The sequence below is a fragment of the Lutra lutra genome, chromosome 4, assembly GCF_902655055.1.
Source record: "Lutra lutra chromosome 4, mLutLut1.2, whole genome shotgun sequence".
Taxonomy (NCBI): domain Eukaryota; kingdom Metazoa; phylum Chordata; class Mammalia; order Carnivora; family Mustelidae; genus Lutra; species Lutra lutra.
Window position 1 is genome coordinate 41,917,273 of NC_062281.1, and position 72,089 is coordinate 41,989,361.

The 72,089-nt window shown below is 40.5% G+C and overlaps 1 protein-coding gene, 1 non-coding gene and 2 pseudogenes across 3 annotated transcripts; 3 read left to right on the plus strand and 1 right to left on the minus strand.

The window, feature by feature from the left end:
* Positions 1–28,530: 28,530 nt before the first annotated feature.
* TRNAS-AGA (transfer RNA serine (anticodon AGA)) lies at positions 28,531–28,612 on the plus strand. Its single transcript has one exon. It is a non-coding gene; the product is annotated as a tRNA-Ser (tRNA).
* A 461-nt stretch (positions 28,613–29,073) lies between these two features.
* On the plus strand, positions 29,074–49,353 carry CFAP418 (cilia and flagella associated protein 418). Of its 2 annotated transcripts, XM_047726953.1 has the most exons (7): positions 29,074–29,240; positions 31,180–31,239; positions 32,121–32,208; positions 35,182–35,246; positions 35,793–35,858; positions 44,200–44,295; positions 47,808–49,353. In XM_047726953.1, exons 1-7 carry the CDS (start codon positions 29,086–29,088, stop codon positions 47,959–47,961), a joined length of 684 nt encoding a protein of 227 aa, XP_047582909.1. In that variant the 5' UTR covers positions 29,074–29,085; the 3' UTR covers positions 47,962–49,353. The 2 variants fall into 2 exon arrangements, with proteins under 2 accessions (XP_047582909.1, XP_047582910.1); XM_047726954.1 differs by lacking the exon at positions 31,180–31,239.
* A 6,874-nt stretch (positions 49,354–56,227) lies between these two features.
* Positions 56,228–57,955, plus strand: LOC125098282 (RNA-binding protein 25-like; annotated as a pseudogene).
* Positions 57,956–64,391: 6,436 nt separating this feature from the next.
* Positions 64,392–65,429, minus strand: LOC125098262 (RNA-binding protein 25-like; annotated as a pseudogene).
* Between the last annotated feature and the right edge of the window lie 6,660 nt (positions 65,430–72,089).

Sequence of the window (72,089 nt, forward strand, 5' to 3'; positions counted from 1 at the left end):
TTAATGCAATCTGTATCAAAATACCATCAATTTTTTTTCAAAGAAATGGAACAAATAATCCTAAAATCTATATGGAACCAGAAAAGACCTCAAATAGACAGGGGAATGTTGAAAAAGAAAGCCAAAATTGGTGGCATCACAATTCCAGACTTCAAGCTCTATTATAAAGCTGTAATCATCAAGACAGTATGTTACTGGCACAAAAACAGACACATAGATCAATGGAACAGAATAGAGAGCCCAGAAATGGACTCTCAACTCTATGGTCAACTAATCTTCAACAAAGCAGGAAAGAATGTCCAGTGGAAAAAAGGCAGCCTCTTCAACAAATGGTGTTGGGAAAATTGAACAGCCACGTGCAGGAGAATGAAACTGGACCATTTCCTTACACCACACACAAAAATATACTCAAAATGAATGAAAGAGCTCAATGTGAGACAGGAGTCCATCAAAATCCTTGAGGAGAACACAGGCAGCAACCTCTTCGACCTAGCCGCAACTTCTTCCTAGAAACATCACCAAAGGCAAGGAAAGCAAGGGCAAAAATCAACTCGTGGGACTTCATCAAGATCAAAAGCTTTTCACAGCAAAGGAAACAGTCAACAAAACAAAAAGACATCTGACAGAATGGGAGAAGATATTCACAAATGATATATCAGATAAAGGGCTAGCATCCAAAATCTATAAAAAACTTATCAAACTCAACTCCCAAAGAACAAATCCAATCATGAAATGGGCAGAAGACATGAACAGACATTTCTGCAAAGAAGACATCCAGATGGCCAACAGACACATGAAGAAGTGTTCCACATCACTTGGCATCAGGGAAATACAAATCAAAACCACAATGAGATACCACCTCACACCAGTCAGAATGGCTAAAATTAACAAGTCAAGAAACAACAGATCCTGGCAAGTATGCAGAGAAAAGGGAGCCCTCCTACACTGTTGGTGGGAATGCAAGCTGGTGCAGCCACTCTGGAAAACAGCATGGAGGTTCCTCAAAAAGTTGAAAATAGAGCTACCCCATGACCCAGAAATTGTACTACTGGGCATTTACCCTAAAGATACAAATGTAGTGATCTGAAGGGGCACATGCACCCAAATGTTCACAGCAGCAATGTCCACAATAGCCAAACTATGGAAAGAACCTAGATGTCTATCAACAGATGAATGGATAAAGAAGATATGGTATATATATATACAATGGAATACTATGCAGCCATCAAAAGAAATGAAATCTTGGGACGCCTGGGTGGCTCAGTTGTTTGGACGACTGCCTTTGGCTCAGGTCATGATCCTGGAGTTCCCAGATTGAGTCCTGCATCGGGCTTCCAGCTCTACAGGGAGTCTGCTTCTCCCTCTGACCTTCTCCTCGCTCATGCTCTCTCTCATCGTCTCTTTCTCAAATAAATAAAATCTTAAAAAAAAAAAAGAAGAAGAAGAAGAAATGAAATCTTGTCATTTGCGATGCCGTTGATGGAACTAGAGGGTATTATGCTAAGTGAAATAAATCAATCAGAGAAAGACAATTATCATATGATATCTCTGATATGAGGAATTTGAGAGGCAGGGCAGCGGGGGTGTGGGGGGTAGGGAAGGAAAAAATGAAACAAGATGGGATCAGGAGGGAGAAAAACCATAATAGACTCTTAATCTAACCCAACTGAGGGTTGCTGGGGGTGGGGGGGTGGGATAGGGTGGCTTGGTTATGGAAATTGGGGAGGATATGTGCTATGGTGAGTGCTATGAAATGTGTAAGCCTGATGATTCACAGACCTGTACCCCTGGGGCAAATAATACATTATATGTTAATAAAAGAAACAGAATTTTGGTCAAAAATAAATACGGATTTTCCTGTGCCTTCTTGAATTCCTTCAAACACTCTTAAGACTTGATCTTCAGTTCCTTAGAAACAATTGAAAGGTTCCATCTACTTTGTCAAGCTCTGGACCCCATGAAAATTATTTCATGGTTTCTCAGGGCCTGCTCTTCCATCTCCAGATCATTTCACCACACAGACACACAGGACTTCCGGTGTGCTGTGTTCACCCCCAACCCACAGTAAGCTCTGGTTGTTCCTCAAAGCTGGAATAGGGTTTTTTTCACACAAAAACATCCCAACACATGTTATTTCCATAACAAATACTTGAACGCCACAAATGATTTTTAATTACTTATGTCTGGGATACAGCACCCACATTTTCTCAAACAGCATGGCAGATTTTATTAATTCAGATTATCAGCCAGCTCACCCTTCTCTTTCCTCAAGAAGATGGAAGAAGAGGAAGTAAGGGGGGAAAAAAAGGAAGAAAAGTAGAAACTGCCCAATGCAGTCATACAGAAAGATAAAAATTTCGAGGCAGGAAGACGGTTTCACACTCGTCCATTCTCTTGGGTTAACAAACTCAGATGGATGGAACAGCAGCTTTTCTGCTTGTCCCTCACACATCACAAGAGAAACTAATCTTCACTTCCTGGCAGCCAGGAGCTTCACCCCTACCTATTCCCTTATCACGGCAACCACTCCAGATACAGCTACTTCCTTCTTATTTATACCAACTTCTTGAGTTCTTAGCAGAAAACTAAAGACTCACAATGTGCTTACAGCCAAGGTACTTTTTGGTCCAAGAGAGGAGACCTGAAATCCATCGGCAACTTTAAAACTGCCATGGGGTGGGGGAAACGGAGAGTCAGGGTTCACTGACATTGCCTCCACTAGTGCCTTCCCACTGGCAACACTCAGAAAACAAACAAGAGTTCCAGCCCCAGCTTTGCTTAGGACCTCAGAACATCTCTGGCACCAGATAAGCCTGTGAAGGGACAGAATTTGGGCTAGTTGGCTTGTCTGCCACATCCATAGTCTGCAACCTGAGTCTAGGCATTTCCCTCCTATTGGTTTCAAAAAAGCAAACCCCAGACTAGCTCACTTCCTAGCCTTCCCACCTTTGTCCTCCCAGAGCCTGGTTTCTTTCCCTCAGCTTCAGGGTTCTGAACCTTGGTCCAGTACCCCAGTAGGAGGCCCAAACTGTTTTCTCTCACTCATGTCTCACTTATTGTAAACCTTACCTCTATCCCTGGCTTCTACCCTTCCAAGTTTAACAGTTACCCATGCTCTCCTGGCATTTGAGCCTCAGCCTCCCCAATCATGATCTCCAGGTCAGTCCTCTGACCCAGCTCCAGCAGCACAGAAGAGCCTGTTCTATAGATGTGAAAGCCAGGTACGGCGAGCTTGAACTGCCTTCCCAAGAAGGAAACCTGAATTTCCTCACCTGATCTCAAACATCGGTGGTCATCAGAATCATGAGCTTTCAGGGAATCATGAGCTTGCTGGGACCCAACACCGGAGTTGCATATTTAGTGGGCCTGGCATGAGGTCTAATTGTTTGCAAATCTTAACACGTTCCCAAGTGATGCTGATATCTTGGGACTGCACTTTGAGAACCATGCACCTACATGCTTACTTCTCTACTGCTGTGTGCATTTAGCACAGGCCAATTAAATCATAATCATCAGAGGTGTAGAACAGACATCAGTATTTTTCAAAAGCCCTTTAGGTGATTCTAAGTGTAGCCTGAGTGGAGAACTACAGACACGCCCTTGCCACTCAAAGCACAGTCCATGGGCAGCACCAACATCACCTGGGTCCACTCAGGCCTACTGACTCACAAGATCCCCAGATGACTCACAATGCTTTAAAGTTTAAGGAACACTAATAAACACTCTACTGCTTCCCAGTTCCTCTCCAGCCACTCAGCCCATTGCCAAGGATCCTGGAAATCACTTTATCAATTTCAACCACAGACACAAAACTGGTCAAAAGATATGAAGAGATGTATTGCCAGGAATTGGCTTCCAAGATCATTGGGCTGACTGGATGAGTCCTAAATCCACAGGCCAGACCATCAGGAAGAGAAGGCTACACAGCTGAATATGCTGTCTCAGGTAAAACTTCTGCTCAGGGAAGCCTCAGCTCTGCCTTTAAGAACTTTCAATGGATTCAGTCAGATCCACTCAGATTATCTGGGATACTCTCCCTTAGAGTCAACTAACATGGGCTTTAATCACATCCACAAAACAACTTTATAGCAATACTGAGATTTAAGTTTGATACATAAATCACATAAAACTGACCACTGCAACCACTAAGGTTGTTTGACTTCGTAATAGAACCCACTGCTAGCACCTTCCCTTTTAGGATCAACCAGATCAAACAGTATTTCCTAATGAAAATAGGAGTCAGTGTGACAAGTCATGAACTCTGCCTCCTTCAATTTTCATCACTGCCTTCCCTTTCCCTAGGTGTTCATAAATCACCATAATAAGAAGGCGACAAGAAACCTCACCATCTCTAAGAGGGGCTATCAGCTTATAAAATGCTACAAAGGGTCTTTATCATTTGTGGGTCCAGACACTTTTTACAAATCTTCTAATCTGTGTAATTATAAATAATTATTACCTCCATGAGCTGGACTCTGGACTTCAAATAATGCACCCTAAGATTGTGTGCCAATTTTTAGCAGCCAGATCACATTATTTATTTTAAGCTTGAAGTCTACTGGCTAATTCTCCATACAAATTCCTAAAAGACTAGATTTCCCCCTAGTTCATAACTGTACTGTTAATTATTTGAGCCCAATTTGAAACTTCCCACTTCTTCCTTTATTCATTATTTAATAGATATGCCAATCCCAGGACATACAGTCAAGGAACTTTCAGTCAGATGGGTGAGTAAAACCATGTGAAAAATAATGTAATAAAGATAAGTACAGGGGCACCTGGGTGGCTCAGTGGGTTAAGCCTCTCTCTTCAGCTCAGGTCCTGGGATCAAGCCCCGCATCGGACTCTCTGCTCAGCAGGGAGCCTTCCCCCTCTCTCTCTGCCTGCCTCTCTACCTAGTTGTGATCTCTCTTTGTCAAATAAATAAATAAAATCTTTTTTAAAAAAAGATAAGTACAAAGTCAAAGTAAATTTCATTAATTTTGACTCATTCTTATAACCTACAAAAATTATAACTAGTGGAGCTTTTGTTTTCAAGTTTATAACTACCCAACCCAAGTTCATGTTAACCACAAATTTAATAAGCAAGTCTTATACTGTTGTCCAAATCATTACTAATATTTTAATAGCATTGGTTGATATCTCAGACTCAACGCTCTTTGGGTTTAATTATCGTAGCCTGTTAAATAGCAGTGCCCAAAAAGTAGGTCCCCATTCTAGCCCCTGGAATATGTGCACATGACCTTATTTGAAAAAAGAGGCTTTGCAGATATAATTAATTTATAAGGACCTCAAGATGAGACCATCATGGATTACGGGGCGGGAGGGAGTTCTATATTTACTTACGAGTGTCCTTATAAGAGACACCCAGGGGAGACAGAGAAAAGAGAGGGCCATGTGAAGATGGAGGCAGAGATTACAGTAACACAGCCACAAGTCATGGAATGCATGTAGCCACCAGAAAGCAAAAGAAGGAAGGAAGGAGTCTCCCCTAGGGCCTTCAGAGGAAACACAATCCTCTAGATACCTTGATTTTGGACCTCTGGCTTCCAGAACTGTGATAGAATCCCATCTGTTTTGTCTTAAGCCACCAAGTTTGGGTGATTTGTTACAGCAGTCCTAGGAAATTAATACTATATGTTTAACCACTACCTATTGTGCATCTCCTTGTTATGTATATTAATAGCACTTAGATGTTGCATGAAGAGGGCCACCAAAGGAGCATACAGACCTTGGAGACTCAAGGTAGGGAGTCAGGTTAAAGAAGAAAGCTATGAGTGACAAGAGTGTTGACTTGATTTTGTCCAATGAGCAGCCATAGGCTCCTGATTAAAGCAGAGTTTTTTAAAGGTGAAACTAAATAATGGTGGTATCTATGGGTAGGAAAGCAGAGAGGGGTTTCTGAAGTCAGGATACCATTAGACATACAGTTTCAATAGTCCAGACATTAGATGAAGGCAGTGTCAGAGGAAAAACCAATGGGATTTCATGTACTAAACAGAGAATTTCAACCAGTTATCAAAATCAGAGCAGGAAAAAAGACCCTCTGTCCAAACTGAGAACAATGGAAAGAAAAGCCAGCTTGATGGGTAGATTTAGCCAGCGTGCATTTCCATTTCTCAGGCCTGCACCTTGTTGACACATGAACGAATTGTCTGGATCTTCAATATCAGTGAGAGAAGTCAGGAATCTATCTCAGTAGATAAGGAGTATCTTTGCCCTTCAACTTACTGATTTTCCATTCTGGCCTTCCACCTCTCCTCATACCAACTTTTACCCTCGCAGTCACTCTCCCTGGGACACTCAGTAACTATGAAATAACCTTCATCTGGTCATGACGACAAGTTCTGATCCATGTGTCCAGTGACTGGATGTGTGTCACCTTAACAGGAGCCATGCAGCAGGAGTCATGAAGCTCAAAGAGTGGGAACAACAAAAAAAAAAAAAGTGTAACTTGCTCCACCTATCTGCTCAAGAGATTTTTTCATCAGAACTTATATGGTGGGGGAGCACGAGTGTCATGGAATCAGTAGATGTTTTAGCCCAGTGAAATGAAGAGTTGTGAGAAGAAACGGGATAGCAGGCAGGGGGAGGGAGACAGGCAGGCAGAAGCACCAAGAACCCATTTATATTTGTCGAGCACATTTACTCTAAGCTTAACAATTTTTAACTGCAATTCGATTTAAAATTTCTTTAATTTTATAAAAATTGTACTATATTTTTGTAAATTTTGTAAATTCTGGTAGTCCATTAGAGACAAGAATCTATTAAAATAGCATGCAGTAAAAGGTGTACAATTGAATCAGACCCAAAATCAGGGTCAACCAAGGTGCTGGGACAGAACTATATAGGGTTGAGGGAGGACCCCTCATTAAGAGCATTAGTAGTAAGAATCAAGATAGAAAGAGTTAATTCATTTCAGAAATGTTTACTGGGTGCCTCCCATGGTGAAGAATTATTCACACACAAAAATAAATACATGGAAAACTGGTAAAATCTGAAAAAGATCTGTGGATTATACCACTGTCAACTCCCTGGTTGATACTATACTTTAGTTAGGTAAGACGTTACTACTGGGGAGAACTGGGTGAAGGACATCTCTGTACTATTTTTACAAGTTCCTATGAATCTATAATTATTTCAAAATAAAAATTTTTTGAAAAGGGGAACCCTCCTACACTGTTGGTGGGAATGCAAGCTGATGCAACCACTCTGGAAAACAGCATGGATGTCCCTCAAAAAGTTGAAAATAAGAGATACCCTACAACCCAGCAATCTCACTACTGGGTATTTACCCTAAAGATACAAATGTAGTGATCTGAAGGGGCATACACACCTGAATATTTATGGCAGCAATGTCCGCAATAGCCAAACTATAGAAAGAAACTAGATGTCTGCCAACAGATGAATGGATAAAGAAGATGTGATATATATATATATATATATATATATATATATATATGTGTGTGTGTGTATGTATATATATGTGTGTATATATATACATATATATACACACAATGGAATACTATGCAGCCATCAAAAGAAATGCAATCTTGCTTTTTGCGACAATGTGGATGGAACTAGAGGGTATTATGCTGAGCGAAATAAGTTAATCAGAGAAAGACACTTATCATATGATCTCCCTGATATGAGGAATTTGAGAGGCAACATGGGGGGTTTGGCGGGTAGGGAAGGAAAAAATGAAACAAGATGGGACCGGGAGGGAAACAAACCATAAGAGACTCTTAATCTCACAAAACAAACTGAGAGTTGCTGGGCAGAGGGCAGTATGGAGAGGGTGGTTGGGTTATGGACACTGGGGAGGGTATGTGCTATGGGGAGTGCCGTGAAGTGTGTAAACCTGGCGATTCACAGACCTGTACCCCTGGGGCTAATAATACATTATATATTAATAAAAAATTAAAAAATTAAAGAAAAAAAAAGGTTTTTGAAAAGGGATTTGAGGATAGGAGTGTTACTGAGAGTCTGATCCACCCAAGATAGAAAATGATCTGATTCTGGGACCACTGTCAAAAGTTCTAAGCATATCCCTAGGAGGAAGGGTGATCCATGCAGCTTCCTCAGAGTCCTAGAAATCAAGTCTCCTCCCTGGCAGCTCCTTTAACTCTTCCCAGGATGCCCACACCAGCAGCACACGTAAGAAGCCATGGCAAACACTGACTCTGCCTCAGGAAATTCTTCTTCCAGAATGCCTCCGCACAGCCTGCTTGGAGCCTTCTCACACATCACACGTGGTTCTCCATTCTCTTGGCTCCCTCTCTGCTTGCTTCCCAGGGTGGAGCTGGTAACAGTGCCCCAGACTCTTGGTACTGACCTAAGACTTTGTGTATCAAGACCCAGACAACCCCCTGTCTGCTCCAAATGCTGATGTGTTTCTGAAAAAGGAGACTAAGGCCATGTGACCTGGAGTCCAGAAGAACTTGTTCCCTATTCATCCAATCCAAATCATTTTTTTAAATGTCTTTGTTCTGGTTTTATGCTCATCTAGCAACAAGTGATCATGACGTGGACTTTCAAGTGGGTTTTCTCACTGGAAGGAAGTGACCAGAGAAAATAACCATTTATTACCACAGTTATTACATATCTCTTATTGCACGTAACTCAATTTTCATTCTGGTTTCAGCAGGACTTAAGTCAGTCCCTCAGTATAGAATCTATAATTCCAGAGCCAGGCCGCTTGAGTTTAGTACTGGCACTGCCCTCACCAGCTCGGAGACCTTGGATATTACCACATACTTGCTATGGGACCTCAGGCAAGAATCTCATTTCTCTGAAGCATTTTTTGTTCCTCCTCTGTTAAGTGGGCATAATAACAGAATTTACCTCATAGGGCTATTGAAAGCATTTAATAGAGGAACATATCTAAAGTACTTAGAGCTGTGCCCATACACAGGAAGGGTTATGTTGCCATTATTATTACTGCCTGGAAATTAATGAAATAAATGTTGAGGCCTGTAAAGCTAGAAGGCAGACCCTATAACCATAAGAACTGAGTTACCCCCAAACACTGACACAACAGCAGCCCCAAGCTGAGGAATAAGTCAGCCTCAGAGACTTCCCTTGCCCCCAAGTCTGCATGGTGATAAAGAAAAGACACAAGCCAGTGCTTAAGTTTTGCCTTTCAAGGTCAAAACCACTTGGCAAGAGATTCAAGGCAGAGAAATGGTCTGCTAGTTCAGACAAATCTGTTATTCTGATAGACTGATCCACACATGGAATAAGAAGAGTTCTAAAGACAATCCATGTAATATTATCTGAAAATATCCCCTGTAGCAGTGTTTTGAGAAATACTGCTTGAGAAAGAACTAGAAAGCATCAGTACTTGCGTTTACATGGGACTAAGGGAAATGAAACTGTTGCAGGCTCTATCCATATGATAACAAACCAACTATACCAGAAAGTTGACTGAAGAAACTAATAAATAATCCAGTTAACTTGCCAGTTTAGTAAAAGATTCAGTTAATTTCATGTTCAATTCAGTCAAAAGTATTCAACATGTTTTGCTATAATAACAGACTACCTGTAGCTCACTTGCCAAAAAAATTAAAATGGCAGTTCACCCAGGGAAAGAGACAATGGTTAGAAAGTGATTACATTATTTCATAAAATTACCAACACAAACAAAAATTAGGTACAGAAAGAGCTTGGAAAGTGAAGTCAAGCAATAGCAGTTGCCATATCATTGTTGCCCCAAAATGTGATTCTGGCTAAGTTGCATAAACAGAAGACATACCCTAGAGTCATAGCATAATTAATAAATATCAAAGTAACAGCTGAGTCAGAGCAGGTAATTGGGTAATTAGGCAGGGACATCTGGATGGGACTGATTCCCTTAAGTCAACTGAGAAAGTGGTAAGGTGCCTCCCTGGAGAGACATAGACATGGCTGAAAACCTCTTCTGTTTTTCCCTGCTGGGAGTCACAAATGCAAAAGTGCTATTGTCTATATTATGTACAGATCTAGAGCTTCTGAAGTTGGCAAAAGAAAACCAGAGATAGAAAAAAAGAATACATTTCCAGGGATCAACGTGACCGAATAGAACTCATCCTAACTGTCCATTCATGAGCATGTTGGGTGGGGGGTAGCCTGGAGAATGGCACTAGTACACAGAAGTGCCAAGTAACAATAGCCTAGATAGGCTGGGCGCTTACTATGTGCCAGGCACTCTTCTACGCACTCTCATACATTAACTCCTTTATATCTCAGGAGAATAGTGTAATCAGCTCCACTTTACAGATGAGGAAACCGAGGTATGGAAAGATTAAGTAACTTTCCCAAGATCCCCAGTGAATAAGAAGGAGAGCTGGGATATTTTATCTAGGCAGTATAGCATCAGAGTTTATTTACTTGAATACTGTGTTATGGGGCCAAACAAAAGAACCCCCTTAAATAATGCACTATGGGGTCAAATGAGAAACTAAGGAATCTATCAAGTCTTCTTTGCCTTTGAAGAGCCTCCAACAAGAAGGCCAGCGTTTGCAAAGGGGCACTCATCTGGACCAGTGGAGCAAACCCAATGACATCTTTAAAAGACTCGGAAGGGGAAAGTTAGGAAGAAGTTGGTATTGTGAAAAAATACTCACCAAGCATCACTCTCCCTTTCATAAACCTTGGATCACTCTCCCTTTCATAAACTTGGCATAGCCTCGACAGGCTGACCACATCCACAGGATGCCATGCCTGTGAGGCACGGCAAATACTCTAAAGTGGTTCCTGGCAGGGTAGAAGAAAGGTCAGACTTACAAATCAGCAATAATGAAGGGCAACGGCCTGCCTGCAGCCCTGCCAGGCCCTGCGAACCGTGTGTAGCTCCTAGCACCTGTGGGGCCCTCATGCCAGGGCGAGGCAGGCAAGGTCCCCTCTCCAATTTCAGAGAGATTTGGAAGGAGGTAAAGGGTGAGGAAGCCTGTTGTGTGCAGAAAAGATCTCATGACAGGGAAAAGCTATACCCATCTGAAAGGGAAAAGCTATACCCGTCTGAAAGGGAAAAGTATTTAGCATTAGTGAATAACAGAATACTCTGGGAGCAGAGGAACAACAGAGTACAACCCTCAGAGAACAGTCCAAAAAGAACCAAAATGGAGATAAGTGCCGTTATTTAGAAAGAGGGAAAAAATTATCTATTTTTAAAAATAGTCCTATACCCAGCTGCATTTTTAAAATGGCTAAAATCTGAAAGTGTATTCACAAAAGGAATTGACTGGAAAACCAGAGAGGTGTCCTGTGTCTGCTCAGAGTTCCCATTAGACCCTTCTAAGGAAGAGGGAGGCCTATTCTGTCCTTTGTCCTCAGAAGCAGAGTGTCCCAAGCAGGGAAGGGCAGCACCACCCAAGCCACATGGAGCCTATTAGGGAAGGAGGAGGACAGTGAAGGTAAACCAGCTGTCCCTCACTGGGTTAGAAAAACTTCCGCAGAACCTTTCCAATGACAGTACATGCTGAACACACCAAAGAGAAAGGTCCTGTTGCTGTGGGGTTGGGAGAGTATTCTCTCCTCTTCCTTGAAATAAGGCAAACACTGAGGGATGCCACATGAAAATGAGGAAGCGGGAGGGAGGGAGGATCCTGATGGAGCTTGTGTATGCAACATATGGAATAAGTTACTGAAGAAAGTGGCTCGAACAGAGTGTCTAAAAGTTGAGGAAGAGCACTCATACGCTTCTTTTGGAGACAGAGAAGATTGAGGGCGTGGTGAAAAAATAGCAAAATGGGATTAAGATAAACCAAAAACAGAGGAGAAAATATTGGGCCAGATGAGCTTTCACCCTCCCTACAATGATTTACGTACTTATGAATAGCTAGGCTGGACTTGATTTCTGGGGGTGAAAGTTGCTGGTGAACCTGCACAAAGCCAGCATCTCTACAGGAATTCTAGGCGGATCAACAGTTCTACAGGCTGACCGAACACCAGACTTTCATGGTGATGAGGTTCAGTATTTACATGGGACTAACCACTACTAAGTCTCAGACTTGAGTGCCTCACTCTCGGGAGAGGAAAAGATGGAGGGGAGGGAGGAGGGAGAAGTCAAAAGAGAAGGAGAGAAGCTGATTATACAGAAATCTGAGGAAAGAAGGGGCTCCCTTTTTTTTTTTTTTTGAATGCTCTAGTCAAGTCTTTCTTCTCTGTTCTAGAAAAGAGCAGTTTCTGTCTCATTTATGACTTATAGGTATCAGAAGTCAGGAGAGACCCAACTAGATCCAACTGGTGGCTTCCATAATAGTTTGGACCAGAGAAGGTTGGGCAGAATAAAGACAGCACATTGGTGAGCTAAATGTCAGTGTATCTAACTATCGAATTGTCCACAGGGCTAAGCGGGAGCCAGGATGGTAAGGAAATAAAATGTAAGGTTGAGAAATTTGGGGTCAAGTGTCAAGTGCTGGACGGGGAGATTGAGAGAATACAGACTTATCAAGTTTAAGGCCCAAAGAGTCAAAAGTTTTGACCCTGAAAGATTTACTAAGGGTTGAGATCCATGGAAGGATTCATGAAATCAATGTAGTCCATTTTTCTCCAGAATTAAAAATAAATAAATAAAATAGGATAGAACAGACTAGGTTAAGATAGGATAAGATATAAAATAAACTATAGTAGACTATACTAGAAGAGTGAATTATATTCTGTACTAAGAATAAATATTGTGCAATGAAATTTTTAATTCAGGGATATTTGTGTCTGTGCACACATGCACTGGGTCGTTATATAAAATACACATCTTGGGGCACATGGGTGGCTCAATGGTTAAGCATCACCTTTGGCTCTGGTCATGATCCCAGCATCCTGGGATCGAGCCCTGTGGGCTCCTGGCTCAGCAGCGAGTCTGCTTCTCCCTCTCCCTCTGCCTTTCCCCTTTCTCTCTATCTCTCTATCTCTCTGTCTCAAATAAATAAACAAAATCCTTTAAAAATTGTTTAAATAAAATAAAATATACATCTTACCATGTGTATTTACCAAAAAAGTCTGAAGCCACTAGTAAATAAAGGCTTCAAGGGAAATGGGGGAGGAGGGAGGAAAGAATTGTAAAATTCATGAAAATTAGATTTCTCTGCAAATACAACAGTTCTAATGCCCTCCTTGAAGAATGGAAGCCCAAAGAAACAAAATAAAGTGCCCAAAGTTCTAGGGTTCATGACAATGCAGAAACTGCAATCTTCATGCCTGTACTAAGCGCCTAGCATTAAGTTTTTGATTGCCAAGGGATCTTTTTCATAAGACATCCATCTTAAATAAAGGTTTTGTCTGCTGTGTGACACAGCTACCAGCAGAACAGCCAGATAAGGAATTAGGCTTCCCTTCCCCCCACTTTCCCACCTTCGCTGGCTTCACTGAGCACCTGAGTGACCCTCCTTCTCCCTTCCCACACCCTAATTCCTACTCTTATGCTTTAAATTAGCTAATAAAGAGTGAATTTGCAAACCTTAGACATCCTACACTCAGTCCCTAATGAAAGCAGAATTCCAGGTTCATTCTCTCTCTGTGTCTGTCTGTCTGTCTGTCTGTCTCTCTCTCTCTCCCTCTCTCCACCTCACCCCTTTGATTTGACTTCACTGGGTGACCTTTGGGTGTGCCACAATCCCTTCAGGATTCCTGAGAAATGAACCCTCGTCTTCAACATCCCTTGCCGGTTTTGCTGAAGTGGGTCAGAGTAAAAACTATAAGGATCAATGTAGCCACAACGTTGGCCCAGGCTGGGGACATGTCTGCAGGGGCCCCCTACAAATAATACCAGCTGGGCCTGGCTAGTGCCACAGGCATTTTTAGCCAAGAGTTATCACAGTATAAGCTGGGACAACACAACAATGCCAGTAAATGCTTGTTTTCCCCTAAACTGTAAGGGAAACGGGTTGAGAGAGGAGGCACAGGAGGAAAGGGAGGCACCGCAAGACAAACTTCTGCTTTGAGGACTGTCTTGGGCCAGTTCTACCACTAAGCTGGACAACAGACTGGTAATGACAAGTCTCTGTTCTGCCACCCACCTAACTTGGGCACTCAAGTTCCATAACCCTCAGTATTTTTCCTCTGTCAATTGGCACCAAATACTTGAACTAAACCCCACTGAGGGCTACCAGCATCCATTCCCTTCTGTTTGTTTCCTAACAGTAGCCAGACTTTATCTATCTCCTTCCTCCATGTGACCCAAGGGTAATGGACTCCACACCCAGCTCCAAGACTGGATCCTGACTGATCTATGCCAATCCCAGTAATTCCACCCTTCCTTTCCAGTAATTGGCTCAGGTACCCAAGCCAATCACTGTAGGCCACCCCTGCATTCTCCCACTCTCTTATGCAATGGACACACTGCCTATGCTGGCTAATCAGGAGATGAGAATGACTTCTTTTCCATGGTTGGGTAAGAAATTTTTCCTCTCCAGGGTGCCTGGGTGGCTCAGTGGGTTAAAGCCCCTGCCTTCAGCTCAGGGCATGATCCCAGGGTCCTGGGATCAATCTCTGCATTGGGCTCTCTGCTCTACGGGGAGCCTGCTTCCCCCTCTCTCTGCCTGCCTCTCTGCCTACTTGTGATCTCTGTCAAATAAATAAATAAGTATTTTTAAAAAGAGACATTTTTCTTCTTTTCTTCTTTACATGAATAATGAAATGGGTAACTCCAGTTGCTACTGACAGAGTTCTTACTACCATGAGGGAAAGCAGCCTTGGCTGGAACTGAAGCCCTAGACGGAAGAATAGAAAGAGAGGACTAACCGAATCCTCACCAACCTGATGGACTAACAACCATGAGAACACCATACCTCTGGATTTACAGTTGAGACAATTTTAATTTTCCTTATTGATTAATGCAGTTTTTGAGTCAGGTTTTCAGTTGCTCCCTGCTGACTGAACCATAATGCAGTAAGGCAAGAGTGAAGATTAGATATCTACGTAAAAACATGTATAAACTGCAGAAAATATATGCAAATTTTCTCAAAATTATAAAGTTTCAACTAACCTAGATAGAGGATTTTTTAGGAAAAGTCTTAACTACTGTGAGCCTCACCTCCTTTCTTTTGGGATATATTTGCCCTCTGTCCTGACCTCTGAACAGGGATTGTATTCTGTAACAGCACCTAGTGCATTATCAACACTTAATAAATGCAAAATAATGTTGTGTTAACTACAAATTGCCAGCAGATGTTCTTAAGGCTTTGGAACCTTCAGGTGAAACTGATTGCACAAAATAGTAGTTGAATTATTACATCATCCATCTCAGTAATGAAGACTGTCTTGTCTCAGCACTGAGATTTCAAGTTAGACTGTTGCTGCAGGGTTTAAGGTTTAAGGTTTATTCATGCTCAATATGGGTCCCCAAAGGCAGGTTTTGGGAAGAGCCAACAATCAGCTTCTCTGTACATCACCACCTTGAATTATTTTGTTCAAAGACAAAGCTCAGCATCCAAAACAAGATGTCAAACAAGAAGACGTCAAAGAAGTTTCAGGCTAAAATGAAGTTTAGGAAGACAAGTACTCACAGCAATGCAGACAAGTAGCCAGGAGCATTACCCATAAGTGGTTAATAAGAAGACAGGTTCTTTAGAAGAGCTAGAAGGAATAATCTCAGGATTCCTGCACCCTCAGAAAATATTCCTCCCACCCAGTGAGTTTTAACCCTGTCTGTTGATTCAAATCACGTGTGGAGGGTTTTTGGGGAGGGAGGTGATTAGTACCATATGTCCCTGAACCCTACCCCAGCTAATTAAATCAAAATTCCTGGGGGAGTACCAACATCATTAATAACACCACTAATATCACCTAGGAACCCACTAGAAATGCAGAATCTCAAGCTCTACTCAAACCCCCATCCAAGACCCACTGAATCAGGATTTGCATCTCAACAAGATCCCCAAGTGATTCTTCTGCCCATTAAAGCTGAGATACAGCAAGTTCAGGAAACAAAGTTTCTTTTTACTCTCCTAACAGTTCCAGTGCTAACAGTGTGGAGTATCAGGGAAGCCTGACTCCACAGAGTCATTCAGCGACCCAGGTTCTTTCTTTTATGTTGCTCTGTCTTCCCTAGGACGTTGCTAACTACTGCCTGGATTACTGCGGGGTCCAAAGAGCAGCAGGGGAAGAGAACACTGGAGGAGACCCTTTGATTGCCCTGACGTCTAACACCAGAACTACTATGCAATATTGCTGCTGTGAAACTTTTTTACAGGATCACATCTAACTCAAAGGACGTTGAGAAATCTAGTCTACTTATGTGTCTAGGAAGGAGGAGAGGACAAATTTTGGTGAACAAAGATCAGTCTCCATGTTGGACACATAGTAAGTGCCCAATGAATGACAGCCATTACCAGAGCTATTATCATTAACCAGGACATATGTTTTACTAGCTTAGAATACAAACAGTGTCGCATTTATTTTATTATTCTAGTGAATTGCTTGAGACCCAAAGACCTTATCAGCAGGGAGTATGGAACTCCTTCCTTAAGGCCTTTCTCATTCCTCCATTCCTACATGGTCCAACATCCTACAGCCTTTTTCAGTTCTAACAGATCAATCATACTCCCAAATGCCAGATGAGAGAAATAACTAGAAAGTTCTATTACCTCACCAGTGCCATTGCTTTGGTGGCTACCTCACGGGCATACCAAACACTGGCAAAATTACTGACTTCTACTCAAGACCACTTTTACATATACTAAGGGCTATGGCCAGGGCGCTTCCTTTGCCAAACCATAAGCAAAAATCCCTTAATAATACTAACCCTGGGTCAAGAGGTGTCTACTGGCCTTACATTTTTACAACTAGGGAGGCACTCACGTGACTTTTCCTATTATAATAAAAATCTGCTCCAAGGCTGCTGCTGGATGTTAAAGAGGCTGGTACCATTTTTAAAATCTCATCTCACCAGTTCTCAACAGTATCTAACATCTCCTCAAAGCAAGTATCATGATTTCTGTTTATTGCTTCAGAAAGGAGAATCTAAAAGACTCCTTAGTCTCAGTGACCACAAAGCCAGCACTCAAAACCTAGTCTTTCTGGCAAATAATAATAATAATATCTGATGCGCATTAAGCACTTTTTATTCACCATGTACTTTTACAAAACTTTTAAAAATAAGATACATACAGAAAAGCACACAAATCACAAATACAGAAGTTGGTAAAGTTACACCAGCTGAGCACACCCACATAGTCAGAACCACAACAGGGAACACAACATTTCCAGCACCCCCAGAAACCCTTCTCATGCTACTTGCTAGTCATTCTCCCCAACCAGGACAGTCACTATCCTGTTTCCTAGTTTTGCCTAATGCTGTATAATTTTCTATTACATAAATATGCTACAACTTATTCTATCCATACCACTTTTGATGGGTATTCAGGTAGCTTCCAGTTTGGGCCCATTATAAATCCTGCAACTGTGAGCATTCTAGTACATGTCTTTTGGTAAATACATGTACTCATATATATTGGATATATACTTAGAAGTGGAATTGCTGGGACTAAGGGTATGCATAGTGTTCCACTAGTGGATGCTGAACAGATATGGTTTAAGTCCTTCACATAGATTAGCTCACTGAATCCTCATAATAGTCTTAACAATGAAATACTATCATTAGCCCCCATTTTTACCGAAAAGGAACAGAAGTACTTAAGACTAAATAACACAACCAGTAAATTGATGAATTCCATTTAAATAGGGTTTAAATTCAGGAGGTTTAGGCATGGAGCCTCTACCCATAACCACCACCTTGTGTTCTTAATCCAGGATTCATTCTAGAACTATATGCATATGTCATTTTGCTAACTCATTTCTCCCACCATGCATTGTTATAAGAATTAGAGCACATATACACACATGCACACAAGATAGTTCTGGGAATGACAACCATTAACAGTATTGATATCACTGATATAAAACCAGCCATAAGCTAGTCATTTACATGGGCAATTTGTATATTTACGAAGAGTTCAGATCAACCAAGGATTATTTTTACTTTATTTCTAATGCAATTAAAAATACAAGGTAGGCAAGGCATTCTCAGTTAGATACAGACATTCTATTTTAACTGGGAAACTTGGAGCCTTACTCATCTCAGCTTCCTAAAGCAAGTGGCAATTTTACGTAGTTAATCATTCAACATATTATCTGTGCTGCGAGGTCTGAGGGGGTGTACACTGGGAAAGGACACATGGGATGAATTAATCCTCGTGGACCTCACTATGAGGGACATTAGAAATAACTATGACTGACTATAATAACAAAAAGTGCCACCAAGTCGTTATGGGGCTAGAGATACTGAAGAGAGAAGTCTCATTGAATAGTCAGGGGAGGCTAAAGTGGTGGTTTCATTTTAGCTGAATAATAAAAGATTGATAAGATTCCTCTAAAAAGACAGTATAGTCAGGGAAGGACTAATGGAATGAGCAAATGAACAGATATAGGAGGACAACAAATGCTTTTGGAAAACAGCCAATAATGGAGTATGTTAGAAACTGAAGCCTATCCTTGACAGAAGAACCACACTGCTAATATTTACTGAGTATTTACTGTGTGCATTCTCATCTGACACTCACAACAGCCTGATGAGGCAGGCACCATTACTCCCTTTTACAGGTAAGAGTGCAGGGATATAAAAAATTATTAACTTGTTCAAGGTCACAGCACTGTTAAGTGCTATTGACCAACGTTCAGCTTTGGTCCATCTGACTCCAAAACCCCCACTACACTCTAATGCCTCCCGCCAGGGGTAATGGGAAATGGATCTGAGGGGGAATGAGGTGCCTGGACTTTGTATGGCAGGCAATGTGAGGCCATCAGAGATTTCGTAAACTAAGGCCACAATCAGAGCAATGCCCTACGAAGAGAATACTTCAAACTGTGGGTTACTACATTAGTAGGTCATGGAGTCTATTTAAGTAGGTTTTAACTAGCACTTTTTTAAATAGAAGGATAGATCAGATTGGAATAGAAAATATTAGAATACATCTCACATAGATTAAAATACAGTTTTATAAAACTTGTGTCTCACTTTAGATAGTTAACATAGAGGTAAGTAAGTAGATGATTAGATAGATAGATGGCAGAGAGATCTATGTTTTTATTGTGCAGTCATCTAAAATGTATTTCTTGGGGCACTTGGGTGGCTCAGTTGGTTAAGCATCTACCTTCGGCTCAGGTCATGATCTCAGGGTCATGGAACTGAGTCCAGCATCAGGCTCCTTGCTCCACAGGGAGCCTGCTTCTCCATCTCCCTCTACCTGCCTCTCCCCCAGCTTGTGCGCACTCTCTCTCTCCTTCTCTGTCAAATAAATAAATAAAATATTTTTAAAAAATAAAAATAAAATGCATTTCTTGGGGCATCTGAGTGGCTCAGTCAGTTAAGCATCCAACTCTTGATTTTGGCTCAGGTCATGATCTCAGGGTAGTGGGATCAAGCCCCACCTTGGGCTCCATGCTCAGCACCAAGACTGCTTTTCCCTCTCCCTCTGCTCTTCCCCCCAACCCCTGCTCGCACACATGCTTTCTCTCAAATAAATGTATAAGATCTTAAATAAATAAATAAAACATTTCTTACTGTAAATTGGGACCAAAAAATGTGAAGTCTTCAGCTCTAGAAGATTGCCAGGAGCGCAAGCATACAGATTTCATTGGAGAAAGGGTGTCTGTGGGCAGGGAAACCAGTTAGAGGCTATTTTCATGTTTTAGTAATAGAGGAAACTAAATTAGGTGGGAACAGATGGATTCAACAGAAAGAGTTTGGTGCAATAAATATATGTTTTCTCTTACTTAATCTACACTGAAACATCATTCTCCTGTTCTCTGTACCCTCTACAGGGATCCTCCAAGGACCCTTCTCATTTGCCTGTGTCCCATCAGGAGGCTTAACTTCCATGTTGCAGCCCTCCCCAGGGCTCAAGCAAGGTCATCACTGATGTGTAGGTTTGTTTTAAAGTAATAAAAGTAACTCCTCTCTGCTTGGTCCAGTAACCTGTCTGTTACAAAATACGTCCTGACTTCAGGGAGAAAACACTAGACAAGCCAGAGAGGTGCAAGACAGTGAAGATGGTCTTTTCCTCTTGGGCTCAACATTAGAGGCCATCCTGGCTCTCTCAGTAGCTCTGCAGTCCTGTGGTCTCCAACTTGGTCTTCCATTCGGCCCTCACTTATCCTTGCCAGATAAGTACTATACTAGTGACCCCATTTTTTAACAGGTGAAGAAACTGACAATCAGAGAAGAAAAGCAACACTTTCAGGTACCCGGCACCCTCAGCTAGTAAACAGGGGAAATGAGATTGCAACCCAGGCCCTTGTGACTTCTAAAGCCACATGTTCCCCTCCTGTGGCACACTGCCTTTCATTAAACTATGTTTCCTTTGGATTAAGAAACTTCAAATTTTTTTATTTTTTTTATTATGTTCAATTAGCATACAGTACATCGTAAGTTTTTGTTGTAGTGTTCAATGATTCATTAGTTGCATACATTACTCAGTGCTCATCACATCACGTGCCCTCCTTAATACCCATCACCCGGTTACTTCATTCCCCCACCCCCTCTCTTCTGTAACCTTCAGTTTGGTTCCCAGAGTCCAGAGTCTCATGGTTTGTCTCCCTTTCTGAATTCTTCCCATTCAGTTTCCCCGCCCCTTCTCCTATGGTCCTCCTCACTATTCCTTATATTCCACATATGAGTGAAACCACATGATAATTGTCTTTCTCTACTTGACTTACTTCACTTAGCATAACCTCCTCCAGTTCCATCCATGTCAATGCAAATGGTAGGTATTCACCCTTTCTGATGGCTGAGTAATATTCCATTGTATATGTGAACCAAAACTTCTTTAGCCATTCACCTATTGAAGGACATCTCAGCCCCTTCCACAGTTTGGCTACTGTGGACAATGCTGCTATTAACATCGAGGTGCATGTGCCCCTTCTTTTCACTACATCTCTTTAAATGTTTTAGGATTGCCTTTAGTCTATTATACCAGAGAAAGCTAAGGGATGGAACCATATCAGGTATTTACTGGCCACAACTTAACAGATAAGGAGACTGAAAAACAGGAAGTTTCAATGTCTCATCTAAGACATAACCCAGTAACAGAGCTAGATCCAAAACCTAAGCTAGCAAAGCCAAGTGACAAATTGCTACTGGTTCAAAGAACTTTAATCTAATTGTACTCAGGGCATAGATCTTGGTCCGGATTTCTGTCAGAGGCCACTATGTAAATGCACTGCCCAACTTCTTCCTTGGAACAGACTTTTAAACTTTTCCTAGCTGATTGAGCTTGTTAACATTTTCCTTCACACTCACATCTCATCTTCTCTGTGAACACAGGATGGTTGCTAGAGAATGTTAAGACAGTACAGACAGATTTTACATACACAGAGTAGAGAACTGTAATAACTGTACAATAATGCACACTGGCAAGCATCATATGAACTTACATACACTCAAAGATCCTGAACTGAACAGATCCCCCACAGATAAGATTTAAGAATTAAGTTGTTTGGTTGAGTAAATTTGTCAGCCAAGTCCTTATAAGTAATCAGAAGATCAAGTTAAAGTAACTCCTACCCTTGCCTCAGTTGTTGGGTTTTTTTAATGGGGAGGAGAAAAGATAATCTTAAGATAAATAATGAAAACATGTAAACTACAGTATGATATGATAAAATGAACATAAGTTCTGCAGTGAGACCCAATTTCAAAACCCAGGCTGTATGACTTTGGACAACTTTACCTCTCTGTCCCTAGCTCTTCAGCTGTGACAATTAAATAAGATAGGTTATATAAAGAGTTCAGGATATGGTAGGTAAGCAATACATTATATTATAGATGTGAGACTACTATACCCAATATGATCACTGCCCTTAGGCACGCTGACCCCTCAATGCCTGGCTCACAAGAGGACGGAAACCATTGCAGTGTAGCTCAAGCTAAGAGAACTGACCTAACCTGGGGCTTATTTATATGAAAGGAGTCCACCAGGCAAAACTCACAGTATTCAAAGGCAGGCTTGGAGCTGATCCAGCCTGACACTTATACCCAAGGGGTTGGAAGTGGAGGCCTGGAAAAGGCAGTAAGAATGTGTGAGCTGTGGAGATATTCATAGTCAAGTGGGTGACAGAATTTGATTCCAGACAGACTAATTCATGTTGAAGCATAACCTTAGCCATAACCAAAAGAGGCAAGGAGCCAGCATAGGCCAAGAATTTGTCAGGGTTCTTGTGGTAAGCTAAGAAATACCCCTAAAAAAGATACCCATGTCAAGTCCCTGGAATCTATGAATGTTACCTTATTCAGAAAAGAGTCTTTGCAGATATAACTAAGTTAAGGATCTGGAAAAGAGGAGCTCGTCCTGGATTATCTGGGAGGGCCCTAAAGGCAATTTTAAAGTCTTCTTTAAAACTGACACACAAGGGGGCACCTGTGTCGCTCAGTCGGTTGAGCATATGACACTTGATTTCGGCTCAGGTCATAATCTCAGGTTCATGAGATCAAGCCCCACATCGGGCTCCTCACCAGTGGTGGAGCCTGCTTAAGATTTTCTCTCTCTCTCTCTCTCTCTCTCTGTCCCTCCCACGCTCCCCTCTCTAAAAAACAAAAATTGACACACAGAGGAGAAGGCCACGTGAAGACAGAGGCAGAGATTGGAGTGATAAGGCCACAAGCCAAGAAGTGCCATGAGAAGTGGGAAGAGGCAAGGAACAGATTGTTCCTTGGAAACTTCAGAGGGAGTATGATCCTGCCCACAACTTGGTTTCAGCCTCTGGCCTCCGGAACTGAGAGAATAATTTCTGTTGTTTTAAGCCACCGAGTTTGTGGCAATTTGTTGTTGGCAGCCCTAGCAAACTACTGCAGCCCTGGACAAGGGTTTGGGGTTTGGGCAAAGTTTCAGCTCGAGACTAGAAACAGAGTTCAGTCTAAAGGTGGACGGGAAGTCCATCACAAAGAGCTTCACGGGGCAGAGAGCGCTGTGGCCATCCAGAGCAATTCTAGATGGAAGCCTGATGGAGAAGAGTGAGCAAGTTCTGGGCTGGCTCAGAGGCTGCTGGGGCTCATCTTGCAGGTGAAATATTTCAGTACCTACAGCCAAGCAGGCAAACAGAAACTGAGAGAACAACTGGTACCGTTCAGCCGATAAATGATAAATATCTTACAGAACCTGGTCACATGTATCACATGTACTCTGAGTTGGTTTAGGGCGGAGAAGGAGGGAAGCCAGAAAATATGCTCCTCCCTACTATAGAAGGAATCTGTCCTCTCATTCACATGCCCGCACTAGGGATGCAGAGGTGACGCCAGGCCTTGCCCTCCCAGAGCTCTAGATCTGCTCCGGCCCTCCACTGTAGCCCCCAGAGTCTCAGAGTAAGACCTCCAAGAATGCTCAACAAGACACATTCTCCTTCAGCCAAGAGCTTCTATGGCTTGAAAAGACCATTTTGTGCCCATATTAGTAAGAAGGGAGAATCAGGGAAAGAAAGAACTCACCATTTCTACATGCTTCTAAGTCACAGGTCAGAGAATCAGCCTTACTGTTACAATACAGTGGGGCTTCCCTGATCCCCAAAAGTACTGTTATAACAGGATTTTGGCTTAGATGTTCTCAAAAGCCACACTACTCCATCCCTTCCTAGGCACTACAGGAGAAACAGGTATACATCAGTTATAGTCCCTGTCCTTCAAAGAGCCTGTGTCCTCAGACGTAATATGAGATCTAGACATAAACACTAAACTATAAAGGGGTGAGTACATTAGAGTGCCACAGATGATCAGAAATCAAGAACGTGAAGGGATAAGAGTCGTTTTTATCAATATGTCAATGCAGGCATGAAAGTGTTCCAAAATGTGGGAATTTCATATTAAACATACCACCAATGTCATGGGCACTAGAAAGGGTCTTATCTAGAACAACCAGGATGATAATGAAATAAGACAAAGTAATGGTTACAGTGAAAATCTCTTAATAATTAAAGAATTTCTAAATTGTTTCAATTCTTGCCTTGATTGCTCCTTTTAAAAAATGGAAGAGTTTTATACAAAAATCACTAAAGTTCTTTCCAGCCTCCAAATATTCCTTGGGCGGTTCACTGTAAGGGAGATAGCTCTGTTGGCTTTATCCTTAGAGATACCTATGAGTTTTCTGTGGATGTGGAGAGCTTTTAGATTTTCAGAAACCCACAGGCATCTTTTTTTAAAGCCATAGATTGGTTGACACATGGAAATGTGATTGAGAAAAGAGAGCGGACTGCTCTGCTTAAAACCCTGGCTCCCCAGGTGGTGGGTATTATGGAGGGCACGCACTGCATGGAGCACTGGATGTGGTGCAAAAACAATGAATTCTGTTACGCTGAAAAGAAATCAAAATAAATAAATAAATAACCCTGGCTCCTCCCTAAAAGGCAATATGGCCAACTGGGGAAGCAATATGGGCCAACTATGGAAGACTGATGGGCAGGAAACCTAAGCCCAGGCTGAGAGACACTTCTGATCGCCTCTGTCAGTTTGGTTCTCCCTTTGCTTTCATTCTAACACCTAGCCATAATTCCTACTCCCCATCCCACAGAGTTCTCCTATCGATCCTTTTTTCTTTCTCTTGAATCAGGATTAATTTTCTGAAGGTTGAAAATCATAAAGCAAAAACTAATATGAAACGAGGAGGAGGAAAGAGGGAACTGTAGAACTGAAAGGCATATTTTAATGCTCAAGCCTCAGAAGACAGTCTAGCCTACTGACTCCTCAGAGGGATGACAGGTTTGAGCCACGTAAATTAGCACTTGCCTCCTCAGGCTGATTTTTTGGTTGGTTGCTATACAGATGGTAATAAAATACCCAGTTGGGTGGGGCCAAAAATTGTATTACACTCTTAGAGCACATCTGTGAATACCAGCCTCTTGAACAAATGACCATAGTTCACTAGGCTTCTGTGCTGTCAGAGGCTGCTTCCCAAATCCCAACTTTGAACCTAGCTCTGCCATATGGACACATGGGGTCAATGAAAAATAGTGTCCGAGGGGGCCCCAAGCATGAGAAGGCCTGGCAAAAAGTGACAGGTTTTATCCAGGCTGCTGAAGAGAAATGTACTGAGAATGGAAACACTAAGAAGGTGCACGCCTTCAGAACGTGTCTGTGGATCGAAACACACCCTAACAGATTCTTGAAAGAGCCCCTGGCGGCCATGTTAACCTTGGCATTCTTATCATTAAAAGGCTATGCTCATTTCTGGCACCTGACATCGGACACATTGACAGCAATGGGGTTGATGGAAGAGGAAAGAATCTGTTTTGCAGTAAAAAAGAGATTTAAAAAAAAAAAAAAGCAGTTCTCAGATTTCTCAGGCCATTTGAAATCACGCCAGAGAAATACTTGATTTCAGCATTCTTAAGCTCTCTGCGATGATGCTGCAAGTGGTGTCCCCCATGTGTGATGATGTATTTCGGGGCCAGAGTTTTCTCAAGACGTTCCAAGCCTGCAGGCTCCTGATCCTTTTTCAAATTACGAAGATGATAGTATCCCAGTGAGGGTTGTGATTAGTCTAAACTCTCCACAGCTGTGAGAGATGAGTGCACAAATTCCAATAAAGATTCCACAAGCTCTGGACTGAATTTACCTACACGACATCGAGGTCTAACTGAGGGGCCACATAAAAGGACCGGAGCTGCCTCAGTGCTATTCTGTTTCTTCCACAGCGTCAGCTGCTGGGGAGCTGGCAATTGTTCTGGGAGGATGCCTCCCCTCACACCATCGTCACTGCCCAGCAGTGGATGTTCATTTTAGAAGGTCTGGGATGTGTGGGAGTAAAGCAGGGCTGGGAAAATTAAACCCAAGTACATGGGAATTTAAAGAGGCCTTGCAATTCATTATGTGAATAGCCAGGAGGATTATAAAACACCTTGTAACTGAAAGGGTTGGCCTGGAGCTGCGTGGGACAACAGAACCAGCTGTATCACCACCCCTAACTCATTTAAAATGGTGCTAGCAAGAAGACAGGCTCGGAGCTCTCCACAGTGACTTGGAAAAGCCGGAAGGGCTTTGTTTTCTTATTCTGGACACCTTTTTCCTAAAATACTTTCTTAGACTACTAAGCAACATAATAATACACAGCATGCTCCTTTCAGCATGTTTAATAATTGTCTCATCTGAAAACACTTGGCTATGTTCCTTTATGAAACATCTGACACTAGGCATGCTTTCCAAAACTGTGTAAGACTTACTTAAGCAGGACAAGGAATTTACTTCACTGTCTACACATATTAGAAACTATAGAGAAAATAAATAAGCTCCCTCACTTTGGAAAATAAAAAGAAAATACCAAAGGAATATATAATAGTATTTTTCTTAAAGATTTTATTTATTTATTTCACAGAGAGAGATCACAAGTAGGCAGAGAGGCAGGCAGAGAGAGAGATAGAGGAGGAAGCAGGTTCTCCGCTGAGCGGAGAGCCCGATGCGGGACTGGATCCCAGGACCCTGAGATCATGACCCGAGCCGAAGGCAGAGGCTTAACCCACTGAGCCACCCAGGTGCCCTAATGGTATTTTTTTTTATCTTCTAATGTGATTTACAAGAATGCAGAATTTTCTAAAGCTATGGATACAGTCATCAAGTATATCCACCACCATTGTTTACAGTCCACTAAAGCACACCTGGCATCATTCCTGACATCTAGAGATTTTTAATACTCCACTATCTATCATTTTACAGCTTATCACATAGCCACACACCTATGTGATATGCGACACTTCTCCCTGTAGTCACTGAACTTGTTTTCTCTCTCAAAGGCAAACCAGAAAGACAACACCACTCAAGAGGCCCAATGAAGAGTCAAATGAGCTGTAAGCAAAATTCTCAAAGCACCAACCCCTGGATGATCTATCTGTACATGGTATTTTACTAAAATGAAGATGATGGGAATGGAAGAAGGAAACAAGCTCCAATGTTTTCTTATATTCACACAAACAAAACACAACTACAAGCATTTCCACTTTTAGCTTTTCACAGTCCTTCATGCAAATCCTCTACACGCTAATAGATTTTCTGAACTACTAGCCATAACACCTCAGACTTCACCATTTCTAGAGAAAAATCAAATTAAGCCTGTTAAACTGGAAACTGGATGGTAACTATGCATTACACCCCCTGAAACCCATGTTGCAAGGGCAACGTCAGTATCAAATGGCTTAGTCCTGTCTTTCTGCTGGAGGCCAGTTCCAAGTACAATCACCCAGCAAGTCAACTTGGAGGGAAGAAAATAATAACTTTAAAAAGTTGAGTAGGAAATCAGACAGTATTCAAGATTCTTATGGATAAAACACAGCTGCAGGCTACAACACAGTAGCCCTACAAATAAGAGGAGTGTTGCCTTCCTGAGAATAGTCAAAGTTGGTCTGATAGTAACATTAGTAGTTGCTGGTAGATGACTGACAACCAGCTCATATGGAGAAAAAACCATGTTTTGTAGCATTTGCAATGTCCCTGATGTAAATACACCCAGGAAGGCTGATTTTAAACTACCCAAGTGACATCCTTGAATGGGAAGTTAAGGACAGATTCACAGTAACAACCCATTCTACAGTATTTCGGACACAATAGATATAACTAACCTCAACAGTATAAATTATAATAAAATGTGTGGAAATAACTAGACTACGGTGAATTTTGAGTATTACTTTTGTTTTTAATGTCATTAGTTTAATTGTAAGTTTATATAATTTACTTTTAATTAATGGTTGCATTTAACAACTGGCTTCCAAAATGCATAAAAATGTAAAGGTGGGCTCTAGTGAGCAAGTACCTTTGGCTCAGGCACAGTACTGCCTGCACTTTGCTCCTCAGGGGCATTAAAGACATTTTGAACACACATCAAACCAAATAAATGAAGCTACTAAATCACTTGGATCAGACTACTTTCAGGGTTTCTGCAAAAAGAGGTGCCCACCTCTTTGCTACCCCACTTTAAAAATACTCAAAGTTCAGGTTAGACTGTTTGTAGTACTTACAGGAATATCATTAAATAACAGCTTGCATTCGTAACACGCTTTACACTTTTCAAAGTAGAGCTTTAGAGCACGATGGGACAGTCTGATCCTGCGTAGTGAATTAAAATTGGTGGATAATAATAGCATTTTAATGCCTTATCCAAGAAAAGAGAGTCCTGGGAGCTGTTGGTCCAAGAGAGAGGTGGAGAGATGGAATTGAGAGCCAAGCAAGGAAGCCCAGAGCTGTCCAGACGCCCCTAGGTTCCAGATTCCGTCCTGGAAATGGCTCCGTTGCTGAGAAAGCAAGTGGACGATAGTACCAGACTTTCCTCCCTCCCTCCTGTTTTCTGACTCTAACTAGAAAACTGACTAGAACTCAGTTCTTCCTGATAGAAAAGGGTTGGGTCGCACGGGATATGCTCCAAGAGTAACTCAAAAAGCTAAAATTATTAGAGCTGTAACATTCAAATATGATCTTATCTGACCAAACAGCTTTGTATTGTTTTTCTCCCCATCAAAACATACCTGTTACAGCGTAGACACTTGTGTGCAGAGTCTACATAGATCTTACTGCCAAAACGAACATCAGCAGTAGTCGTGGCCGAGTGGTTAAGGCGATGGACTAGAAATCCATTGGGGTCTCCCCGCGCAGGTTCGAATCCTGCCGACTACGGGAAAGTTAGCTTTTGCTGGTACTTGCTCTCGTTTTGGTGAATTCTCCCCAGCTTTTTCCGCAGATTACTTAAAGGATTTATGAACGGTTGGAATAGAACGGGGACCCCAATTGGGCCGTAAAAGGAGCGCACGAGGGAGCTACGGTGTCTTGTGATTGTGGTTACAACCTGCGCCCAGGAGGGGGAGATAGGCCAAAACACGCCAATCTGGAACGGAAAGCAAACCGTCGCGAGGTCATGCAGCAAGGGACAGCTCCGACCCCTGGCCAGGGGGATAGCCCAGCGCCACAAGAAATCGCGGACCCACGGCGTCCTTTTGCTCGAGCGCGTTAGCCCCAAAGCCTCGCGACGCCTGGGCCGCCTTGGGACGACAAGCGCATGCGCGGGCGCGGGCGCGCTCGGCGGGTCCCCGCGTTGCCCTGGAAACCAGCCGGCGCTGCCGGCGGCGCTGGGAAAGACGTAACGTTTCAAGATGGCGAAGGACTTGGACGAGCTCTTGGATGAAGTCGAGTCCAAATTTTGCAGACCAGACCCACCGAAACTGGGCATGGTCGAGCGGCCCAGAGGCTGCGGCGGTGGCATTCTCAGCAATGACCGGAACCGAGCCGAGGCGAAAGAGACTCTCAGGTTAACAGGCGGGAGGGGTGAGCTGTCCTATTAAAGCCTGCTCCACGCCCTGAAGCCGCCCTCTGTCCACGATCTGCAGCTGCTGTCCCTAGTCGGGCCCAAATCCTGCTCCCCACCCCAGCGCACACCTCAACTCCCTGTCCAGGAGGATTTGGGCATCTCTTACCAAGGCCCAATTCGGCAACCCGGGCAAGCCCCAGGAGGCTAGCCCCGCCCGTGAGAGCCCTCACCCGGTGTCTTTCACCCAGACGGAGTCCGTGGGGACCTAATGGAGGTGGGGAGAGAGAGGTGCAGCTTGGGGGCCCTCCCCTGAGCCCCGAGAGGGCCTCTCTGACAGCCAGAACCGTTCTTATCCCCCACCCGCACCCCGCGCGCCCCAGGAGGTGTTCGTTCCCACAGAGAACCTCAGCCTTTCGCCTCTGACCCAATTTCCCAGGCAGTATAATCCTTGGGCGGGTTGTTGGAGAAAACGATTCCGTACAATTCTGTCATCATTAGCCGTTTGTTTGTTTTTTAACTCAGAGAATTGAATGAGATTACATTTATGATAAATGGTTTATTATTGTAAACACTGTATTAATCCAAACCACCTACCTTCTCCCCGTGGCCCCCAGGTGAGGTCCCAAGGAATCTCACGCATCCAAATTGAAATTTGAGGAGATTTTTCTAAGTATTCTGGTTTTTGATCCAAAGAACTACCTTTCAAATTTGTTAATCTCTTTGATTCCGTATAATCATAAAATAATAGGACTTTCTTTTTCCTCTCATTTTTCTCCTCAATCCCAAAAGGTCAAAATTGTTTCATCAGAATGAATATTGTCCTTCCAAGTGATGACTTGTGAGCCTCTGCAGTAACTCTGTTGGACATGTTTGTGAAATTACACAAAGGCAGATTGGAAGAGCCCAAGAAAGTCATTCTTGTCATTTTATGCCTGCCTCTGTGGTTTCGCTAGGTTTTGTTTGGTCTTGGTGTTCATGTGCATGATTTTTCAGAAGTATTTACCCAACAACATTGGTACCCAGTTTATCAGACTTAACCTCTAATGGCATTTGTTTATAAAAATTAACTTTTGGAATATAAAATATTGAGAAGATTCTAAAGTTCAGAAACAGGAGTTCCAAAAATTAGTTGAGTAGTGGGCAGCATTCTAAAAATCAACTAAAGAGCCAACTAAAATGACCACTTTGAAGGGGCTAGGGATTTCTTGACAATGATTATGCAAATATCACTCATTAATTTGTATGTTCTTGTCTTGCATGCTGGAGGTCCTTAGGTACTCATGCCCAGGACATCACTGTCCCTATCACACATCAGTGTTACTTTGCAATTTCTTTTGTTCTTTTTATTCATTCATTGGGGGATGGAGAGAATTAATCAAAGAGCCGTCCAGAGCCTGTTCATGTTAGAACTAGTGTGCAGAGGGCTAGAATGTCTTGGAGCAGGCTGCTCAAAATGGAAAGAGTTGAAAAGGTGGATCCTTTTCAAGAACAGGTCCTTTTATGCCTCTCTCCATAGCCTGTTATTGCACTACTGAAATCCATCCATAATGTTTATAGCATCCCACCTCACCTTACTACCTCAGATTTTTCAGTAATACATTTATAAAAGCTGTAGCAAACCAGTACTGTTGTTATTCATGTGTTAAAACTTTTCATTTTGTAATGTAGCTGTAAAGGTAAATTATGCAAAAAAAAAAAAAAACACACACAAAAAAAAAAACAGCAGAAAGGGCCCTAAACCTAATACAATCCCTACCTGGTATATAATGTCAAATATAAAAAATTTTATCATGAGCCAAAATTGATATTTAAAAATTAAGAACCAATTTATATTATGAATTTATTAACAGGAGACTATCTGCCAATTGTATAGTGATGCAACTGTTATCTCTTTCCCTAATAAGAATTAAAATACTGAGGTTGTCTATTAAAATGATAGGTCTACAAGTAATAAAATAAATGACCGTGCAACATCTGGATGCCAGAAACAACTGCTAATGTAAGAGATCAAAACATATACAAGTTGCTAAAATGTTCAAAATAATAAAGAAAAGTACGTAATTAGTTTAAAAAAAAACTGCTGTGAGTTGAACTTCAATAATAGGACTAAAGTGGTTCAGGATGATACAGATGGGAATATTTACAAATAATATCATAACCTCCTAGATAATAGTTACAATAATAGCCAACATTTATTGAGTCCTTTCTATATCCTAAGTGCTTTGTATGTGTTATTTCATTTACTCTCCCCAACCCTCTTACGCAAATAATATTATCCCCCTTTCACTGACCAAACTAAGACTTAGTAAAAGAGTTAACTTGCCCAAGGTCATATTTCCAAGTCTACCAGGATATTGTAGACCTAGATTTAAGCTTCTATATAGAGAGTAGTTGAGATGCTCTGTCAAGGGAATATTGTTCTTTTTTTTTTTTTAATTGATCATTTGATTACATAATCTTCAATTCAGTTCCTGTAGTAAAAAGATAGTTATTTGACTTATAGTGGAACCCTTAGGTAAAAAATTAGAAATACTCATTAAAATTATCTTTGTTTATAATTCTCAGGTTCTACTTGTAATTGTACATACTTTGTGTTCTTTAAATAAGTCCATAATTTAGAAAAGTGCATGCCTAGCTTTCTCTTGAATATAACCTATAGCTTTAAATGACTCATTTCAAGTGTGAAATAGTAATGTATATATGTGAATTTTTACCTGATAAACTACATCTTTGTCTCAACATCTTCAACTATGTCCATAGAGGGAAAAAATTAATTAACGTCAATTTGTCCTCTTATCAACTCTAATAATAGACTATTTAAGCAAAATTCTCCTGATATTGACTTTATCTGTACTTAAGCTTCAGCTATTTTGTTTTCAGATCAGCAGAAACATTTGAGAAAGAAGATGATCTTGACAGTCTTATTAATGAAATATTTGAAGAACCCAACTTTGACAAAAAACCCTTTGTAAGTTAAGTATTATAAATGTGCAGTAATTCTTTCATTATTTCAAAACATGTTTAGAAGAGTCTGAAAATGTATAGAATGCACAAGTATCTTTGAATTCTGAAAAATACAACTGTTTTAAGGGAATTATTCCACTTAGAGTTGTAGAAGAAATAAAATATTAGAAACTCTCATGTGTTTGCTGTTCATTTCTCAGCGAGAATGAAAAATTAGAAAAGCTGTTAGAGCAGAAGTCAGCTCACAGATGAAATAGGTTACTTTATTTGCGTATTTAAAGAACACTTTTCTTAGAGACCAAAAATAGCTTTTATTATAGGAATGTGCTCAGATGCAATTCTGTTGCTGTTATCCCATGAACCAATGAGTAAATTCTTGGTATTTTAATGTTTAAATGCTTTTGTATTTATCAACTTTATAAAAAGCTCATAAAACAGTGTAACAGCCAGCTCTGTAGTTACCACCCATAGTGAACATATCAATGTTTTGTCATACTTGCATCTCTGGATTTTTCTTTTAAAGAAATTAAAATTATAGTTTAAGAACTCTCCAGCTCCTACTCTACTGCCTTCCTTCCCAGAGGTAACCCGTCTTTTCCATCCATACTTTTATATTTTAATTATACTTGTATAATCATAAACCATTATAACTGATGTATAGTAGTCCATTATGTAATTCTGCCACAGTTTATCCACTTCCCTGGTAATAGACATTTGGAGTGCACCCAGTTGTGGCTTTTTTTTTTTTTCTTTTTCTTTTTTTTTTGACAGACAGCAAGAGAGGAAACACAAGCACAAGCAGGGGGAGTAGGAGAGGGAGAAGCAGGCCTCCCTCCAAGCAGGGCTCCAAGCAGGGAGCCTGATGCCAGGCTCAATCACAGGACCCGGGGATCATGACCTGAGCTGAAGGCAAACACTTAAGGACTGAGCCTCCCCAGTACCCCCCAGTTGTTGCTTTTAAAAACAGTGTTTCATGGGATATTTTCACGTGTCTTCTTTTACCTACATACAGTAGTTTCTCTAGAATGTGCAAACCTAGAGGAGGAATTGCTTGGTCATTAGGTGTACTTCAACTTTTCTAACCATTGCCCAAGTGTTTTCCAGAGTGACTGTCATTTCTATTCTTCTCATCAGCAGTAGATGAAAATGTGTATGCTTTAATTTTTATCAGTGTGGTGGATATAAAATATATTTGTGAGATTTAAGAGAGACCAAATGGAAGTCTCAATTACAGAGACCACAAAGAACAAAAATCTAAGAATAAATATAATACCAAAGAGAGTTTTTTTCAAGGGGGGAAGATTAAAGCCAGATAGACTGAAAATCACTAGGCAGTGGTGGTGGTAAGGATATGGATATGAGCCACTTTTATTTTTGTCAGCCAGACTAAAAATCAAATGACTGATAGAGAACTTATGATCTTTACTTCTCTAAATTTAACATTTTCAGTTCATAAGCAGATGGTAGATTAATAAGTTGATGGTCTAGTTGATTAACTTATCAACATAATAACAATGGTGTTAAATACTCTGCAAACAACAATGCATCATAAATGCCAAATAGCAACGCTAGTTTAATTAATAGTGGAGAAGATAACATGATCTTGTTATTCATGGATCATCTGAACAATTTGTTATTAAGTATTATAGGTTGTGTATCTATATGTGAGGCACTGTCTCTTCAAGACATTTCAGAAGGAACGGGGATATTTTTCTACTTTGGCTTTAAGATACACTACTTTGAAATAAGAGTAACTCCTACAATCATGAAGAGGTGTTTACCTCTATGTGCTTCTGTATGCTCCCTTTTTTTAGTTACCATATCTAGTTCTCCAGACTGCAAGGGAAAAAACAACCTAAATAAACCCCTGGAGGAGAGCAGATCTGTGTCAAACATGGATTCGGTGAGGAAAAGAAGTGTCTGAAGAGGGGTGCACGCCCACCTTTTCCAGACCAGACTATGTTCCTGAGAGTACTGCTTCCTCCCCAACCACTCACCCATTCTGTTCGGTTTCTGAACTGCTCTCAGACCCACGCAGGAAAGCCCAAGAATGACAACAAATGCCACAGTGTGCTAACTTCAAGCCATAAGTGGATGGTACACGAAACATTTTTCTCCAAAAAAAAAAAAAAAAAGACACGTACATTATTATTTTTCCAGACATGCACCAGAAATTCTTCCACTTCTGTTTAACATCAAATAAGAAAGTTCAGGGAAACTGTAAAGTGAAATATTTTTGCCTCCATTAAATTTCCTCACCTACAAAGTAAAATGAAGGCATGTCTCTGAGTAGTTTAAATTGCCTTTTCTCCAACTTCCTTTCCTTGGCGGTGGTCCTAGTATGTGGTTGGTTGATGCTGCTTGGTACCATATACCAGTTAACACTTAATAAATGCTTACTAATGATGATCATGTTATGTAACCATACAGGAACTACTGTATGGTTGTGACTATGGTAGTTCTACAATTTCCTTGCATGTCTATTGGTTGATACTGTTTCGTTTGATCAAAATTAATATTCCTAAAGTTACCCAGGAGTTTGGATAGTTTTATTTTTAGTTCAGGTGTGTAAGTACCATTCACAGCCTTTAAAAATGAGTCTGAGGTTTTTTCCTCCTCAATTGAATTTTTCCAGGATGAAGTTTTAAATAGCAGATCCTTCATATTAAATCACTGAATGTGCTATTAACTGAAGAGTTATAAAGTGACTCTAAATCTTAGCATGCTAATAATGGCAGTATATCAATTTCCTAGACTAAAAATTAGCTGAGTAATTTACAAATTCCTCAGGGAGGTCTACTTCCCTTTTGCCTTTAAAAGGTTTTGATCGTTGTTTTTATTTCAGAAACTTTAAAATGATACAAAATTTTTATTTAAGTCATTTAAAAAGTATTGTTATAAAATAAAAAGTATTAGTTTTTATGCTAGAATTCTCTAAATTACCCTTGGCCTTTTATTGTTTTTGTTTTTTAAACAGAAATTAAAATCTAAATCTTCAGGTAACACATCTGTCAGAGCTTCCATTCAAGGCCTTGGTAAAAGGTAAGTTGAGATGGCTTTAGTGAATTACACACACTAGTGAGCAAACACTATGAGCAAAGTCTAGAATATTTTGTTACCATTTAAACAACAGTGACATTGAACAACAAAGCACTGGTTGGCTTTCAGGAGAAAGACCAGTAGCAATATCTTCAGTGTTCTCATGGTCTGTGACCTCTTGGTGTAAAAGAACTTGAATGGAAGATTATTGCCATTGTAAATAATTTTCTGCCACATGAAAAAAAAATAAGTGTGAACAGTTTCTCAGAATTAATGTTCTGTTATATTCTTCGATATTTACTTTGTCCCTTATATTATTTGGCAAACACATTTTTCTGTGACTCATTTTAACTCCTTGAGTGTTCCTGAATATATGGGTTATATCCAATAATGCAGTTATCCTGGAATAAATGCCTCTTCTTTGAAATAATTGGCCTTCTCAGGAAAATCTACAATTTGATTACAAGAATATAGAGTCAATGAGACCAAATTAACTTCTCATATTTTTTTTGTTGTAATTTTTTTCTTCTATCTATCAAACACGTCTAGTTGCAGCCCAGTGTACCTTGGTGGAACCGCTGCTCCGTGTGGAATTGGAACAAATACTTCACAGAGGTAGGATGTCAGATAGATTTTCTTGGGGCGCCTGGGTGGCTCAATCAGTTCAGGGTCCAACTTGATTTTCGGCTCAGGTCATGATCTCGGGGTTGTGAGATCCGAGCCTCATGTCGGGCTCCTCTCTCAGCAGGGAGTCTGCTTGGGAGTCTCTCTCTCTCTTCCCTCTCTGCCCCTACCCTTGCTTGTGTGTCTGCATGTACACACACTCTCTCTCAAATAAATCTTTTTTAAAAAGAAGGGAAATAGATTATCTTTCTTATTAGGTTTTTTGCAGTTGATACCCTGTTGTTAAGATGTAGTTCTTGGCATCCGTCTCTGTCAAAATCAGAGGTGTATTTTATTAGCCAGTCTGAGAACACTGTACTGAAATGTTTGTTATTCTGGGCAATAGCTTTTAAAAGCTGTGATATTGGGTATGCGTTGTTCTTTGTGTTGATGCCCACTTCTTTTTTTCTTTCTTTTTTTTTTTTTTTTAAGATTTTATTTATTTATTTGACAGACAGATCACAAGCAGGCAGAGAGAGAAGAGGAAGCAGGCTCCCTGTGGAGCAGAGAGCCCGATGCGAGGCTTGATCCCAGGATCCTGGGATCATTACCTGAGCCGAAGGCAGAGGCTTTAACCCACTGAGCCACCCAGGCACCCCTGATGCCTATTTCTAAGCCCCACTTGAAGTGCTTGGGTCTCTCCAGTGCCAGCCTGCTTTCCACAGGATGCCAAGAGAGTGAGCTTCTGCCTTGCCATGTTTGCCTTCTGGGCAGCAGAAGCCAGTGGGTGAGACTGGTGAAGCAGTGTGGCCATGCAGCCACATGATGTGTTACCCACCATCTTGACCAAACACACAGCATGAGAAGGCTAGGTTTTCAGTCCCAAAGAGCTCTCAAACATAGTCGCTTGGTTTTACACATTTAAAATGCAGAAATCCTCCATTCTTTGTCTCTTCCCCATCCCTTACACCCACTATATACTCACTACCTTTCAGGGAAGTCTCGTGGTCATGATACCACCTACCCCATACTAGCATATTCCATTATCATCGTCATAATGTGGAGAAACAAATTGGTTTTAAGCATATCTTTCTGTTGTCCTGATACTGTTGATTCTATTTTTGCAGAGGCCTATTTGCCCAGATTATTATCTTTTGTCTAGTTATTCCTAAAACACTTCTTTTACTTTCTGTTAATTTTTTAAGAAAGAGAAGAATGAGATACATGATTGCATGTTGACCGTGTTTTAGGAGGAATAACAGTTATATTGAATAATAGAAGTGGGATCTAAAAAGACATTGTTGGAGGATTGTAGTGGTGCTGGCCTAGACCCTAGGAAGCCTAGAAAGAAAGGCTATGGGACCAAAAGAAAGTTGAGGAGTCTGGGGAAGCCTGTATCGCAAACATCAAGGCTAACACAAGCCCCCTGGGGTGCTGACTGCTGTAAGGGCTGTAAATAACAATTAATAGCAGTTAAATCATTGTGTGTTGAGGGCTCTCTATACAAAGGATTAGAGACACAAGCTAGCCCTTCCAGAAGAATATAGTCGGGTTGCTGTTAATCCTGACTTACCTGTGTAGAGTCACTGGAACCTGTCTCTGAGTTTCCAGACCACACCCCCTCCAATCGCAGGCTCTTTCCAGTCACCTAAGAACTGCACCAGATTCCCTGTTACCTTCCACTTCCTTTTCTTGCTTCACCCACATACAGCAGGAAGGATAATACCCCTAATACTCTTCTGAGCACATCTCCCCTGTTCAGAGGGAAGATGAGAGTTGCCATTTGTCCCACATTAACTCTAAGGTTACTTGCTTTACCAAATTGTGTTCTTTCTCTTCTTGGTCCCTTCACGTCCAGTGAGAGCCCAAGTCAGATAGTCCACTTCCACTAAAACATTTGTTACCCTCTACTTTCCACTACATCTTTCTGCTTCTGGATATTTTTGCATTTATTCCCTGTCTGGAACGACCCTCCTTTCTAATGTGTGTTCTCACTATCTTATCTGCTTATTTGCAAATTTATTTTGTCATTCTGTTTGAGATTCTTTTTTCTTTTTATAGTATTCATTGAATGCCTGGCTTGTCCTAGGCCCTGAGCTAAACACTAGATACCAAAAATAAATAAATAAATAAACAATCAATCACCAATCAATTAAAAAAAAGAAAAGAAAGAAAGAAACCCTCTCCAGGAAAGGAACTGGTAAGAAGCAAATGATAGTACTTAAAGCACAAAGAGAAAGAGCTCTGATGGCAGAATGCTTGAGTTCAGATCCCACTGTGCCACTTATGAGATGTGAAACCTTGAGAGGAGGGATGTATCTTCTAAAACTGTTTTCTTCACCCGTTAAAAACTGAACACACTCCACGGAGATCCTGTGAGGATTAGATGGAATCCTATGTTATAGTCTGCCTGTGGTGCGAAAGATGCCGAAGATAGTTTAAGTAATAGTTTACAGTCATTCGTGTGTCTTTTTCATCTGTTAGTGCTGCCTTCTCATTGTGTTCTAGTTCTGTGCCAGGAATCCTATATTCTTCTGCTATGTTCCCATTTTATCTCAGGAAATATGTATCAGTGTTTACCCACACGGGTCTTCTAATTTTTAAAATGGTCCTAGGTCGCCTGGGTGGCTCAGTCAGTTAAGCATCCAACTCTTGATTTCTGCTCAGGTCATGATGTCAGGGTCGTGAGATTGAGCCCTGCACTGGGCTCCATGCTGGGCAAGGAGCCTGCTTAAGATCTCTCCCTTTCACACTCTCTGTCTCTCAAAAAATTAAAAATAGTAAATAAAAATGGTCTCTAAGATGATCCATTCTGGTTTACTTTCAAAGAGTAAATATTTCATGAAGATTTTCTTTTATATAGTATTTTTTACAGGTACATTGATTTGGTTCTAGCACAGAAGAGTCTTGCTCCAGGTGGAATTTAACAAGACAAAAGAATGGCCTGTTTTATAGCTTGAGGATCCAGTCACACAATATTGATCCATGAGCATGATAATATTCGTCAAACTCCTTTCCTACTTTCTGCACAGCTACAAGAAGAAAAAACACATACTGTTTGCATATATGTGCACAGGTAAATGTGTACATTCACAGTCTTGTCTTGCTCACTATTACAAAGATACCCTTATGGACAAACCTCTTCATAAAACAGATCTGCACCCACAGAAAGATAAGCCTATACTTGTTCAATGTGCACCTAAAACATTTTATATGTGAAATACTTTATCCTCTCCAGAGCACTTTTTTATATATGCTTATTGGTTCAGCTCCATAGGAAAAAAAGCAAGATGCAAATAGAGCAAGACTTTTTAACCCCATTTTATAAATGAGGAAATTGAGACCCTGGTGTTAAATTCATTGAACACATACTAATGAACCACCTGCTTGCTAGCTCCTACATAATACATAATGTGAAGGGAAAGTGCAGGGTATGATAAGCTTAGATAATCAGCACACCAACTAATATGAAGGATTAGAGAATGTTTTCCCAAGCAAATAACATTTAATCAGACTACAGTATGAGAAATGAGTTGACAAAGAGAGGAGACCGTTAGAGCCAGAGGGCACAGAGTGTTAGATGATCCCTGAGCTGGAGTAGCTGTGAGTGGGGGAAAGAATCACTCTTGATCGGGCTGGAGAGGTAGTCAAGGGACATTTGGTTTGGGGTCCTGGAGTCCTCTGGCAGATTTTAGGAAAAGTGTGTTATATGCAGTGGAAGGCTTTAGTTGTTTGGGGGGATTTTTTGGTTTTTATTTTTGGCAGATGGGGTGACAATCTTATTTGTGTTTCTAAAGAAAGTCATTTCGGCTGCTGAATGGAAAATGGTTTGCAAGTTGAAGGGGCAAGACAAGAGAAGACAGGGAGAACAGTCAGCAGGTAGTAGTTACAGTGGTCCAGGAAAGAGGCGGGGATGGTAGCTGTGACCTGAGTAGTGAAAGTAGCTGGAGGGAAAAGGTGTCATATTTGTGCCATTTAGAATCTAGAATTGACAGAACTTGGTGTTTAAATGGCTATGGGAAGTAAAAGAATGTTTTCAAGGATGACTTCCAAGTATGTGTCTTGCCAAGATCAGAAAAGTTATTACAAACCAAGGACTCAAATATGTAACTTGTTCCTGTCCATTATCCTTTCTAGTATACCAATTTACGGAGACCATGTAATGTGTGCAAGAGGGAAGAAACTTAGCTGTTTTTGCTATTGAGGCTACTGTTATTTAACCACTGTCCAAACAACAAGGCTTCCTAGACTGCTGTGTAGATCTGGCAGGGTTTAACTGAGAACCAGAGTCTGGGCAGAAAACTATATTGGGCTGTATTTTGGACATTCCCATCATGAACACCTTAAAAATAGTAAAAATTGTATTAGCTGGACAGAAGGACAAAGCTGTTGGTGACACCTTTATATTTATATTCCCTCCACGTTTTCTTTTTTTTTCTTTTTTTTTTAAGATTGTATTTATTTATTTGACTGTATTTTAAGATTGTATTTATTTATTTGACAAGTAGGCGGGGTGGGGGGGGCAGGCTCCCTGCTGACCAGAGAGCCCAGTGCGGGCTGGATCCCAGGACTCTGGGATCATGACCTGAGCCGAAGGCAGAGGCTTTAACCCACTGAGCCACCCAGGCGCCCCTATTTCCCTCCACATTTTAGAAGAAGAATCCTGACAATTTACCTTTCACTAGAATCATGCCTTTTTTTAAAGATATCGTCTTATATGCATGTAGTTATGGAAGAGAAATATATTTAAGCCCTGAAAATAAGCACTGATTTACACGCCCAGGGCATAAAGGAAATTGAGTCTATTCTACCTACTTTCTATGTGTTTTATTTGTTTGGTTTCCAGATAAAGCTCTGGTTTGGGAGTACCGCTGAATGATTTTAGAGAATAAAGATGTGAGTCTTTTACTCACTTGGTGGAAAGGAGAAAGAGTGGTAGCAGGAAGCATGGTGGCATTAATAAGGTATAGATAAAATCAAGGCATTATTTTCAAGCCAAATCGAATTTTACATTCTTATTTTTTAAACCACTTGTAAAGCTGTATTATTCCATAGATGCCTACTAATTATGATCTAATAGAGTGAATCGTAGCAGCAGAATGATTTCTTAGCTGCAAGTTAGTTTTATTTTTCTCACAGGGCAGTGTTTGTAGGAAAATGTAGTGTGAATAGATTTGAATAAACTACTAAATTTTAAATTAAATTAAAAAGCTGTATTTAACATTATGGTTGAGATTTTACACATACAAAACGTCAGGAAATTCTAAATTATCGTTCCCAAAACAGCAATAATTTAGCCAAATTGCACATATGTATTAAAGCATTAAAGTTAACACTCTGTGCAATCATGTAATAAACTACATATGCATAAGAAAGCAAGTTATGGCAGCTTTGGGAACCATCATTTTGCATTTCCTTACTTGTACATTAAAAATCCAAGTTCAGATGTGTACAAATTTAATTGTGTTGAATTTCCGTATGTACAAATACAACTCAGTTTAAAAGAAAATATGGAATTGTTTATGAAACTTCTATAGATTTCGAGTAGTTATTTTTATGATTAGTAATAATTTTTAAAATAAACATTTATTTTCAAAGAAATTTTCAGGCCAAAAATATTTGCAATTTTGAAGTTACCATATCTGAATTTTAGAGAGAAATAAGTGAAAAAAAATCTAATGATGGGGGTTTTTAATTATTTTTTATTGCATATTGATTGCTTCTCTCTCCTCCATTCCCACTACCCCTGAGGCAGCCAGTATTAGCTGTACAGTATATAACCTTCCACATTTTTCTCCATGTTCTTAGAAACTTACAAATACCTACACAGGAAATTTTTTTGGTTGTTTTTACAAAAATAGGCTCATGCTATGTATGTTAATGGTGTACCTTGCTTTGGACATCCCTCTAGGTCAGTAGATAAATCTAATTCTCTTTATTGGCTACCTGACAGTCTATATATATTGCATATTATTCAGCCTTTTCCCTTTTTCATAGGTATCCAGGTGGTATCCTGTTTTTTGCCACTTCAGCAATTCAGCAGTGCAGTAAAAATTCTTGAGCTAAATGGCTTATAGACTGATGTTTTTATTTATATGTAATTTTTGGTTCCCAAAAATGCGGTTGCTAGAGCAACAGCTAGGCATAATTTTAATTTTAAAATAGTGCTAAGGTTTTTCCCAGAAGATTACAGAAATTCACATGCCCACCAGGAATGTCTGGGAGTCCTAATTTTTGTTAACTTAATTGGCTAAAACATTTATTTCTTGGTTGATTTATAATTTAATTACATTATATTTTAACTAACAAACCCTGTGCTGGGCACTATTATAAGCACTTTACCGATGTTAAACGATTGGGTCTGTTAACAGTTCTGTAAGGTATGTAAGTATTATTATTACCCGCATTTTACAGATGGGGAAACTGAGTCACAGAGAAGTTATTTGACTATAGTTATACAGCTGGTAAATAGTGGAATACATTTGAACCTAGGCAGTCTGTCTTCACAGTCTGTGCTCTTAACTGCTATTCTGTGATACCCGTATGAGAGAGATTGAATATATTTTCAAGTTTTAAGTTTTGTTGTCATTTGTAAGCACTCTTTGTATAGTGTAAGTATTTGACTGTGTTGAAAACATTTACTTCCACTCTGTCACTGATTGGTATTTTCACTTTGTTTTTGGTATCTTAAAATCTTTTATTGGGGTGCCTGGGTGGCTCAAAGTCAGTTAAGCATCTGACTCTGCCTTTCAGCTCAGGTCATGATTTCATGGGTCATGAAATTGAGGCCCACATCGGGCTCTGCGCTCAGTGGGGAGTCTGCTTGAAGGTTTTCTGCCCCTACCCCTACATGTGCACATGTGCAGGCACACACTCTCTCTAAAATAAATAAATCTTAAAAAAAAAAAAAAGAAAAACCTCTTCTTCCTTTTAATTTTTAGATAATCCAATATATTTCTATATTGATTTTAGTTCTTAAATACTTCAAATAATGGAAAAGGTTTATTCTTTTTAAAGTAAATCACAGTTATTACATAAATCAAATTGTTAACATCAGCAGTTCATAAGTATTTCCATATATTGTTATTTTACTCCTAAACTTACTATGTAGCTTATGCATTTTGAGAATTGTGTGGCATTTCATTTTGTCACATTTTCAGTAAGGACCTGTTACATGCTAAGTGTCATTCCAGCACTTCCTCCCCTTTCTCCTATATCATCAGTGTTTTGCTTTTCACTGCAGCTCTGCCATCAACATAAAAATAATCTTTTTTTCCCCTCCCTTCTTATATAACCTTCTCTTAACCCCTGTTCTTAACCACCTTCTCACTCCATTTAAAGAACCTGCTCAGATGTACGTACCTTCTCAGTGAGGCCTGTGCAGACTACTTAAAATTGCAATCCACTCCTTCTTGATACTCCCAATTTTATTTACTCTACTTATCATTTCAAAAATTGGAAGCACTTTTCCTTTTTTTTTTTTTTAAGATTTTATATATTTGAGAGAGAGAGAGCAAGCACAAGCAGAGGGAGCGGCAGGCAGAGGGACAGGGAAGCAAACCCCCTTCTGAGCAAGGAGCCCGATGTGGGACTTGATCCCAGGACCCTGGGATCATGACCTGAGCCACAGGCAGCTGCTTAACCGACTGAGTCACCCAGGCGCCCCACTTTTCACCTTCTAACAAACTATGTAATTTAGTTATTATGAGTATCATTTCTTCTCTCATTAGAAGGTGAGGACAGAAACTCACCAGCATACATAATATGTTTTCAGGAAGTATCTTCTAAGTGAGTGAATGAATATATTAATGCCAAGTACTAGGGAAGCAGAAGCAAATAAGATACTGTCCCAGTATTAAGTAACTTATGGGGGTACGGATTCATTTCCTATAATGTGGCAAATTCTATGATAGAGGCACCCCTGAAATTTTCAGTAGGAAGAGAAGCAACTTAAAGAAGTTTATCTTAAGTGAAGATCTCCCTCAGATCCAATTTGAAAACTATTGCACTAAAAGATCTGCACATCCCTTTTGTTTTATATCTATACAGTATGCATATGTGTGTATGCATATATATGTATATATGTCAGTGTGTAAGAGCTTAGAAAAATAAGTAGCTTTATACAGAAATTTAACATGTAAGTTTGTGCAGAAACTTAACCTGAGAAGTTTTACCTAAAGATATGTATGTAATCCATCCTTTCATACAAAAATGTTTAGTCACATTAATCTTTGCTTTTCTGTTGTCTACTCAGTAATCTGTAGTATGTAGTGTATCCTTTGAATAAATCACCAGATTTCCATATTTAAACGTACCTGTAATCTTTAATGTACTGTTGTTTTTCTCTGAACAGAGCATGTGATCATCTGCGTTGTATAGCGTGTGATTTCCGGGTAGTAAGCTACGATGACTACATGTGGGACAAATCATGCGATTATCTGTTTTTCAGGTATGTTTCCAAAGAACTTCACTCCGTGAAAAACGTACCAAGCAATAACTTTATATTTCTCATTTGCTATAATGTCTCTTGGTGGACTTGACAAGATTGTGTGGCCTCCACCTCTTGCATATTCCTGTCATCTCCTCCTCTCCATCTGTCTGCAGTCAGCCTATGTGAGGATATGTTACTTCCCGATAGGAGTATAGTAAAAGCCTTCTCGCTGACTTCTCCACCTACAGTCACTTCTTTCAGGCCACCCTTCCCCTTCGGAGAATTAATGCATAACTCTGAGTGTGCCTTGTACGTGCCCAAAACTCTTCTGCTTGTGGAATCATGTCCAAGTTCCTTAGTACAGCATTCAAGAGCCCATCTGTCTGTTTCCCGGCATGTCCTTCCACAGTTAGCTTTTCACCTTCACAAGGTTATAGCTGCATCAGAGTACTCAGTACTGCTGTTCCCTGTGACAGTGCAAGCTCTTCCCTTCCACCACCCCAGCATTTATTTACCTAAACCTGACCTGTCCCTCAGGGTACAATTCATTGCACATCCTTCACGATTCCCTTATCTATCCGTCAACTTGGAAGTAAGTTCATCCTTTCCTTTGTGTCCACAGCGCTGTGTACCTAGTCTAGCACTCACTGGAGAAGAAGATTGAAAATTTTAGGTTGGTATAGGTCTGCCTCCCTCCTTGGGGTCAGGATAGTGTCTTTCTCATGTTTTTGCAGTTTATGCATTCTTATACACTTACTCCATACCTAATGTTTTTAAGATTTGTAAGTCATAAAAATGTATCTGAATTATACATCACATGGGACACACCTGGGTGGCTCAGTTGGCTAAGCATCTGACCCTTGATTTCAGCACAGGTCTTGATTTCAGGGTCATGAGTTCAAGCCCCATATTGGGCTCTGCTGGACATGGACCCTGCTTAAATAAATAAACAAACAAATAAATAAATAAATAAATAAATAAATAAATAAATAAATAAAATTAGGCTGTGAATTATATATCACTTTTTCAAATAAAGATTAAGACCTAAAAATTAATTAAGTGCAGACACCATGCATTTTTATCCCCCACCCCAAACCTGAGCCTAAACAAGAATTGTATTTTCTGATGCAAGTAATCAGAATATATTGCATCTCTCTCTAATAGATAAAAAGGTGAGAATGTTTCTTCCACACCTCTTCTGGCAGCCATTCTCCTATAAATCCATGGGAGTCTCTTCTACTTTAATTGTTTATTTAAACTCTTTCACATCAAAATTTCACACATTTTGGGGCACCTGGGTGGCTCAGTGCGTTAAAGCCTCTGCCTTTGGCTCAGGTCATGATCTCAGGGTCCTGAGCCCCGCATTGGGCTCTCTGCTCGGCAGGGAGCCTGCTTCCTCCTCTCTCTTTCTGCCTGCCTCTCTGCCTACTTGTGATCTCTGTCTGTCAAATAAATAAATAAAATCTTTAAAAAAAAAATTATTTTTCACGCATTTTGAAATTCAGTCTTATGAAAACTTTGAGTCCTCTCTAAGCATACACAAAAATTCAACTATACAAATTCATGGAAAAATTACAGTTTGAGAGGTTTCATATTTCCCAACCCAAATGAAGCCTAGTACAGTCCCCAAATCCCAGATCAGGTTAGCCCACTTTTAATCCCAGAGTTGGAAAAGTTAACTTTTAATTCAGGTCTGTTTTGCCATTTCTGACTTTTCTTGGTCCTCTGCTCTGGTTAATGTAATGAGTGGTCAGTAATCCCCCTACGTCACCACTGTGAACCACCAATCTTGAGAAAACTAGTATAGAATGACAGAATGCATGTAATGTCAGTGCTGTGGTGAGCTCTCTGTACCTGGGTAGAAGGAGGTAAACTAGTGATATATTCAGAGGGAAGCTAGGGAATGGAAGATTTTCACATCTGATGGCAGGGCTGTGTGAATGAGGATGTGAGCTGCTGAAAGTAAAGGAACAGGGAGAAGATGAAACACTCGAGGAGGTGGGGAGTAAGAGCCAAAGGAAAGCACAGGTAGGTGGTCACCAAAGAAGGCGAGTTAAAAGGCTTGCAGGGTGCCATTGACATTGGTGCCTGACAGCGCCTGGGGAGCCATTTCTTTTTAGTGGTATCGGTCTGCACATCGGCTTACTTTATTATCCTTATCTTATAAATGAGGGAAATGTGTATCTTAGCTCTGACAAGTTCTAGAGTTCTCAAAAAGAGGTATAAGCTATACTTGACCATCCTGCCATAGTAGCTACATAAGATGCTTTTATTTTCCTACTAAATCATTTTCTTTATGGGAAATTATTTTTCTAAACTTTTAAGATATGGGCATCCTAAAAACAACTCGAAATGTATTAATTAGTGTCCTGGCTATTCATGAATCCTACTCATAAAATCTCTAATTAAGGATTCAGTCAAGTATTAAACGTTAAATTTGTCACGATATATTGCAGATTGAATAAAGAACATTTAGTTTTCCATTTTGTGGAGGTTTTTTCTTCATGATAAAACTTAGATGATCCATCTCTTCCTGTAGTTTATTGAAAGCAAACAGTTGGCCTGGAAAATCTAGGTTTTGTTAGGTTCAACCTGAATTATGCCTGTATTTTGTACAATACAGTACTGTGTGGTGCCCACTGGCCACCAGAGGGCACTTTGTAGCCTTCCTTCTGTTGCAGTGACAGCATTTTGTCTCTTTTCTTAATATTTACTATATTTCATCATTTTACTTTGTATTTTTTCATCATTTCATTTTTGAATTTTTTCCTTGTTTTCCTGTTACAGAGTAGTTATGTAAATTCAGTACATGGATTGTCATGAAAATCATAATTGATTTTCAGTTCATTAAATTTAAATTAACTTCTCTAATCTTTCTATAGTAGCATCAAGTCAGACAGTTATTTTTTATGATGGTCCTGCCCATTGATTTAATTATGTTAACATTATTGACATTTAATGCAGGATAGACATTTGTTCTGTCGCTAATAGTTTATCTTGCTGATCAGTATATCATTGAAACAATTGAAAGATACAATATTAGTTCAACAAATAGAAATAACAGGCACTTTATGTCTATTTAATGAAAAACGCTACAGTTAACCCATCAGAATCCTATTTATGCCTCTTATATGCCCTCCATTGGCCATATTACAGACTTTTAGAGTATGGTATAAGTGAGTATCTGAGTAGGAGATGTACCACCATCCCTCCCACTCTCTTCTCATATCATGACATCTCTGATAGGACAAACCAATAATTCTTCATTCAGCCTTTTAGTTCTCATGTTCTATTACGACAGCTTTAATAAACAGACCTACAGGGCTGCCATTCAAAAGCACTGGATACCAAGGAAATACCATCAGAAAGAACACAGAAGCCTATCTTCTGTTGTTTAGGTGAGAGGGCCAAGGTTGTTTAGTGTTCAGATGTGGTAAAAATAGGAAAATAAAGCAATGACAACTTTTTTTTTAAAGTCATCCAGCTCGAGCAAAGCCACTGTGTTAAAATCTTCATTTTTTTATTAATAGAAACAACATGCCAGAATTCCACAAATTAAGAACAAAGTTGGTAAAGAAGAAAGGAACACGAGCATATGCCTGCCAGTGTAGCTGGAGAAGTATTGAAGATCTGACTGACCTTCAGACCGATCAACAGCTTCGCTGGGTTTGTGGTAAACATTAAGAACGCAGACTTTTCATATTCAGACTAATGCCTACAATGAAAGCAGTCTCCAGTAATCATCAACATTTTTAGCGAAGGTACAAAGCAGTATCATGCCCTTTGGAAAAAGACAGGAAATTTCATTCAATGACTATATAGTATAGATTTTCAAAGACCTAATGGACTTGAGAAGATAATGTGCTTTAACATTTTGGAACTATTTCTTTTTGCTGTATGGGCATTTCACTTAGTAAGGTAGCAAGTTATCCAAATTCTTTGCTAGCCACTCTCCTGTTAAATGGAAGTTTAATTATGGAGTTTCGTACAAATATGTAGGCATTCATTAGCAACTGCAAAATTAATCACTGCTAATACACGTAGCTAAATATTCCTCATTTACAGCATTTAAAGAGGATAAAGCCAGCCAGTGCAGAGAGGTCCCTGAGGGTGGCGGGGAGGAGGTGTAGGCATCATCTCCTCTGGTCAGATCTGTTGTTGCCAAAGATCAGAATTTAGATGTGGCAAAAACCATGTGATCAGTGGCTAACTGAAGGATTTGGGGGAGCACAGGTTCATTGTAAATGAAAAGACTGCCTATATTGACCTTACCTCAGTAACTCCAAATGATATTACACACAGTAATGATAAGTATATATTCTTACTTTAGCTTATTTCTTCTCCTTTTGTTCATTTAGATAATCAAAGGGTAGTTTGCTATTTTAGTAAATATTCATTTATATATAATTTTTTTTTGATGTACCTATAATCACAAGGAAAAATCCTAATACAGATAAATCATTATTGGATTTTTTCCAAGTACTTCTCTAGCCTCCGGTGCCTAAAATTCCATCAAGTGAACAGCAGCTGAGATATTTGCTCAGGCAGCCTGTTGATTTTCTGGTGGGATGAGGCTGACATATTGTTTGTCAGATGAGAGCATGAAAGAAGAAATAAATCATAGTGGAACCAACAGGTAATCTGTTGTGCTCCTCCTTGACATCTCTGAGACTGGGGGAACCCTATAATAGCAGCACATTCAGCAAATCAGTTACCTCAAAATTACCAGTTCCCAGCACCATGAAGAAACTCTGGAGGCTTTCCAATCTGCCATAAGCGCTTTATTGTGTGTGTCTAAGACATAGTTCAAATGTACGACACAAGGCATGCTGAAAGGGAGTAACCGAAGCAGAGTTGTGATTGCTTAGTCTTATGCTGAATCCATTCCAGTCACCTTACTCAAGTAAGAAGAAAGATGGGCCATTAAAATCCTTTTCCTAGCCGTGACACATGTGCTAGTAAGTCTAGCATTGCAGCAAAACTCATAGTGAACTCAACAGTGGCAGATGCTTACATTTTTATATTGAAAATGTTTACAGATTTTATCTTTGAATAAACATTTTTTACTCCCTAAAATCTTATCTCTGTGTAATTGTATGAGAAACAAGGGGATTTGATTGAGATATCATTAGTCACAACAATGGTGTTTTCTTTTTATTCAAATGAGCAAATTTACTAAATCATTAATTTGAAAATATTTTTTTCCCTTTTATTATTTCATTACTGTCCTATATCTTGGATACATTGCTCATGTTTGGCATTCTGTAACATAATTCCCCAATGTCGGAAATGTACATATGAGTTCACATTTTTGTTGGCAATTTACTTTATAAGCTTTTTAATATTGTACAATTTTTAATCCAAAATGTAGAAAGCATATTATGTTGAAATGCCAATGGAGGGCGCCAGTGTGGCTCACTTCGTTGTGCAGCTGCCTTCTGCTCTGGTCATGATCCCAGGGTCCTGGGATCAAATCCCATGTTGGGCTCCCTGCTCAGTGGGGAGCCTGCTTCTCCCTTTCCCTCTGCCTGCCTGTCTGCCTATTTGTGCTCTCTCTCTCTCTGTCAAATAAATAAATAAAATATTTTTTAAAAATAATAAAAATACGGGAGGAGTCAAGATGGCGGAGAAGTAGCAGGCTGAGACTACTTCAGGTCGCGGGAGATCAGCTAAATAGCTTATCTAAAGATTGCAAACACCTATAAATCCAACGGGAGATTGAAGAGAAGAAGAACAGCAATTCCAGAAACAGAAAATCAACCACTTTCTGCAAGGTAGGACTGGCGGAGAAGTGAATCCAAAGCGACGGGAAGATAGACCACGGGGGGAGGGGCCGGCTCCCGGCGAGCGGCGGAGCAACGGAGCACAAAATCAGGACTTTTAAAAGTCTGTTCCGCTGAGGGACATCGCTCCAGAAGCTTAACGGGGGTGAAGCCCAGGCGGGGTCAGCGCGGCCTCAGGTCCCACAGGGTCACAGAAGGATCGGGGGTGTCTGAGTGTCGCAGAGCTTACCGGTATTAGAACGGGGAAGCCGGCTACAGAGACAGAGCCGAGGAGTGAGCTCTAAACTCGGGGTTACCTTGAACCGGTCGCAGGCTCGGTCAGCTCGGAGCACGGCCGGAGGCCAGGGTGACGGGAGTCATTGGGCGCTGTTCTCTGAGGGCGCACTGAGGAGTGGGGCCCCGGGCTCTCGGCTCCTCCGGGCCGGAGACCGGGAGGCCGCCATCTTCATTCCCGTCTTCCGGAACTCTACGGAAAGCGCTCAGGGAACAAAAGCTCCCGAAAGCAAACCCAGCAAACCCGAGCGGATTACTCAGCCCGGCCCCGGGTAAGGGCGGTGCAACTCCACCTGGGGCAAAGACGCTTGAGAATCACTACAACAGGCCCCTCCCCCAGAAGATCAACGTGAAACCCAGCCAGGACCAAGTTCACCTACCAAGGAGTGCAGTTTCTATACCAAGGAGAGCGGAGGAATTCCAGAGGAGAAGAAAGCAAAGCATGGAACTCATGGCTTTCTCCCCATGATTCTTTAGCCTTGCAGTTAATTTTTTTTTCTCTTTTTCAATTTTTTTTCTCTTCTTCTGCTAAATTTTTTTAACTTTTACCGTTTTCTTTTTTTAACGTTCTTTAAATAGTTTATCTAATATATATATATATTTTTCCTTTTTATATTTTTTATCGGCTTTCTTTTTTTAATAGTTTCTTTTTTTTTTTTTCTTCTGAACCCCTTTTTATCCCCTTTCTCCCCCCTCACGATTTGGGATCTCTTCTGATTTGGCTAAAGCATATTTTCCTGGGGTTGTTCCCACCCTTTTAGTATTTTACTTGCTCCTTCATATACTCTTATCTGGACAAAATGACAAGGCGGAAAAATTCACAACAAAAAAAAAAAAAGAACAAGAAGCAGTACCAAAGGCTAGGGACCTAATCAATACAGACATTGGTAATATGTCAGATCTAGAGTTCAGAATGATGATTCTCAAGGTTCTAGCCGGGCTTGAAAAAGGCATGGAAGATATTAAAGCAACCCTCTCGGGAGATATAAAAGCCCTTTCTGGAGAAATAAAAGAACTAAAATCTAACCAAGTTGAAATCAAAAAAGCTATTAATGAGATGCAATAAAAAATGGAGGCTCTCACTGCTAGGATAAATGAGGCAGAAGAAAGAATTAGCGATATAGAAGACCAAATGACAGAGAATAAAGAAGCTGAGCAAAAGAGGGACAAACAGCTACTGGACCATGATGGGAGAATTCGAGAGATAAGTGACACCATAAGACGAAACAACATTAGAATAATTGGGATTCCAGAAGAAGAGGAAACGGAGAGGGGAGCAGAAGGTATATTGGAGAGAATTATTGGAGAGAATTTCCCCAATATGGCAAAGGGAACAAGCATCAAAATCCAGGAGGTTCAGAGAACCCCCCTCAAAATCAATAAGAATAGGTCCACACCCCGTCACCTAATAGTAAAATTTACAAGTCTTAGTGACAAAGAAAAGATCCTGAAAGCAGCCCGGGAAAAGAAGTCTGTAACATACAATGGTAAAAATATTAGATTGGCAGCAGACTTATCCACAGAGACCTGGCAGGCCAGAAAGAGCTGGCATGATATATTCAGAGTACTAAATGAGAAAAACATGCAGCCAAGAATACTATATCCAACTAGGCTATCATTGAAAATAGACGGAGAGATTAAAAGCTTCCAGGACAAACAAAAACTGAAAGAATTTGCAAATACCAAACCAGCTCTACAGGAAATATTGAAAGGGGTCCTCTAAGCAAAGAGAGACCCTAAAAGTAGTAGATCAGAAAGAAACAGAGACAATATACAATAACAGTCACCTTACAGGCAATACAATGGCACGAAATTCATATCTCTCAATACTTACCCTGAATGTTAATGGGCTAAATGCCCCAATCAAAAGACACAGGGTATCAGAATGGATCAAAAAACAAAACCCATCTATATGTTGCCTACAAGAAACTCATCTTAAACCTGAAGACACCTCCAGGTTTAAAGTGAGGGAGTGGAAAAGAATTTACCATGCTAATGGACATCAGAAGAAAGCAGGAGTGGCAATCCTTATAGCAGATCAATTAGATTTTAAGCCAAAGACTATAATAAGAGATGAGGAAGGACACTATATCATACTCAAAGGAACTGTCCAACAAGAAGATCTAACAATTTTAAATATCTATGCCCCTAACGTGGGAGCAGCCAACTATATAAACCAATTAATAACAAAACCAAAGAAACACATCGACAATAATACAATAATAGTAGGGGATTTTAACACTCCCCTCACTGAAATGGACAGATCATCCAAGCAAAAGATCAACAAGGAAATCAAGGCCTTAAATGACACACTGGACCAGATGGACATCACAGATATATTCAGAACATTTCATCCCAAAGCAACAGAATACACCTTCTTCTCTAGTGCACATGGAACATTCTCCAGAATAGATCACATTCTTGGTCCTAAATCAAGTCTCAACCGGTATCAAAAGATTGGGATCATTCCCTGCATATTTTCAGACCACAATGCTCTAAAGCTAGAACTCAATAACAAGAGGAAATTTGGAAAGAACCCAAATACATGCAGGCTAAACAGCATCCTTCTAAAGAATGAATGGGTCAACCAGGAAATTAAAGAAGAATTGAAAAAATTTATGGAAACAAATGATAATGAAAACACAACGGTTCAGAATCTGTGGGACACAACAAAGGCAGTCCTGAGAGGAAAATATATAGCGGTACAAGCCTTTCTCAAGAAACAAGAAAGGTCTCAGGTACACAACCTAACCCTACACCTAAAGGAGCTGGAGAAAGAACAAGAAAGAAACCCTAAACCCAGCAGGAGAAGAGAAATCATAAAGATTAGAGCAGAAATCAATGAAATAGAAACCAAAAAAACAATAGAACAAATCAACGAAACTAGGAGCTGGTTCTTTGAAAGAATTAATAAGATCGATAAACCCCTGGCCAGACTTATCAAAAAGAAAAGAGAAAGGACCCAAATAAATAAAATCATGAATGAAAGAGGAGAGATCACAACGAACACCAAAGAAATACAGACAATTATAAGAACATACTATGAGCAACTCTACGCCAACAAATTTGACAATCTGGAAGAAATGGATGCATTCCTAGAGACATATAAACTACCACAACTGAACCAGGAAGAAATGGAAAGCCTGAACAGACCCATAACCAGTAAGGAGATTGAAACAGTCATCAAAAATCTCCAAACAAACAAAAGCCCAGGGCCAGATGGCTTCCCGGGGGAATTCTACCAAACATTTAAAGAAGAACTAATTCCTATTCTCCTGAAACTGTTCCAAAAAATAGAAATAGAAGGAAAACTTCCAAACTCATTTTATGAGGCCAGCATCACCTTGATCCCAAAACCAGACAAGGATCCCAACAAAAAAGAGAACTACAGACCAATATCCTTGATGAACACAGATGCAAAAATTCTCGCCAAAATACTAGCCAATAGGATTCAACAGTACATTAAAAGGATTATTCACCACGACCAAGTAGGATTTATTCCAGGGCTGCAAGGTTGGTTCAACATCCGCAAATCAATCAATGTGATACAACACATTAATAAAAGAAAGAACAAGAACCATATGATACTCTCCATAGATGCTGAAAAAGCATTTGACAAAGTACAGCATCCCTTCCTGATCAAAACTCTTCAAAGTGTAGGGATAGACGGCACATACCTCAATATTATCAAAGCCATCTATGAAAAACCCACCGCAAATATCATTCTCAATGGAGAAAAACTGAAAGCTTTTCCGCTAAGGTCAGGAACACGGCAGGGATGTCCGTCATCACCACTGCTATTCAACATAGTACTAGAAGTCCTAGCCTCAGCAATCAGACAACAAAAGGAAATTAAAGGCATCCAAATCGGCAAAGAAGAAGTCAAACTATCACTCTTTGCAGATGATATGATACTATATGTGGAAAACCCAAAAGACTCCACTCCAAAACTGCTAGAACTTGTACAGGAATTCAGTAAAGTGTCAGGATATAAAATCAATGCACAGAAATCAGTTGCATTTCTCTACACCAACAACAAGACAGAAGAAAGAGAAATTAAGGAGTCCATCCCATTTACAATTGCACCCAAAACTATAAGATACCTAGGAATAAACCTAACCAAAGAGACTAAGAATCTATACACAGAAAACTATAAAGTACTCATGAAAGAAATTGAGGAAGACACAAAGAAATGGGAAAATGTTCCATGCTCCTGGATTGGAAGAATAAATATTGTGAAAATGTCTATGCTACCTAAAGCAATCTACACATTTAATGCAATTCCCATCAAAGTACCATCCATTTCTTTCAAAGAAATGGAACAAATAATCCTAAAATTCATATGGAACCAGAAAAGACCTCGAATAGCCAAAGGAATATTGAAAAAGAAAGCCAAAGTTGGTGGCATCACAATTCCGGACTTCAAGCTCTATTACAAAGCTGTCATCATCAAGACAGCATGGTACTGGCACAAAAACAGACACATAGATCAATGGAACAGAATAGAGAGCCCAGAAATAGACCCTCAACTCTATGGTCAACTCATCTTCGACAAAGCAGGAAAGAATGTCCAATGGAGAAAAGACAGCCTCTTCAATAAATGGTGTTGGGAAAATTGGACAGCCACATGCAGAAAAATGAAATTGGATCATTTCCTTACACCACACACGAAAATAGACTCAAAATGGATGAAGGATCTCAATGTGAGAAAAGAATCCATCAAAATCCTTGAGGAGAACACAGGCAGCAACCTCTTCGACCTCAGCCGCAGCAACATCTTCCTAGGAACATCACCAAAGGCAAGGGAAGCAAGGGCAAAAATGAACTCTTGGGATTTTATCAAGATCAAAAGCTTTTGCACAGCAAAGGAAACAGTGGACAAAACCAAAAGACAACTGACAGAATGGGAGAAGATATTTGCAAATGACATATCAGATAAAGGGCTAGTGTCCAAAATCTATAAAGAACTTAGCAAACTCAACACCCAAAGAACAAATAATCCAATCAAGAAATGGGCAGAGGACATGAACAGACATTTCTGCAAAGAAGACATCCAGATGGCCAAGAGACACATGAAAAAGTGCTCCATATCACTCGGCATCAGGGAAATACAAATCAAAACCACAATGAGATATCACCTCACACCAGTCAGAATGGCTAAAATTAACAAGTCAGGAAATGACAGATGCTGGCGAGGATGCGGAGAAAGGGGAACCCTCCTACGCTGTTGGTGGGAATGCAAGCTGGTGCAACCACTCTGGAAAACAGCATGGAGGTTCCTCAAAATGTTGAAAATAGAACTACCCTATGACCCAGCAATTGCACTGCTGGGTATTTACCCTAAAGATACAAACGTAGTGATCCGAAGGGGCATGTGCACCCGAATGTTTATAGCAGCAATGTCTACAATAGCCAAACTATGGAAAGAACCTAGATGTCCATCTACAGACGAATGGATAAAGAAGGTGTGGTATATATACACAATGGAATACTATGCAGCCATCAAAAGAAATGAAATCTTGCCATTTGCGACGACGTGGATGGAACTAGAGGGTATCATGCTTAGCGAAATCAGTCAACCGGAGAAAGACAACTATCATATGATCTCCCTGATATGAGGGAGAGGAGATGCAACATGGGGGGTTGAGGGGGTAGGAGAAGAGTAAATGAAACAAGATGGGATTGGGAGGGAGACAAACCATAAGTGACTCTTAATCTCACAAAACAAACTGAGGGTTGATGGGGGGAGGGGGGTTGGGAGAGGGGGGTGGGGTTATGGATACTGGGGAGGGTATGTGCTATGGTGAGTGCTGTGAAGTGTGTAAACCTGGCGATTCGCAGACCTGTACCCCTGGGGATAAAAATATATGTTTATAAAGCTGTAAAAAAAAAAAAATGGAAGAACACAAAAGAGACCTGATATCCTGAGAAAGCAGCATATTCAGAGAAACACACACAAGAAACTGGGAGAAAGGCAACAAGGAAATGGCAAAAGACAGACAGGAAATTGAGACAGAGAGAAAACAGAACAGATGTAAATGGGAACAAGAAAGGTGAGAATGGGAATGAGAAAGGGGGAGAGTGTGAATGAAAGAAGGAATGGGATCAGGGAGGACAATGGGACAGGGATTGTGACTGCGATTAGGAAAGGAGCTCAGATAGGAAGAAGACTGAGAGGAAAGAGCAGAGATCATGGAAGGGAATGAGGATGAGAAAGAATGTGAATGGGGGGAGTGCAGAGAAGACAAGAAGCAGGACTATGAAGAGGGTGAAAAAGATGCAGATGAACAAACAAAATCTGAATGAAAACTCTGAGAGAAAGAAGCTTCTTACCAAGAGCGCCTTCAGAACTGGGAAAGCAGAGACTGGAAGAAAACCTGGGAGTAGGAGAAAGAGACTGAAAGAGAAGAGAGAAGAGAAATGGCAAAAGAGGCTAAACGACTAAAATAATTCTTAAAAAGTTATGACAATATAGATGATCCCAAATCTCACAGAAGATGTGTTCTTCAGAAAAGGGTGCATGATAGGGAAAAGGAAATGGAAGCAGATGAGTGGGACCGAGGAGAGAGAAGGAAGAATTAGAGATCAGGTAGCACCTGCTGGATCCAGATGCAGAGGTTCCAACAAAAGGCTGAGAGGACATGGAAAAGTACATGTAAAGCAAGAACCAGAACCAAAGGATGAGGAAGAAGAAAAGCAAGAAAAAGAAGAAAAATGAGAGGAACCCAAGAAAGAGGAAGAGCCAGAGCAAAGGCCTGTCTCAAACCAACTGAGGCCATCAGCTCTGTCCCATCTGTCTCCTTGGCCAGTGGCAATGCGGTCCTCAACATTCTTGGGGAGGAGTCTCCCTGTGGTATCATTATTCCTCATGAAAATTCTCCAGACCAACAACAGCCTGAAGAGCACAGACCAAAAACAGCAATTAAGTCTTAAGTCTTAAGTCTTAAGCAATAGTCCTGGTCAGCCTCGTTCTGTGAAGGGAAAGAAACTTCCGGTAGATAGTGTTTTTAACTAATCTGAGGATGAAGACCGGGTGATATACCAGGAAAAAGGAAAATGGTTCCCCTGGATCACTGTGAGGATGATAAAAATGCTACCAAAGGCCCTGCAAACACTGAAGAGAAGCATAAATACGTTAAGAGTCTCATTATCTCTTCAGCCACACCCAAGTTTTTTGGTTATCTCCTGGATTGGTCTATTATGGATTCTCTACTGTCAGAATGACAGATTAGACCATGGATTAATAAGAAGATCACAGAATACACAGGTGAAAAGGAGGTATATTAGTTGATTTCATTTGTTCTAAGGTTATCGCTTATATCACTTCAAATTATTTTAGATGATATTGCCATTGTACTGATAAAGAAGCAGAAGTTCTTATAGTCAAAATGTGGAGATTATTGACATATGAAACAGAAAAAAATGATCCTGTGAAATAAAACTCCTTATATATTTGGAAGAAAAATACCAATGCTCTTTTATACATGCATGTATACACACACTTACACCAATGGCATGTTTCTCCTTTCCAATGTAAATAAATTCTCTGTTCAACTGGATCGTCTGAAACTCTTTCGTTGACATTTTAAAAGAAATCACCAAAATTATTTTAAACTAATCCCCATATGAATATTTTACTACAAAAATAAAAAACTAAATACAGAATAAAGCTTATTGTTTATTCATTTCTAGGCAGGATAAGGGTCTGAGAGTATAATACAGTTCAAAGAAAGTAGCTACCTAGTTGACAAAAAATAGATAATTGCTAATCGCCAGGTTTACACACTTCACAGCACTCACCATAGCACATACCCTCCCCAGTATCCATAACCCCACCCCCCTCTCCCAACCCCCCTCCCCCCATCAACCCTCAGTTTGTTTTGTGAGATTAAGAGTCACTTATGGTTTGTCTCCCTCCCAATCCCATCTTGTTTCATTTACTCTTCTCCTACCCCCTCAACCCCCCATGTTGCATCTCCTCTCCCTCATATCAGGGAGATCATATGATAGTTGTCTTTCTCCGGTTGACTGATTTCGCTAAGCATGATACCCTCTAGTTCCATCCACGTCGTCGCAAATGGCAAGATTTCATTTCTTTTGATGGCTGCATAGTATTCCATTGTGTATATATACCACACCTTCTTTATCCATTCGTCTGTAGATGGACATCTAGGTTCTTTCCATAGTTTGGCTATTGTAGACATTGCTGCTATAAACATTCGGGTGCACATGCCCCTTCGGATCACTACGTTTGTATCTTTAGGGTAAATACCCAGCAGTGCAATTGCTGGGTCATAGGGTAGTTCTATTTTCAACATTTTGAGGAACCTCCATGCTGTTTTCCAGAGTGGTTGCACCAGCTTGCATTCCCACCAACAGCGTAGGAGGGTTCCCCTTTCTCCGCATCCTCGCCAGCATCTGTCATTTCCTGACTTGTTAATTTTAGCCATTCTGACTGGTGTGAGGTGATATCTCATTGTGGTTTTGATTTGTATTTCCCTGATGCCGAGTGATATGGAGCACTTTTTCATGTGTCTCTTGGCCATCTGGATGTCTTCTTTGCAGAAATGTCTGTTCATGTCCTCTGCCCATTTCTTGATTGGATTATTTGTTCTTTGGGTGTTGAGTTTGCTAAGTTCTTTATAGATTTTGGACACTAGCCCTTTATCTGATATGTCATTTGCAAATATCTTCTCCCATTCTGTCAGTTGTCTTTTGGTTTTGTCCACTGTTTCCTTTGCTGTGCAAAAGCTTTTGATCTTGATAAAATCCCAAGAGTTCATTTTTGCCCTTGCTTCCCTTGCCTTTGGTGATGTTCCTAGGAAGATGTTGCTGCGGCTGAGGTCGAAGAGGTTGCTGCCTGTGTTCTCCTCAAGGATTTTGATGGATTCTTTTCTCACATTGAGATCCTTCATCCATTTTGAGTCTATTTTCGTGTGTGGTGTAAGGAAATGATCCAATTTCATTTTTCTGCATGTGGCTGTCCAATTTTCCCAACACCATTTATTGAAGAGGCTGTCTTTTCTCCATTGGACATTCTTTCCTGCTTTGTCGAAGATGAGTTGACCATAGAGTTGAGGGTCTATTTCTGGGCTCTCTATTCTGTTCCATTGATCTATGTGTCTGTTTTTGTGCCAGTACCATGCTGTCTTGATGATGACAGCTTTGTAATAGAGCTTGAAGTCCGGAATTGTGATGCCACCAACTTTGGCTTTCTTTTTCAATATTCCTTTGGCTATTCGAGGTCTTTTCTGGTTCCATATGAATTTTAGGATTATTTGTTCCATTTCTTTGAAAGAAATGGATGGTACTTTGATGGGAATTGCATTAAATGTGTAGATTGCTTTAGGTAGCATAGACATTTTCACAATATTTATTCTTCCAATCCAGGAGCATGGAACATTTTCCCATTTCTTTGTGTCTTCCTCAATTTCTTTCATGAGTACTTTATAGTTTTCTGTGTATAGATTCTTAGTCTCTTTGGTTAGGTTTATTCCTAGGTATCTTATAGTTTTGGGTGCAATTGTAAATGGGATGGACTCCTTAATTTCTCTTTCTTCTGTCTTGTTGTTGGTGTAGAGAAATGCAACTGATTTCTGTGCATTGATTTTATATCCTGACACTTTACTGAATTCCTGTACAAGTTCTAGCAGTTTTGGAGTGGAGTCTTTTGGGTTTTCCACATATAGTATCATATCATCTGCAAAGAGTGATAGTTTGACTTCTTCTTTGCCGATTTGGATGCCTTTAATTTCCTTTTGTTGTCTGATTGCTGAGGCTAGGACTTCTAGTACTATGTTGAATAGCAGTGGTGATGACGGACATCCCTGCCGTGTTCCTGACCTTAGCGGAAAAGCTTTCAGTTTTTCTCCATTGAGAATGATATTTGCGGTGGGTTTTTCATAGATGGCTTTGATAATATTGAGGTATGTGCCGTCTATCCCTACACTTTGAAGAGTTTTGATCAGGAAGGGATGCTGTACTTTGTCAAATGCTTTTTCAGCATCTATGGAGAGTATCATATGGTTCTTGTTCTTTCTTTTATTAATGTGTTGTATCACATTGATTGATTTGCGGATGTTGAACCAACCTTGCAGCCCTGGAATAAATCCTACTTGGTCGTGGTGAATAATCCTTTTAATGTACTGTTGAATCCTATTGGCTAGTATTTTGGCGAGAATTTTTGCATCTGTGTTCATCAAGGATATTGGTCTGTAGTTCTCTTTTTTGTTGGGATCCTTGTCTGGTTTTGGGATCAAGGTGATGCTGGCCTCATAAAATGAGTTTGGAAGTTTTCCTTCTATTTCTATTTTTTGGAACAGTTTCAGGAGAATAGGAATTAGTTCTTCTTTAAATGTTTGGTAGAATTCCCCCGGGAAGCCATCTGGCCCTGGGCTTTTGTTTGTTTGGAGATTTTTGATGACTGTTTCAATCTCCTTACTGGTTATGGGTCTGTTCAGGCTTTCCATTTCTTCCTGGTTCAGTTGTGGTAGTTTATATGTCTCTAGGAATGCATCCATTTCTTCCAGATTGTCAAATTTGTTGGCGTAGAGTTGCTCATAGTATGTTCTTATAATTGTCTGTATTTCTTTGGTGTTCGTTGTGATCTCTCCTCTTTCATTCATGATTTTATTTATTTGGGTCCTTTCTCTTTTCTTTTTGATAAGTCTGGCCAGGGGTTTATCGATCTTATTAATTCTTTCAAAGAACCAGCTCCTAGTTTCGTTGATTTGTTCTATTGTTTTTTTGGTTTCTATTTCATTGATTTCTGCTCTAATCTTTATGATTTCTCTTCTCCTGCTGGGTTTAGGGTTTCTTTCTTGTTCTTTCTCCAGCTCCTTTAGGTGTAGGGTTAGGTTGTGTACCTGAGACCTTTCTTGTTTCTTGAGAAAGGCTTGTACCGCTATATATTTTCCTCTCAGGACTGCCTTTGTTGTGTCCCACAGATTCTGAACCGTTGTGTTTTCATTATCATTTGTTTCCATAAATTTTTTCAATTCTTCTTTAATTTCCTGGTTGACCCATTCATTCTTTAGAAGGATGCTGTTTAGCCTGCATGTATTTGGGTTCTTTCCAAATTTCCTCTTGTTATTGAGTTCTAGCTTTAGAGCATTGTGGTCTGAAAATATGCAGGGAATGATCCCAATCTTTTGATACCGGTTGAGACTTGATTTAGGACCAAGAATGTGATCTATTCTGGAGAATGTTCCATGTGCACTAGAGAAGAAGGTGTATTCTGTTGCTTTGGGATGAAATGTTCTGAATATATCTGTGATGTCCATCTGGTCCAGTGTGTCATTTAAGGCCTTGATTTCCTTGTTGATCTTTTGCTTGGATGATCTGTCCATTTCAGTGAGGGGAGTGTTAAAATCCCCTACTATTATTGTATTATTGTCGATGTGTTTCTTTGGTTTTGTTATTAATTGGTTTATATAGTTGGCTGCTCCCACGTTAGGGGCATAGATATTTAAAATTGTTAGATCTTCTTGTTGGACAGTTCCTTTGAGTATGATATAGTGTCCTTCCTCATCTCTTATTATAGTCTTTGGCTTAAAATCTAATTGATCTGCTATAAGGATTGCCACTCCTGCTTTCTTCTGATGTCCATTAGCATGGTAAATTCTTTTCCACTCCCTCACTTTAAACCTGGAGGTGTCTTCAGGTTTAAGATGAGTTTCTTGTAGGCAACATATAGATGGGTTTTGTTTTTTGATCCATTCTGATACCCTGTGTCTTTTGATTGGGGCATTTAGCCCATTAACATTCAGGGTAAGTATTGAGAGATATGAATTTCGTGCCATTGTATTGCCTGTAAGGTGACTGTTATTGTATATTGTCTCTGTTTCTTTCTGATCTACTACTTTTAGGGTCTCTCTTTGCTTAGAGGACCCCTTTCAATATTTCCTGTAGAGCTGGTTTGGTATTTGCAAATTCTTTCAGTTTTTGTTTGTCCTGGAAGCTTTTAATCTCTCCGTCTATTTTCAATGATAGCCTAGTTGGATATAGTATTCTTGGCTGCATGTTTTTCTCATTTAGTACTCTGAATATATCATGCCAGCTCTTTCTGGCCTGCCAGGTCTCTGTGGATAAGTCTGCTGCCAATCTAATATTTTTACCATTGTATGTTACAGACTTCTTTTCCCGGGCTGCTTTCAGGATCTTTTCTTTGTCACTAAGACTTGTAAATTTTACTATTAGGTGACGGGGTGTGGACCTATTCTTATTGATTTTGAGGGGGGTTCTCTGAACCTCCTGGATTTTGATGCTTGTTCCCTTTGCCATATTGGGGAAATTCTCTCCAATAATTCTCTCCAATATACCTTCTGCTCCCCTCTCCGTTTCCTCTTCTTCTGGAATCCCAATTATTCTAATGTTGTTTCGTCTTATGGTGTCACTTATCTCTCGAATTCTCCCATCATGGTCCAGTAGCTGTTTGTCCCTCTTTTGCTCAGCTTCTTTATTCTCTGTCATTTGGTCTTCTATATCGCTAATTCTTTCTTCTGCCTCATTTATCCTAGCAGTGAGAGCCTCCATTTTTTATTGCATCTCATTAATAGCTTTTTTGATTTCAACTTGGTTAGATTTTAGTTCTTTTATTTCTCCAGAAAGGGCTTTTATATCTCCCGAGAGGGTTGCTTTAATATCTTCCATGCCTTTTTCAAGCCCGGCTAGAACCTTGAGAATCATCATTCTGAACTCTAGATCTGACATATTACCAATGTCTGTATTGATTAGGTCCCTAGCCTTTGGTACTGCTTCTTGTTCTTTTTTTTTTTTTGTTGTGAATTTTTCCGCCTTGTCATTTTGTCCAGATAAGAGTATATGAAGGAGCAAGTAAAATACTAAAAGGGTGGGAACAACCCCAGGAAAATATGCTTTAGCCAAATCAGAAGAGATCCCAAATCGTGAGGGGGGAGAAAGGGGATAAAAAGGGGTTCAGAAGAAAAAAAAAAAAAAGAAACTATTAAAAAAAGAAAGCCGATAAAAAATATAAAAAGGAAAAATATATATATATATTAGATAAACTATTTAAAGAACGCTAAAAAAAGAAAACGGTAAAAGTTAAAAAAATTTAGCAGAAGAAGAGAAAAAAAATTGAAAAAGAGAAAAAAAAATTAACTGCAAGGCTAAAGAATCATGGGGAGAAAGCCATGAGTTCCATGCTTTGCTTTCTTCTCCTCTGGAATTCCTCCGCTCTCCTTGGTATAGAAACTGCACTCCTTGGTAGGTGAACTTGGTCCTGGCTGGGTTTCACGTTGATCTTCTGGGGGAGGGGCCTGTTGTAGTGATTCTCAAGCGTCTTTGCCCCAGGTGGAGTTGCACCGCCCTTACCCGGGGCCGGGCTGAGTAATCCGCTCGGGTTTGCTGGGTTTGCTTTCGGGAGCTTTTGTTCCCTGAGCGCTTTCCGTAGAGTTCCGGAAGACGGGAATGAAGATGGCGGCCTCCCGGTCTCCGGCCCGGAGGAGCCGAGAGCCCGGGGCCCCACTCCTCAGTGCGCCCTCAGAGAACAGCGCCCAATGACTCCCGTCACCCTGGCCTCCGGCCGTGCTCCGAGCTGACCGAGCCTGCGACCGGTTCAAGGTAACCCCGAGTTTAGAGCTCACTCCTCGGCTCTGTCTCTGTAGCCGGCTTCCCCGTTCTAATACCGGTAAGCTCTGCGACACTCAGACACCCCCGATCCTTCTGTGACCCTGTGGGACCTGAGGCCGCGCTGACCCCGCCTGGGCTTCACCCCCGTTAAGCTTCTGGAGCGATGTCCCTCAGCGGAACAGACTTTTAAAAGTCCTGATTTTGTGCTCCGTTGCTCCGCCGCTCGCCGGGAGCCGGCCCCTCCCCCCGTGGTCTATCTTCCCGTCGCTTTGGATTCACTTCTCCGCCAGTCCTACCTTGCAGAAAGTGGTTGATTTTCTGTTTCTGGAATTGCTGTTCTTCTTCTCTTCAATCTCCCGTTGGATTTATAGGTGTTTGCAATCTTTAGATAAGCTATTTAGCTGATCTCCCGCGACCTGAAGTAGTCTCAGCCTGCTACTTCTCCGCCATCTTGACTCCTCCTGTTCTTCCATTTTTATAGGGATTATATCCCCCTTCCTCCTTAGTGGTAAGAAAATAATCAATCAGTGGAGCACTGGAAATGTGTGGAAACTGTCCTCCCCTTTTCTTCATCTTCCTGGGGTCAGTCAGATTTTGGTGAGGGGACATTGAGTTCTCTGGAGTGTATTGAAACTTCAAAATCCCCTTTGATCATCTGATCTCTTTTGTTTCTTCATCTGAGGCTTCTTATCATTAGTGACAGTTCCTAGCCTGGCATTCCCACAAGAAGCTTTCTTCTTTGCCTTCCATTTACCCAGTTGTGCCTTTGTCCTTGCATTAACTTTAACAAGTAGCTTCTGCTCTCCATTCTGCAGGTTGTACCATAACCTGAGTGCACAGGGTTAGGCTCAGGCTCCTTATAAGGCTTAAAGTTCTCCAGATACACCTTGTATTCTTCCAGCTCAAAACCAAGCCACATTTAGCAAGGGGTTATCTTATAAGGCATGTCTGAAGCTTTCTCAGAAATGTTACCAACAAAAGTTGTAGTAGTAGGACCACAAATCTCATCAGTTTCCTTAGTCTTTAAGCCTGGATAATTCTTTCTTATTCCCAAATGCTTTCCCACTGTAGACACAGTGGATACTAAGCCAGTTGGAGCAGTTGCCATAATGTTCATTGGTATAGGAATCACTGTGGTCCCTGGAGGTACAGGTGGAGAGTCAGGAAACCATGGGGGTCAGATCCCTGATGGGAGTGCTGGGATTCCCAGAGGAGGGTGATTCAAAGGAGGGAGGAAAGATATTCTTAGGCAGCTGTCTGCCACAGAGGAAATGGCACTGTCTTCATGTTCTCCTGGGCTCCAGGTTATGAGTAATCTCCACCGCTTCCAGGTTTCTGCGTGCTGCTTACCAAGGGACTAGTTCCAAAGTGCCTCCTCATGCAGGCCACAGACACAAGCACACTGTTCAGGGAGCTTCTGGAGCATTGGTATTCAAAGGAGCAGGTCCAAGTGCTGGAAGAACGAGCCACGTGGGGGCCCCTGGGTGGCTCAGTGGGTTAAGCCTCTGCCTTCAGTTTAGGTCATGATCTCAGGGATCTCAGGGTCCTGGAATCGAGCCCCACATCGGGCTCTCTGCTCAGCAGGGAGCCTGCTTCCCTTCCTCTCTCTCTGCCTGCCTCTCTGCCTACTTGTTATCTCTCTCTCTCTCTGTCAAATAAATAAATAAAAATCTTTAAAAAAAAAAAAAAAAAAGAACGAGCCATGTGGATACGGTGGTGTACAGCCAAGACCCCATATGTTGATGTTAATAAACTTGGCACCTTTATTCTCTTGGGTCAAAGAAGATGGCATCAGACTATGATTTTGAATTGCTTTCCCTCCTTTTCTTCATGATCTGATATTTTAAAATATGGAATAAAAAGGTGTTTATACCCAATAAGTACTGCGATGAGCTTAGAAGTAACTCTCAAATGCTGACTTTTCTCAGCTGTTACTTTTTTATTTTTTTAAGATCTTATTTTTAAGTAATCTCTGCATCCAACCTGGGGCTCAAACTGGCAACCCAGAGATCAAGAGTCACATGCTCTACCAGCTGAGCCAGGCAGGCACCCTTCACTTTTTATGTCGAACAAAATTCTGTCAGTCAACACACTACTAGTAATCAGCTTCACATATTGTTTAAAATTGTCCTTGAAGGGAACAAAAAAATCAAAATATGTGATCTCTTTTTAGAGATTTAATATATTTATTGGAGTTTGTGGCAATATTTTGTGCCCTGTTTTAAAAGGTTGCTTGGATATATGGTTGGTAATTAAATTTGTTTTCAGACTTTCCCCAAATGCCATGAGACAATAGATGACAATATGAAATGTTACCAAATCAGAGTTCAGTCATGTCCCTTCACAGTCACTTAACTTTTTGGGCTTCATTTGCCTCATTTGTATGAATGGTAATATCTCTTTTATAAGCTTGTGTAAGGATTACATTATATGAAAAGCGACTAGCATAGTGTTTAGTTCACAATAAACGCTTAATAAATGTTCTCATTCTTCTTCCTTCTGAAAATAATGCTGTCTAATCAAATAGTGCATCATGCTTGGTACAACAAAGCATTTGACCACATGTTTATTTTTTCATTCCCTAAACATTACTTGTAAGAAAAGCAGCTATGTTCTCACTTTCATTTTATAACTAGTAAATGTAAACATGGCCAGCTTTATTTTTATATAACTTGAAAACTAAAGCTTTCAAAAACAAAACAAAACCAAAAACCACGCACCCTAGTCTCTTCTTCCTGTGTGGTTTAAACGTAATTGGTGGTCATGATGGCATCTGGGCCTTTCCCAGTATTTCAGCTTATCTGCCTCTGCTTCCCTCCTCTTTCAACCAGATGTATATCCTACCCTTGTTCCTTAGATATGCCTCACATTTTACTGCCTTCTTGATGTTCCTACTCTCCCTCATCTTAGCCAATCAAAATCTGACTCATTTGTCAAAGCCTGTACCTTGTATAATTGTCAGAATGTTGTCCACTCTCAGGGGAGTCCCCACAAAAGAAGGTCCACATGGTCAAACCTATTTGCATAACACTAAGACATCAACTTCCTTTTTCACTGTGGACATTCGTACTACAGAGCAAATGTGGGTCAACCTGCTGGCACCTTTCTGAACATGATTCAAAGTAATGGCATGGGCATGTGGCAGTATGAAAACTAGTTTTACTTAAGAATGTCCTTGAAAAAGACAGTAAAAATTACTAACTTGATTGATCAGGGCTGTTACGAACAGATCTTTTGCGTATGCTGTGTGGCTAAATGGGTAGTATGCAAAAAGCACTCGTGCAATTGAGTTGTGAGCCAAACAGACCACTTTTTTTATGGAATTCATTTTTGCCTGAAAGAACAACAAACTACGTATTCAGACTTGAATATTTGGCATCCATTTTTGCAGAAATTAACTGAGTGAGTCATATCCAGGAAAATAACTGACATTGTTTTTGCCAGTGATAAAATTCAAGTCTTCAAGCAAAAATAAGGATTTGGGAAAATGTATCAACCACTGTGAGTATGACATCCTCCCCAATACTTAAGACTTTCCTGGCAAGACTAGTGGTGATATGAACAAGTGATTTTTTTTTCTATCCTATTATATAATGCAGTGTGAAAATATTTGGAAGATCTGTATAATTCAGCAAATCAGCATTGCTAAACAACCAATGCATGATATTACAAAACTATGCGTTTAAAATGCAAAATAGGGGCGCCGTGGTGGCTCAGTGGGTTCAGCCTCTGCCTTTGGCTCAGGTCATGATCCCAGGGTCCTGGGATCCCAGGGTCCTAGAATCGAGCCCTGCATCGGGCTCTCTGCTCAGCAGGGAGCCTGCTTCCTCCTTTCTCTCTGCCTGCCTCTCTGCCTATTTGTGATCTCTCTCTATCAAATAAATAAATAAAATCTTTTAAAATAAAGTAAAATAAAATAAAATAAAATGCAAAATAGACCGATGGATTTTAATGTAACAGAGTACAAAATATTCATTGGTACTATTTCAGTTTCCACAGTGCAATTAACTTTTAAGGAACTAGCACTTTTCAAGTTTTGATGTAGTATTGAAGAAGATCCATAGTTCTCTGAAAAGACTATTAAAATACTCTTCCCTTTTCCAACTACATGTCTGCATGAGGCTGAATTTTCTTCTAAGGCTTCACCCAAAACAAGACTCCCAAGAGCGAATACAGCAGTAATACGAGAATCCAGGTGTCTTGTATTAAGTCATAGATTAAAAAGATTGACAGAAACATAAAATGCCACTCTTCTCACTACCTTTGTTTTGGAAAATAATCATTTTCATAAAAATGTGACAACATGTAATGTGTTTATTATTTTTAATAGTCTTTAATAATGTTCTCTGTTTTAATTTCTAATATGGTAAATATCAATAGATCTGCAAAAACCAAGCTCTTTGGGGTTCACATAATTTTTAAGAGTGTAAAACGGTCTTGAGACCAAAAAGGTTGAGAACTGTTATACAAATCCTTTGTAACCTCCCTACACACATGCCACCTGACCTGAAGATGTGATTCCTCCCCCTTTCATCTGCTTTCAAACTTTCTACTTCTCATATAATACCTTGTGTTACAATTATTTGTGTGTTTAGCATATTCATCTTGAAGCTTAGATTTCGAGCTCTAAAGTCTTGAATGATCTCTCAGTGGTTTAGGGGGAACTGTCTGGGACAGCTGTGCCACTAACGTCCTGGGGTGCTATGGGTAAGCCACTGTGTCTTTGGGCCCATATATAAAATGAGAGTTGGATTTAATCACATGTTTCCTTCTAACTAGAAAATGGCATTGAATACTGTTCCTCTTAAAAGAACTTATGGGCCCAGTATTGTACCATCCATACACTGAGAGGTAAGGTGCTTGTGGGGAAGCACCCAGATTTTGGGGTCAGAGAGACGGGGTTTCAAAAAGACAATACCTGCATCCTCTTAGAGCTTTCAGTCAGTGGGGGAAAGAAGTCAACCATAAACAGGGTCCTTACAGGGAACAGGCATCTAAATCAGGTTGGGAGAGAAGGTTCTTCCTCCTTATAGAAGATGATTCTTAAGCTGTCTTAATATTTTAAAAGAATGACAAGTAAATTGATTTGGCTTTTCTGTAATGAATGTGGAAGAATGGAGTGGTAAGATCTGGAGCTGCCCAGGCAAGTAGGATTGAATTAGGAAACCTATCCCCTGTACCCCTTAGAATAGAAATTGAGCTAACAGGAAGAAGCAGTTGAGAGAGAAGGCTGACAAACACTTTCTCTGAGTGACAAGAATATGTGTAGTGCTACTGTTCACAATTACTCTTTCTCCTCCCTCCAGGAGGACCACACATCCTCACCTGTTGAACTCAGGGGGTGAAGAATGGCATCCCACACTCTGAGAATGAAAGGACTTCAAGGAGGCATTCCCAAGAAAGCCATGTTCAGTTAAGGTGGAGGGAGGGCTTATGGAGTTCACCATAGAACAGGCATGGTGAACAAAGTTGGCCAAGACAGAAGATGGGGGAACAGGGGATGGCAAGAGATGGGTAAGAAGAATGGAGCAGTATTGAGATGAGAGCCTGGAAGGAACTTACGTTTCAATCAAAAAACAATAGGGATCAGAGCTCTGGGGGATTGGATCTGAAAATCTGGTTCCAATAGAAACAAGGCAGTTTCCATGCATGACATAGTCTCATGGCCCTGAGTGGTGACCCAGGCCACTGGACTCTTTGCTGCATGCAGGTCAGCAGTCTACACACTTTGCTCTCAGTTTTGAATAGAATTGATTCTAATAAAATCCAGATTGTTAGGAAACTTCAAAGCTTATCTCTGGATAGGGAAGTACAAAGTACCCAAGGAAAAAATGTGTTGAAACGTAGTCACTGTCTTCAGAAGGCCATTATAAGCACTCAATACTAGTGAGTAAGGCCTAAGGACCAAACCCTTTCTATCAAGAATTTGTTCATTAGGGCACCTGGGTGACTCTGTGGGTTGGGTGTCTGCCTTTGACTCAAGTCATGATCCCAGGGTCTTGGGATCAAGCCTCACACGAGGCTCCGTGCTCAGAGGGGAGCCTGCTTCTCCCTCTCCCTCTGCCTGCTGTTCCCCCTACTTGTACACATGCTCTCTCTCTCTCCCTCCCTCTCCCTCTCTTGCTCTCTCTGTCAAATAAATAAAATCTTTAAAAAAAATTTTGTTCATTAGAACAAGTTGTTATCAGGGAGCCAAGAGGATTCAGACAGATAAGGTTTCAGTTTGCTAGAGATCAATACCAAAAGAAAGGCAAAAAGAATGAACCCATGAGATAGTTTCATTATTCTTCCTTACGGTTGAGGAAACTGAGGCACAGAGAACTTGCCCAAAGTCACATGGGTTGTCAATAGCAGATTAGGATGCAAACCTAGATCAACCCAACTATGTCTGTGTGTAGAGGGAAAGGAGAAGCTGTTCTCCGCAGAATGAGCTAGAGCAGAACCTCGTTGAGTAATCCGGGGCTTTTCACCCCCCGGTTTTCCCCAGTAGAGAGCCCTAATGGACTGAGATGAATACTCCAGACTATCAGTTTTACCAGAAAAATACTTTCAGATATTTTCTATAATTTTGTCTAGAGGAAGCAAGGTACAGTGAGTGACCAGTTGTAGCTAGGTTTCAAGTTGTCACCCAGTGCTGATGGACAGGTGGTAGCTTCCAGGAACAATATGGGGAGGAGGCCAGGTTAGGCACAAAAGGAAAGCATTCCATAATCCACTAGTCAAGTCTGCCATGGCCCCAGGGATGAGGAATGAGAGACTACGATGGATGTGATGACCCCAGGTTCTTGTCTAGCTCAGTGGTTCTCAACTCTGGCTTCAGAGTGAGTCACATGGCAGCTTTAAAAAGTGCTAGTACCCAGGCCCAAGGCCCTGAAATTCTGATTAGTCCATCTGCTGTGTGGACCGAGCATCAGCATTTTTTAAAAACCAGTTATTCCAGTGTGCAGTCAGGACCAATATCTGCTAGTAGCAGTAGATCTTGGGCACATCACATTCCTCTTTGGGCTTACTGTCCTTGTCTGTTTAAAAAAAAAAAAAAAGAAGTTATTTTTTAAAAGCTCTCACTGCAGGTATAAAAATACGAGCTTACAGTAGGTAATTGTTAATGTCCCTTCTAGGATTAAACACTTTTATGAGTCTTTTTCATGATGTAATCATTCTAAAATAATTATTTCATTTAGGGTTCAGAATATATTATCATTAGTGTTTTTCTTAGTCCCTGGAAACAACCTGGTGTCAATGCTGGTGTTAAGGTTTGAGTCCCATCATAAGCTACTTTCCTTCCATGGGAAAAATTGCAACCTCCAGATGGAAATGGTGCAAATCCTTCCCAATAGGAGAAGCATCTCAGAGCACGTGGCTCTCCCCAAAGTCAGTAATGGGCATCGTCTTCCACTGCAAAGGTGCCACTTAACTAATAATACCAAGTAGAAATCAGGACTCTAGAAAGTTGACTGAAAACAATTTTAAGTCAATAGCGAAATTATATGTAACTTAGGAGCCATTGTAAGTTCTTATATTAAAGATTCTTTTTTAAGATTTATTTATTTAAGAGGGAGCAGCAGAGGGAGAGAATCTTCAAGCAGATGCCCCTGTGAGCGGGAAGCCTGACGTCCCACTCGATCTCACAACCCATGAGATCATGACCTGACCCGAAACCGAGAGTCAAACACTTAACCCATGCCCCAAAGATTGTTTTTAATTGACATTCACAAGACGTGTAGGGAAAATTATAAAAGATTTGCTCTCAAAGAATGTAATGCTTTTTTTTTTTTTACTTTTTTTTATTGAGGGATGGGGGTTAAACAAGATTTTTCCCAGTAGATTGAGCCATAGCATATTACGATCATCTTCCACCTCAACATCTGATGCTAAGAAAGACCCAGCAGATGCCTTCCAAGTCCCTTCTCTCTGGCCTTGGTTTCCTTCCACTGCTTATTGTATACTTGAGACTACCAGGACTTCTCTGCGCTCAGCTTTTATGGAATAACACTGGATATTTAATCTAATTACCAGCACAAATTTATTCTGAAATATCCCAGGTCTAGTGAAAAAGCCCAGGGACTAAGAAGGAAGGGATTTGCATGACCCCACCTGGAAAGGCATGGGTATGTATGCTAGGGAAGCTCAGCACTGTGTCCCCAGTGAAGGAGCCCCAGGCCCCTC

Bases quoted from the DNA above. Each gene is read 5' to 3' on its own strand.
- CFAP418 (XM_047726953.1), top strand. From the start codon at position 29,086: ATGGCGAAGGACTTGGACGAGCTCTTGGATGAAGTCGAGTCCAAATTT. The intron at 35,247-35,792 runs GTAAGTTGAGAT...AAACACGTCTAG, and splicing joins ATTCAAGGCCTTGGTAAAAG to TTGCAGCCCAGTGTACCTTG. The intron at 35,859-44,199 runs GTAGGATGTCAG...TTCTCTGAACAG, and splicing joins GGAACAAATACTTCACAGAG to AGCATGTGATCATCTGCGTT.